Source organism: Rhineura floridana, chromosome 1, assembly GCF_030035675.1.
Source record: "Rhineura floridana isolate rRhiFlo1 chromosome 1, rRhiFlo1.hap2, whole genome shotgun sequence".
In the NCBI taxonomy this organism is placed as follows: Eukaryota; Metazoa; Chordata; class Lepidosauria; order Squamata; family Rhineuridae; genus Rhineura; species Rhineura floridana.
In genome coordinates this window covers 207,425,776-207,497,864 of record NC_084480.1, presented here as the reverse complement: position 1 = coordinate 207,497,864, position 72,089 = coordinate 207,425,776, and the positions used below count along the sequence as shown (strand labels likewise).

Here is a 72,089-nt window from a genome sequence, read left to right as displayed (position 1 = left end):
GCCTGCAGCAACAGCAATCCAGTAGACAGGAGCCACATTCTGACTATGTCAGAGTGTGCCACCGCCCCCCACACCCCAAAAAGACTGTTAAAAGGAGCTTCTTTCCTGGAGGATTTGTTAACTGAGGTATTACTGTACTTTACTCAAGAGAAGAATCTGTGAGTTAAAAAAGACCATTTTTGTGTGCAGTATTAACAAAAAGATGACAGTGTAAACTGTCTGGCCCTGCAAATCACTGAGGGTCATCTTCTGCCCCAGTTTGATAGTAGAAATTAAAGGCATTGGGAATGTAAGGCCTGAGGCTCTCCATCTTACATGAATGAATGTAGAAGAGCATAGCAAAACAGCTGTTCCTGTGCATTCAGCTCCCATGCAAACACAGCACCCTTTAGCTGCTTGAAAGGACTTTCACAGTCTCTAGCCACTGAATCTATAGCTTCTTTTCAAGGGAGGATTCCAGAGACGATCTTGTCCTAGGATGAGAGGGATGCAATGGAAGATAGGATTCAGTGGAAAGTAGGATAAGGAATTGCTTCTCTGGTAAAACTGAGTATTGCAAATAAATCAATTATAGTATTGATGAAAAAGAACCAACTGAGAGTATACCACTTTTTTGCCAAGGACTTGATTTTTTAAAATTATTGACTGTTTTGGTACAATGGTAAGCAGGCAGATAGTAGGACAACACACAATATGAAATGTATTTCTACTCTGATGGCAAGATGCAGATTCCTGAAATGTTTAGCTGGTGTTAGGTCCAAACCCAACACGCAAGTCGCCCTGTCAACCCCAACTCGCTTATTACACCCGGGAAGAGTGCGGAGTTGAGTGCAAATGAACCCACTATCAGAGATCAAGTAACACGAGACAAAAACCTTTGCAAAGGGGACCCAATACTTACAAGCCGAAGCAGGTCAGCATGGGAACCTCGTTTATTGGTGTTCTAGGGTTTATATAGGCTTACCCCGAAGTTTACAATATCGGGCTCACATCATAAAATACAAAAGAAGCAAATGCTAAACATTATAGCTTTGGGGTATATGCAAGGAGGTGAAGGGGTACAGGGGGAAGGACAAAAGTGGAAACATCAAGACTATCTCTCAGACTCTGTGTCTACATACTTTGCAAGTTCTTGAGATAAGCGCTTTGCATGAACCGACAAAGAGAAGAGTAAAGGGGTGGCCGGCTGCAACCGGGCGCCCCATGAGTAGGAGACAGACATGAAAATTACTACGCTTGCATATCAAAGGGTTTCACAAGTGAAGGTCTGTGGGGCAGCGGAACAACTTATAATACTTCTATGCAAGGCACATTTATAACAATAAACAAGGTCATAGGCATGGATGTGATATAAGAAACACATAATAGTGAAGTTTCCAGCTCAAACCGGCTTTTATTATTCGAGCCACTGGAATGTAGGTAAGGGTCAGGTCACCAGGAAATAAACCTTTCTTGATATCAAAAGTCAGTCAGGGGTCACTTTGAATCTAATCTGGGCACTGTTCACATTTATATGGACAGGGTATAAAGCAAACTATAATGTTTAAGGCAATTCTTAAATTTTAACCCAACACTGGCATGAAAGGTTTGACTTGCCTATTGTGATTGTAACTAAACACCTGAAAAACCTGAAGACAGTAGCTTTATTTGGGTGTTTACCCTCCTCATGTGTAAATAAACATGCAAGGGGGAACGGGTTGCTGCCAAGCCCCACCTCCTCTGTTGTGTTACCTTTTATCATATTAACAGCCCTCCACCAGTTTAGGCATAAAGGTCTGAAGCAGGAAACTTCCAGCTTCAGATCACCCTCCGACTTGTAGAGGGCTCTAAGCTGGGCAGAGAGGATGTGTCAGATGGGGTTAGGGATGGGTGAGAATTTCGTTTCAGTTCACATTTCAAGCAGAATTTATCAAATCTGCAATTTCCAAAACAATACAAGAACCGAAACACAGCCATCCTTTGAAATTTGCATTTATTAGAATTTCAGGATGCAGTTTGCCAACTAAACAACATTTACAAAAATGCATATATTAGAGGGAAGCATGCATAAAAATGAATACATGCAAAAAGGCATGAAATGATGAGAAACGACTTGCAAAAATGTGTACCTTTGTCAAAACTGCCTACAAAAATGTGTTTATTTGAGAAATTCACGCTAATATGATGCAGAATTTTCATGAGGATTTTTTTTTAAAAGAACCCCACAGATCACAGTAGAAATGTAGAAAACTGAATTTAACATTGGGAAAATGAGAAACAGAGAACCAAAACTGATGGATCTTTCCATCCCCAGCTAGGGCAGGGTTTGTTTACACATGAGGAGGATGAATACCTGAATAGGACTACTGTCAGAAACTGCTGGATGTTAAGGCACGTTTCAAAGATTCAGGGCAAACAGGTTTCTGTCATCTGCACAATCTCTCTCTGGTAACTCCCATTTCTTAAGCCTACTCACACCTTTCTCATTCATTTGATAGTCATCCCACCCTTCACCCAAGGAATCCAGAACAATATACATGGTTTTCTCTCTCTCTCTCTCTCTCTGCTCGCTCTTTACCCTCATGACAACTCTGTAAAGGTAAGGTTGGTTGAGAGGTGGTGACTGGCCCAAGATCAGCCAGGTAGGTTCACACTGACTGAGCATTTGAACCTCTCTTCCAGGTCCTACTCTGATCACTACATCACACTGGCCTTCACCTCCCAGCAGGTATATACACTGAATGAAGTACACATGTGCCTGACTGTCACAGGTGACTATTATCAGCTTTCACACTATGTCCTACATGGGAGCACCTTCTATAGAGAAACAAATGCAGTGTCTGAAGTGGCCCTAAATTGGTGCCTTATACAAGTGAAGCAACAACCTCTTTACTTGTCTGGCACACTGCTTTCATATGTTTGCATCTCAAACCAAACCATAAACAAAAGGGCAAAGGGATATAATTAAAAGAAATGTCCAGTATTAGACTTTTCTACAAATCTGTCAACCAAAGCTAGCTTTTTACAATACTTGTTTCCAAAACAGCTTCTTATCTTGAAAGGCAGTCATTTCTTCAGTATCCCATGACATGTATTTTGTTAGCAGAATATGTAGGCAAACCCCTGAAAACCTAAAGTGTGTTGTTGGAATGCTTTTTTAAAGAAAGAGCTTGTCCCTATAACAAAGTGGAGTGGGATGTATAGTCAACCAAGTCATATTCAGAGTAGACCACTGAAACCTATGGTTAGTCTTTTATTAAATTAAGTCAATTTCTATTAATGGGTCTACTCTGAGTATGAATGAGCTGGATCAACCCATAACTTCCAGAAATTGCTGTTGGTGTAACAGAAACCTTCTAATGGCAACTATATTCTCTCAGGCACTACTGTTACCAGCAGCAATATTTCCATATTACACAAAGGTGGTTAACAGTTCTGTTCTCTGTATATATATAAACAGGGAGTGCCTAGGGAAATAGAGAGAGAAATATAAATGTTTTTAATAAGAAACCTGTCTACAAAGCATGGATAAATATTTCCAATTACCTATGGAGAACCAGATGTATTTCCCTTCCTTTTTCAGTTCTGCCCAGAAGTGGCTGAATATAAACGACTGCCCTCTACCAGAAGAGGTGCAAAATGAATAGCAGAAATAAACAAATAGGCAAGCATTGGGGATGCAACATGGAGAACTGGAGCTGGAAATGTTCACCTCCAAGATTCATACCCAGGTGGTAATTCAATATTTTACAGCCCAACAGGACAGATTGTTTTTTAAACCTGTCTCTGGGCATACCATCATTTTGCAACAAATTGTTCTAGGTTATACCATTATGTTTCAGCCAAAAGTATGCAGTCATGAACACAAACATCCCACCATCCATCTTTGCTTTTTAAAAACCCCGACACCCTTCCCTCCACAAAAAAAGTTCTACAACTTATGCTGAAATTTTGCTGTTTACAATTGGATAGATAGGTTTGGGGTCCAAAATAATTGTTCCCATGGTTTGGAGAGTCACAGCCTTGATTTCAGATTCCTTATTTCTTGGACTCAGTTGAGTGGGATAATCTGCACAATATCTATCTTTCTTATTTTTAAAACAGAGGGTTTCCAGTCCTGCTATAGTGAAAAAGCAAAAAAAAAAAAAGATTATTATCTGCTAAATATTTGGAAATTAGAAGTTGGTAATTTCTTTGGTTGGGTGAAGGAGTGGTTTTTCTGCACTACAAATATCTCCACTGTGAGCCTTTGCTTTCCCATATCTATAGACAGCCAGTGAGGATGTAGGAAGGCAAGAAATATTTCAGGAGCAAACTATTCATCAGGTTCAGCCACGGGGTGACAGGACTCAGGTGTTTACTTTCCCACAGGAAGGAGCCTGGGGCTAGCCAGTATAGTTAAAAGCAGTTTGATCCATTATCAATCCCAAGCAGAGGTAGTTCTGTGAATCACACAGGAAGTAGCTAGTGTCTATATCTGAAGAGGAAATCCATAGTAAAAGCTTTTAAAGAAAAAAAAAGGCAAGGGCTGGCCTTCAAAAGAAAGGGCAAGGACAAAAGCTGAGGAGCAGTGACATGTTCCTAATATGCTCACCAACACCAATGGAAGGGACAAGACATGAATTTGACTGTTTCTTGTCAAATGATTTGTGGCTGGCACATCATCAATAAATGGTTTTCAAGTCTGACAGTGCCAGGAATATATTGCAATCAGTGGTTGCCAGTGTGGTGGGATGGAGCTGCCCTCCCAATACTAGCACCACTGCAGTTTACCTGCATGGTATGGTGAGGCAGTACTGCACAGATACACTGGTGGGAATGCTGATGCATCTACAGAGCCCAGCCTCACCCCTGCCTTGTTCTGACTTGCACCAGTACCATCCAGGTAAGCTGCAGCAATGCTGGTATCAGGAGGACGGCTTTGCCCCACCACACCAGCCACTACCAGCTGCAGTGTGATCCCATACAATGCCTCCAGAACAAAATGGCTGTGATCATCATTTGAATATTGTCAGAGCAGCATCCAACACATGCTTCTTTCTCTTAAACCACTAGATTCTCCCTTCTGGAGAGGTTTGGTACCAACTAAGATCATACTGCTTCTAGGATGTTTTGTAGGCTATGTGGATCTGGCAAGCAGGAAGCTCTGCTGCCTTTCCCTTTCTTCTATCACTATTGTATAGGTTACAGCAAAAGGAATAAATAGTATCAGCCCAGAGATGGGAGGCTGCAAGCAGGAAGGTAGGTCTCAATAATGTATATTTTTTCTTATGGTTCAAAACTACTCTGCAGGGTCTACCCATACCCAGTTCTTATGAATCTTTTGTGTCTGCCAAAAATTCCAACTTTAAACATTCCTATTTTATAGTGGAATAAACAATACTAATATTAAAAATAGTAATGTATGCAAAGTATAATGTGCATGAGCCAGCCATAGTTCAGTCCCATGGATTTGAACGCCAAAGTTAAGCATGTGCTTGAAACTGTTAGGTATCAAAAGAGATTCATTTTGGGTGGATTGTGCCTTACAATGCTTTATAGAGATAGGTGCTGGGATTTAGTGTAGCAGAGAAGGGCAATATTTCTAATCATTATGAGAGGCTGTATAAAACAAAATAGCCTCAATTTAATGATATCTGAATATGGATTCCAAAAGTAAATGATGTTCATAGCACAACTCTGAAGAGTCCCATCACATTGCAGGAAATAAAGAAAGCAAAAGCAATGCATACTTTACAGATAAATGAAGCACCAGAACCGGATAGCTTTCTAATAAAGCTTTATCCTTAAAAATATATTTAGGCACCTACTCTTGATTTATTTAACTTTATTAAATGGACTAGCAGGATACCTTGGACATGAACTGTATCAAATGTTGTATAATTCCCCAAAGTCTAACAAAAAAAACAAGGAAGACCAGACCAACATAACTGATAAATATGTATTACAGGATTTAAACATCTCACTTGGCAGTTAGGATAAATAATATTCACTTACCTGTTATGCAGTTCTCATATGGAAAATATGAAAATAAAATTATACAAAGAATAAATATTGTTTCAAATTATATTCATATGGATTGGACAGGATTCCTAAAAGAAAGGCATTTAAAAGACAATGGCTGTGGTCCTGAGTTTGCTCTCACTGGCAGGAGCATTCCTTCAGCAGAGTTCTGCTCACATTACACTCCCACCAGCAGAAGGGGGGTGAGTCACATTGATTCTCCTTTTCCCCATAATTCTTTGCTCCCCCCATCTGCTCCAGAGGGTTGGAGAACTCTCCAGAGCAACATGAAAGGCAGAGCAGGGGACTGCAAGGAGAAAGGTAACTGGTAAAACTACCTTTCCTCTTTAGTCAGGCTCTTCAGTGAATGGAAGAAGCCCTTTCATTTGTGGAAGCATAATTAGAATCCAAATTACAGATAGTATCAACACAGCAAATATACCAAAAAGAACCAACACTATAGTTCATAGATACTAAAAAGGCATTTGATAGAGTAGAATGGAATTTCTTAAAACAATGGCATTTGATTTTGGTGAAGAAATCATCAACTAGATACAAATAATATATGATAAACCATATACCTAGATTTGTTGTTAATGGATGTCTATCTGTTTCAGTTTAGCTTCAGAGAGCAGTTAGTTATGGATGCCCTTTATCACCAATATTATTCAATCTATATACTGAAAGCTTGGCAATAAGAATTAGATCAGATGGGCAGATTAAGGGTGTGACTGCAGATAAAACAATATATATAATGAACAGATTATGGGTGCACCTACAGATAAATCATGTATACAATCAGTTTGTATGCAGTTTATATTCTATATTTGAATGAACTCTCAGTTAATTGTTTCTAATCTGATGTCTACTTTAACACTGTTTGCCTTAGTCTTGGGATATACGATCAATAAAAATAAATCAGAACTTCTTGGAATAAATAAAGATCAAGAAGTAGAAATTCAAGTAAATCTACTATAGGCTCAAGCTATGAAGAAAATATATTCAGGAGTCATGACATAAAACATTATTCAGGAGTCATGACATAAAACTTCAAAACTAAAAAAGTTAATTTGGCCCCTTTGACTACCCAATACAGAAATACCTTTAAAAATTGTCTACCTGGGCATTTATATTGGCTAGGATGCATTGCTGTGATGAAAATGAAAATCTTGCCAAATTTTATTTTTTTGTTCTTAACATTACCATTAATTATTTTAACAAAAATGTATCAATAAGTTTACTGATAATAAAAAAAGCTGGCTAGAGTAAAACACCAAATACTATCTTGATCAGGTGGATTTGATAGCATTTGATCTACCTATTTTAATGTAGAGCACTATTATCATACAGTTCTTACTACTTTATGTCAATGGTTTTTGGAAAGAACAATTGTTGGAATATCAAATTATGGCACAGAAATCCCTCTTTCTTCCTGGATCTTGATGGAGAAGGGTGAAAGAAAAGCATTATGAAGTATTGACATATGAGAGTAATTAAGAAAATATTGGTCAAATATAGATCGTAATTTGTACCAGATACATTTATTTATTTATTAATTACAGTATTTGATTTATATCCCACCCTTCCTTCCAGCAGGAGCCCATATATCACCTCTGTGTTTTGTAATCTTCATTTGTTATTGCAAGAAATAGTTCTAATCTGTTGATTTGAATTTATAATCAGATGCATAGGGGAATTAACGGAAATTTATTTATTTTATTTATTCATTATTTTATTTATACCTCGCCCTTCCTTCCAGCAGAAGCCCACCAGGAAATAACATATAACGTATAATAACAAAATATATGAAAATAAATGAAAAAGTAGGAGTAATTCAACTTCTTTCAATATTTGCAAATTAAAATATGATTGTTAAAACTGGGTAGAAATAAAAATATTTACAGAACAGTATCAACTTTTGAAAACACATTGCTAGGTAAAATACCAAAGAAGAATTATGACTAAAATTTGCTAAGATCATTTCAGCACGTAGGCTCACTGAGTATAGATACAAAATGAAGTGAGAAGAATTCAGTATGTTTATCTTAACTGATCAAAAATTGTACAAAGCAGTACTGGGATGTTAGATTTAAATAAAACTTTATCAAGACAATGTATATGCGGTACTATATGCCTTAAAATTACAAAAAACTATAATTTAATTTATGCTAATAATGATAAAGACCAAATGCAAGCTTTAGCCATATCTATTTTTTATGTATTTGTAGTGATATTTTGGAAAATTATTGCTGGAATTATCAAATAAATTATTGGCAAATTCCTACTTCTAAAAGCTGAAACCTTCTTGTTGGGTCTATTTGGACAACCTTTATTAAAACAATAGCAACAGTGCTTTGTGTTAACACACAGGGTCTGCTACACATATGTATTGGGGACTCTTGTGTGGACCTGCCATCCTTGTGATCCCTAAAACATGCTACCCCTATGGGATCTTTAGCTGGAGTCAAAACAGTGTGCTGCCTGGTGTTTATATGCGAACCCTCCCAAACTGGAAAAAGTATGCTTGTCAAGGACAGCAAGGTTGGCCAAAGTAAAATGGCCCAGCCTAAAAGGATTGTGGGGAATATTCTGCATAGGTTTCTGGGATGCTCTAAACTGGGAAAAATCTGGGCATCTCTCATAGTCCAGCTGCAGCTTGTTAGCCGAGAAGGGAGGCAACTGAATTTTATCTGTAGTGCCTGGTACCAAAGTCAGGAGGCCTGAGTAACCATAAATTAGTAGGCCCGGCCTTGCGGTGAACCCTCAGACTATTCCATCACCCAGAGGTGTCATGATTGGCCCTCTTGCTGTTGCTGAGCAAATTCCCATAAAAGAGGGGCTAGCTTTCACCAAAGTGTCCCATTCCATCTTGACTTACTTACCTATGTGATGTCTAGTGGTATAAGGAACCAAGAGGTGACCAGCTCTTATACTTTTTCTGTTTGTGAGTATTCTAGTTTAGGCTAGGTAAGCTTTGTTATTTTGGGTTTGTTTTGAACTTTCTCAATGTATTTTGTCTAAATGTTGACTATGGGTGCTTTCACACTGCACTTTATTCCGTTATTCTGACTATTTATTTCCTGTTAAATTGCGTATAAAATTTGAGCTTTCACACGACATAACGGGTAGCTCCGGAATTCTGGTGGAATGTAGTGGAAGTTTAGTGCTAAATTCTGCAATAAATGATACCTGAAAAATTCCGATAGCAAGGCCAGGGACACGGAAGATCACGGGAGTTTTGCGCTAGCTGCTGCTGCTCACGTCACAGGCATCCCAGCATGCAGTGCGTTCCCGCCCTTACCACCGCCTCTGCTGCTGTGTTGCTGCACCTCTCAGCTGATCGCGATCACGCCTCTTTCAACCCCCCCACGCAGAAGGAACAAGTAGAGCTTTTGAACAGAAAAGGCGGGAAAAGAAGCAGTCTTCTAACGGCCACGGTAGGTGTGAGTGCTGTGTGAAAGACCATTGCGTGAAATGCCGCTAAATTGGTACTGCAGTGTGAAAGGGATTTTTGAAATCCGGAACAAAGCGCTAGTTTTTTAATCCATTAAACTAGCGCTATTAGCCCCATGTGTGAAAGCACCCTAAGCCTAACTTTGTCCAGAGTATTGGTCTTAAAGGAATTTGTATGCTGCCCTTTTATATGCACTTTTATTATATTTAATAAACTACCTCATATTACTTGGTGTGTGTTACTTGGGGCTGTAGCTCTGAAACCAGTACCTTGACCACAAAGCTACCATCTACTGGAATGGGTTTGGCTGGAGGTTCCAGAGCAGTGAGTGCAAAGTTTGGCTCTTGCTCTTAGGCATCTCTGTCAGTCTAGTTGGTGCTCTGAGTTCCCCTTGACTCAGAGTGGGAAACCAAGTTAAGGGGTGGTGGCAGTCTACCTACCTTACAGGGTTGGTGTTGAGATTAACTCAGCACTGGTAAGGACAGACACGGAGTATGCCTGGCCCGGGATAATTGCCCTGGGGTTAGGGGGTTGGCCCAGGTGACTTTTTGACAATACTTACACAAAATATAGAAAACAATTCATTATAAAATGGTAACAGTAAGTTAAAACAACAAAGCACAGCAGCATGCATTTACAGTATTGGGCCTACATATAGCGATACTCTAATACAACCACACTTCTAGATTAAAGAAATTAGAGTTCCTACAGAGTGAGAAGATATAGTTGCAAAATTACTTCTCCTAACCCTGGCTTAAAGCACTTCTGAATTGTGTGTATGTGGAGGGGATGAAGATGCTGGAGGCCCAGGCATTGAGCTCAGGAGTTCTATGCCTGTAGTGATTTCAGATCTTTATTAAGAGGGCAAGATGTCAGGCATAGACCCTTTGCGAAGCCTCAGGTCTGAAGTCCAGTGGGCAGTTTAAAGATGTTCCTTGACAGTGATGCCGAGAAGAACAACCAGAGTGCACGCCAGAGAGAGAGAGAAAGAGCAAGCTAAAGCCTGGTCTTAATTAGCCTTGTAGGGGATCCTAAGGTATCTCCAGGGGAATTGAAAAATGACCAGTGAGAAGTTCACAATGAAAGAATGCAAGGGGATTGGGCAAAAAAAGGGAATGATAAGGGATTGGATACAATCGGGGGATTGGATAAAAATGAGGGAAAGTTCTGGTAAGTGAAGACTGGAAAGTAAGCAATCAAGGTTGACTTATCTGAAAGATGTACCTGGGAGAATGGTCTTCCAAATTGGATTTACCTGTCAAGAATAATTATGGCTTGAGGTTGCCTGACTCATTGTTCTATCTGGTTGTATTTGCAATTTTGTGGAATGCCCAATTGGTTGAAGGAGCCTGTCTCCAGAGTCTATAGCAGAGGCCTGAGGATGTCAGCAACCTACCTGATGCCCTTTTGTTTACCTGTCTATTATTTCACTATTCTTGCAACTTAGCTTCTTGAACAGAAAGTCAAGCAGTATCTTGGGTTGTAAGCACACTAGTTGCCTACAGCAAAGCGTTTCCATTGGCCACACCTGGAGGGGCAATGGGTTGATCTGCCAATAAGTTATGAAATCTGTCTGAAGGATTTTTTTCTAAAAGAAATGCATGTGAGCTACTCCCACCAGATTTGGCAATAAAAAGGGGCAGGGCTTGACTAGTGTTGTGTGCCCCTGTTTTCAAAAAAGAGAGGTGGAGACGCATTGGAACTAGCAGAACAGGAAGTATGTCTTTATCCTAAATTTCTCCTGACCTCTTCTATTAAATAGGGCAAGCAAAAAAAGAACAAAGGCCACACATGAGACTGTGCATAGAGTAAAAAAAAAAGGAAATGGACTGCCTTCAAGTTGATTCTGACTTACGGTGACCTTATGAATAGGGTTTTCATGGTAAGCTGTATTCAGAGGTGGTTTTGATGAAAAATCAGACTGATTCCAATATGTTGCTACTTCAGCAATGACTCTAGCTGTTGGAAAAAAGAGGATGCATGTTTTCAGCCTGCTATGTTTAAACTACTTCATTTAAGGCAAGGTGGGCACAGTCAATTAAAAACATAGAGCACACCTAGCATTTTGCTAGAATATATTTCACCTCCCGCTGTTTTATCTTGTGCAAATTGAGACACTCCTGAGGTCCACTGGAGACTATTCTGCAGAAGTCAGTGCCATTATTCCACAATTACGTTTGGAGTTTTTTTAGTATAAATTTTGCAAAGAGTTGCTGTACTTCACATATTCACAGAAATAGAAACAAAAGAAAATGATTTCCTATAGGAAACTTCACTAAAATTGCAAAGGAAATCAGTCATATTCAAAGTGACCATCTGAACTATATCAACTGCCTTAATAACATTGATTCCTCCCTGCTAAAACAAGATCAGTACAGCACATGTCTTCTTTCTTCTATTTGGGCTGATTGCAGGTGTTGCCACCACTCACCATATGCTCAGAGGCACATGTTACCAAATTCTTCCAAGCTACACAGGAAGTGGATTGGACTGAAAGACCAACCCAAATGGTGTTTGCATTTTGACCAATTTCTAGGGCAGTACAATATCTCAAAGAGGAGTTCAGGTCTCCTACTCCCCTGGTGCATTCAGTATAGCTGCCCAATTTCCCTGCTTTTTAAAGTTTGATAGAATAGCTGTGGGCTATAGGTACGTTCTTAAACTGCAAGGTTTTTTGCCTATTAGTGAATAATGTTTTTAGATTACGCAGGATGCCTTAAAGAACTTTATGTCCCAAGCTTAGTCAGAAGCCAGGCATGAATAAATGGCCTTATTAATTGGAGGGGGTATTATACTACTATTTTAATGTGTATGAGGAAAAGCTTGACATCTGAAAGATCGTACAGTAGAAATAAATGGCATGTATTTGCAAAGAAACCACACGTTACGTTAATCTGAGGCTGTAAACACACTAGTCGCCACAGCAAAGCATTTCCATTAGCCACACCTGGAGGGGAAATGGCTTGATCTCCTGATCAGCAGCGAAATCTCTTTGAAGCTGAATTTTTCAAAAAATGCACTTGAGCTTCTCCCACCAGGTTTTACAGTAAAAGGGGTGGGGGTTGGCTAGCATCATGTGCCCCCATTTTCAGGAGAGGTAGAGACACACTGGAACCAGCAGAACAGTGAATGTGTTTCTACACTAAGTAGGAAAGTAGTAAATTCTCTTGACTCAATGTTTCCTCTTCTCATTTGTGCAACAAAACATTTAAAGGAAAACAAAATGGTTAAAGGTTCTGGAAATGATTGAGATGTGTGTAGGGTGCGTGTGTATCTTTGCGGTTTTTTAAACTTGTATTAAAAAAACCCCTATAGCTAGATGATCACTCCAGTGCTGTAGCAGCACATGAGAAGAGTAAATTTTAAAAGAAATTAAAACATACCAGTACACAAATGATGTGGGCATCAGGGATATGGGGCTGCTTGTTAATAATGATGTCATAGGCACAGTCCAATAGGCAACCACCCCTAATGTTTGCACAGCTGCATTCCACACAACAGTTACAGGGCTGTAGCTTACAGGGACAGTCTACATGCATTCAACAGACGTCCCCTCTGAGTGCAGACAAGCCTCCAATGTGTGGACATAGAGGGAGGTCCAGTAGTGGATGCAGTGGAAGGGATGGGGCCAAGCGTGTGGGCCCCCTATCTCCATGCAATGTTAATCATATGGAGAGAAGAACACCTTATATGTGATATTAAATGTGCAGATTTAATGTGTCTGACATTTTAACAGTAGCAGCAATGGGGTAGGAGAGGTGATCTGACTATGGTGTGTGGGGACTCCAGGGTGGAGAGCTAATCTTTCCCCTACACTGCAGTCCCAATGAAAATCGCCCACCAAGCTGCTGTCTGTAGGAGGAAAGCTGTCATTGGTGTCAACAGCAGCTTCTCTTCCACAGCAAAGAACAGCTTTGGCAGAGCATTTTTCATTGGGACTGCAGTGCATGGGGAAAGATTACCCCCGCCCATGAATCATTGTTCCACCACTGATTTCCTCCTCCCCCCACCCCGCATTCCTGGTGGCTGTTATTAAAAAAAACCCTCCAGACACAATAAATTGTGATCATATATTTAATGTATTGCATATTTTGTCCCTTACTTGCCTCAACTTTTTCTTTCTATGACTAATCAAAGGATATGTCAAGTCAAAGCTGGCTTGAGTTTCTTTTAAAAAGAAGTGGTGTACGTTTTGGTGTTCTTATTTCAACATTTTCTAATATTACAGTGGTATGGATTTCTGAGACTTGCAGAGTCATCACATACAGTATGTGTTTAATGTAGGATGAGATGAACCGACAGTTACTTCGGTGCAAAATGCCTCATTGCATCCTGCTTACATTACAACGCTATTATGGGCAGATATACTGGTACAAATACTTACAGTTGATATACCCATTTTAACTTTTTAGTTTTGACCAAATAGCCTTCTTTTAATAAAATGATTTCTCCACAGCTGGTTCTACTTACCTCTCGCGAGATGTTTCAGACTTTACTGTCTCCCTCTACAGAAGCAAGACTAACATATTCACATCAGTTAAGACCTATGACTGCACATGCACTTCGTTTGGGAATAGTGTTCCCTTTGGGTTACCACAGCAACTTGTTGCAATAAAGCGCTTTCTTCTTTTTGGTTTGTTTCCTCCATTGAAGAGCCTGAGAGGGACCACCATGTATTGGAACAAGAGAGATTACAAAAGCTTCTCTGGAACAGAAAAAGAACCATGTCATGTTGTTCTTATGCCAAGAAAGGTCAAATCAATCATTGTTTCTTGAAATACACTGAATATTCCCAACAGTTAATAACTCATATGGGAAAGAAGTCTAGTCTGTCAATGATATGAGAAATCCTTTGTCATGAGAAAGTCTTTTTTACAAGCCATGGAAAAGTGGGTGGGCCTGTACCATGCACTTTGGTTTGTTGGAGCAATGATCCTCACAAACCACAGGTAGTACTAATCAATGTTTGCAAACCTGCCTCAGGTGTGGCAGGTGTTGCCACTACTCACCGTATGCTCAGAGGCACGTGTTACCAAATTCTTCCAAGCTGCACAGGACGAGGATTGGATTGTGAAAGACCAACACAAACTGGGTTTGCATGTTTACAAATTTGAAGAGCAATACAATATCTCAGAGAGGAGGTTAGGTCTCCTGCTCCCCTGGTGCATTCAGTATAGCTGCCCAATTTCCCAGTTTTTAAAAAATTTGATAGAAATATCTGTTGGCGATAGGTACGTTTCTCAACCGCAAGGCTTTTTTTGCCTATTCGTGATATTATTTTACCCCTGAAAGAAATCGGAGGTCTGTGTAGCGAAGTTGGCATATATGAAATGATCCAATGAGAACCAGCCAGATCCTATCCAGAGGTAATTCCTACTTAATTCTATGGAATTACACATAGTTCTAGATGTGTACACAACTGCAACATTAGTTTCATATTACAGGATGTTAGTTTTTTAACAAGATGCAAATCATTTATAGTCAGTTCTCACAATATGTTGATAGCCAATCTTTGCAGAAAATACTGCTTATGCAAGTGTTCCACTGAAGAGAGCAATGTGACACAGAAGCCCACAACTCTTTTCTTACAATGCTCACACAAACAGTACAAGCTGGCTGGCAACATGTAATTGGAATTGACTTTGAGGTGCTCTAGAAAGAGTTTCTGCTTTGCTCACTTTGGGAACATTATACTGCACTTTAAATAAATTCAAGACAGCTGCAGTGATTTTAATAAGTGTGTGAAAAGACGTTTAATTTTTTCTGACTCATCTCCAGTGCAATAGTCAATTTTCAGAAATTCATTCTGCTAGTCTGAAAACTACTTTGTAGTGACATAATTACTGAGCTTTATGTAATCTGCAAAGAAATATCAATAATTTTTAAACTTTATAGTGCTTTACAAAGCCACACAGCTATGTGATGTACAGCATATTTTATGGCTAAAAGTAATATAATTGTAAACACAGAGAAGAATCTGATTGTGCAAAGGGATTACTTATACAAACCTGGAAGTAAAACCAAGGGGGCACAATTCACTTTGAAATAAAATGCAAAGTTTCCTTTCAATGTAATGGCTCTAGATTGCTATGATGTCACTATAATTTGGTAACTTTTTAGTTTGGTTAATTTTAATTCCTAATTTTTTTAAGCAAAAGAGTGGGGGGCAAGAAATCTAAAAAAATACATTATTTTGTCACATGTGCTCTGCAGACATCATTATGTCTAGAAATAAGCTGTATACATGAACAGAAAATAAAAATTGGTATAATTTATGGTATCATTGCATATAATTCGAGACAGATCAAAAGTATTGGTTCCTGAAGTACAGTTTACAATATTTATAATGGTCAGGAGTTGCTAACCACTGGGGTGAAAAAATGGATCCAAGAGATCCAAACTAGGATTCTTGTTTATCCCTGCAGTGGTTTAGGAATACAGTATAGTAGATAGGCAAGCTGTGGTCATCCAGATGTTAATGAAGTGCAATTTCAGAAGCACCACTGAAACTCAACTCCTGTCTTTCCTGACCATTCACCAAACTGGACAGGACCAGCTGGGGACTGCAATGCCAACTCCTTTTTCTGAAAGGTAAGACACCCTGGAAATGGTTAACTCCCTTCTACCTCCTATGAGATAATATAGGAACTGGCATTACGCCATTGTTGGGCATTTTCTTCCTACTTGGGGATACTGCTTTAAATGTATAGTGCAGATGGGGCCCTCACAAGACAAACAAGGCTTGAAACAGGGCAGAGTGTCAACCCATTATTTTCAGGCAGCCCTAAACCACCCTTCTTCTTTTCAAGGGACATAACTGAGTCTGGCCTCATATCAAACGAAACACCCCGTTTCCTTTTCCCCACTTCCTAGTCGAAACCATCTCACTTCTCTTTCCCTCCTCCCACTGATTTTAACTACTCTCAAGCCAGTATTTTTACATCTGACATTTCTGTTGCTTCTCCAGTATTGTCATCACCTTGGGCCTCGGCCAGGCTTCCTTTCTGTGGAAGTTGATGGAAAGCCTCCATTCACCATACACTCATCTACTTACCCAGCCTTCCCTAGAGACGGTGACTCTTTGCAGCCATTGCCTCCCACATCAGTTTTTCCACAACACAAATAATCCTTCTTTGTCTCTGTCTGAAACTATGTACAGACGGGCGGTGGGGTGGGGGGAGCCCAGACAGCTGCACTTAATGAGGCCACTCCTCCAGGCCCCTTTGCTCTAGGTGTGGGGGGGAGGCTTTCACTCCCTGGATTAATCATGTCTTTGGTGGGTCAAAGGGAGGCAAGGAAGAGGAAACACATAATCACCTCTCAGCCTGTCTGTGAAATCATGCAGATTTCTATCCAAGGCTGCACTCTCATGAGCAACCATCAGCAGATGGCATTAGATGCTTCCCTGCTGATTATTGAGGGCTGCACACCTGCATTGTTCACGTTTCAGTTGCAGCCAGATATATTTTTCTTTCTTTGTTTTTAATTAATGCTTCAGGTCAAGGATCATATTCAGTGCTGTAGGGCTCTCCTATTATTTTTTTTGTTTCTGTTTCCTATGATGCAAGGAGCTGCACCTCAGTGAGGAATAGGAAAAGAGAACGTTGGGCCCGGTTTCTTAATACAGGGCTTGCACAAGACATTTTATGTCTCAGGAGGATATTCAACCAACACTTTTCCCTGCAATTAATATGGACCACAATCCTGCATGATTGTGCGGTTTCCACCATTCATTTCATTAAGGCTGATGTTGGGCTATATCCATCTGCTGCTAGCTATGCTGGCAACCTCAAATCCCCCACTTATGATGGCCTGCCTCTGCTGTCATGGTCCACACAGACGAATGGGTCAGGGCTAGAAATTATGTCCTCTTTTTCTTCCTTTGCTCAAGGTCTTCTCTCATAGTTCTCCAGCACAGGCATTCAAAGGCATTAACAGCATTTAAACCTGCATTTGTAGAAACAAGTGGAAGTGTTTGTGTGAATACAGCAAGACCTGTGTCATCACCTGGCTTTCTGGGGCAGGGCCTCTGGTCAAAGCTTGCCTTAAGCCCTGTCTATTGACCCCATACATTTAAAGCCCTCTTATGCCACTTGTAACAGTCATGGCTTCCTCCAAAAACTCCTGAGAACTGTAGTTTGTTAAGAATGGTGGGAGTGGTAGCTTTGTGAGGGTAAACTATAGTTCCCAGGATTCTTTGGGGGAAGCCATGATGGTTGAAGTGGCATAAAGGTGAAGGTACTTTAAATGTATTTCTAGCCCTCTGGTTCCAGCTGCCATTTTTAGGAAGCATTGTGGGAAATATTGTGACTAGACCTAGCTGTCCAAATAAGTGTCCACCGGTGGACACTTTAAACAAGGTCCTCATCTCAGATCTAGAGCTGGACCTGAAACAGGGCTTCTAAGCTTTTTTAAAATTCCCTAAGTGCATTGGAGACTCCTTTTTTTATGTGATTGCTGTTTTGTTTTTATGTTGGGAAGAACCGTCCTTCTAGGAAGTGCTAAGGGGGGGTTATATCACTCTCACACTCCCCCTCCTTTTTTCTGGTTTGCTTTCTGAGCAGATCTGGCCCGCCTTTTCCAGCTGTTGCAAAGGCGGAGAGACAGAAGAGTTTGGATTCTCGGGAATAGCCCGTGGGCTAAGGCCACAGCGAACAGCTGCGCCACGCTCGGCTGCTTTGACGCCCCTCCCTAATCGGTACCGGGTGGAAAAGGCGAGGTGTGGAAGCTGCAAACTCGCCGCTGGCTCGACGGAGGGACAAAACCGTTATATCCAGAGGGGGAAGGAAGTCGCTGGATTTTTCTTCCCGAAAACCAGCTTGAGACCCTCCAGAAAAAGAACCCTCCTCCTTACTATCTGGCAAACTCCGAGGCTCAGAGCCGTAAGGATAGCCGAGATGGAGTCAAAAACAACCCAGCATTTCTCTTACGGATCCGTCCGTCCATCCGCTCTTTCTCCAACAGTCGATTAACCGGTCGAATTTGCCTCCGTTTCTCTGGCAGTTGTCAGAAGGAAGAGAGTCGGTCGGGGTTCTCTCCATTTCTTGTTCCGTTTTCTTCCACATGTTGAATTGGGAGAATCGGAAGCCAGCCTCTTGGTGTGTGTGTATATTTTGCAACAAGCTCTTTGCCCTGCCTGCAAAGATCAGATTGCAAAAGGGAAAAAAGGAAGAATCGTTAAAGCACCCACACACCCCTCAGATTAGGCCTGATCTTGGCATCCGGCTGTTGAACCATCATCCTTCTTCCCTAAAGTGCAAAAAGAGCGAGCGACAGAGAAGGAGCCGAGCCGCTGCCAAGTTGCTCGACAGCTCCTCTATCCCATCCCATGCTTGTGACACGCAGCAGTAGCGGCAAAGTAAGGCAACTGTAAGGCGGCGGCAGAGGAGGCGCCCTGCGGAGACCTCCCTTCCCGGGCAAAGAGCGCAGGAGGCGCCGGGCCGCCCAGCGTGGAGCGCAAAGGGGAGCGCCCTCGCGCTCAGTCGACGCCCGGCCCGACGATGGCGGGTCCTCCTTCGCTGCTGCTTCCTCACGACTAAGTGGCGCCGTTGGGAGGACGGAGGCTGCCCCCTCCCGCCCCGGGCGGCGGAGTGGTTATGCGCGGGCAGAGGCGGGATGGCCTCGGCCGTGTTTGAGGGCACCTCGCTGGTGAACATGTACGTGCGGGGCTGCTGGGTGAACGGCATCCGGAGGCTCATCATCAACCGGCGGGGGGACGAGGAGGAGTTCTTCGAGATCCGCACCGAGTGGTCGGACAGGAACGTCCTCTACTTGCACCGGAGCTACTCGGATCTGGGCCGCCTCTTCAAGCGCCTGCTCGACTCCTTCCCCGAGGATCGCCCCGAGCTGTCACAGTCCCCGTTGCTCCAAGGTTTGCCGAATTTCTCTCACACACACTCGCTCTCTCCCCCCTCCTTGTGAGTCTCCGTTAACTCGGGAGGAAGTTCCACTGAAATCCGTAGCATTTCCTTCCACGGAAATGGTAATATGGTAGTGGGGTAAAATGGAAACCTTTTCGCCTCGTTTCCCTTAAATCCGATGCTGGGGCGTAATTAGGAGCCCAGATTTTCATTGTTAGGGCTATGCCCTGGAAAGGAAGATGTGCATGTGCAGAGTGCCTTTCTAACTACAGGGCATAATTAGAGCCAGGAATCCCTCCTAGTTCCTGCTTTTGATTTTCCAGTGAACCATATGAAGTAAAAATGAGGAGAGAGTTTCTGAGCATGTGAAAGAAGTCCAATACCAGGGCTTAATTGGAGGCAAAGTTCTTTAAGGCTTGGCCACAGAACTGTTCCTGACCCCAAGCTTAAGTCCTGGAATGTATGAAATAATATGTACAGGGTGTCTCTGAACATATGAAAAGTGCTATTGATCCTAATTCCAGCCATGTACCTGGGATTCAGGGGCAAGGTCTCCATATCAGTGATTTGGCTTCTAGGGTTTTTAGACTGGAATGGTAACTATCATTGGCATCAAGCATACTTGATGCTAACCATAGTTACCAAACTCTTATAAAAGATTACCACTGATCATGATTGTGTGAGTGCATGGAGCTGGAATTCTGATTGTGTAGCTTTGCCCCTTTAATCATGTTGGGCTCTCTTCATGCATAGAACACTTAAAGGGGCTAGATTGCTACAGTCAATTTCTAAAACCACTGCAGCAATGACAACTTCTGCGTGGTCGGTCTTGCTTTTTCTCTAAGCACTTTTAGATGAACTTGCCCCGGCCACCAGAATGGTGTTCCTAGTACCAAATCAGAAGCAATGGAAGTTGATAGGCAATTGTTTATGCAGGAGTTTGGTGAAGCCTCTTTCGCCTTGATCGTTCACCCACACTGATCGCTGGTAGCCCTTTGGACTCTCAGCGCTAATCTCTGACCCTCCGTAGGTTTGTGTTAGATGTGCTGATTCAGCAAATATCATTACTTGGCAGCACTTTAAATGTGTGTAAACAATCTTTTACAACATAAGTGAGTTAAGTTACTAGGCTGGAAGTATCTTGCTCAGTGATCAGTGGCAGAGATGGGAGGTTAATTTGTAAAGCATCCTATGCCTCAGGATGCGTAGGTGGATTTATGATCTCTTGGTCCCTTCCAGCCCTATAATTCAGCTTGTTCACATTTCTAACCCTTCCTATCCTAAAGGCTCAGGTCGGGTGATAAGTGGTTTGAAACCAATATTAAACAAAGTATATTAAAAATAGATAAAACCCTAAGAAATGCCCCATTCCGTTCCAGCTTCTTTTAGTTATCTCAAATGGCCTGTTCTTACAGTGGGTATGAATGATGCTGGAGCTTAAACTTCCCTAAATCTCTAGGGGAAGGGAGTCTGATGGTTGTAGAACAGCTCCCGAGAAAACCTCTCCTTGTTGTCCAAATCTGATAGACAGATGGCTTGTGCTGAGGACTGACAGTCCGTCAGTGCAGATGTCAGCATTGTAGATTGGTCTCCAGAACCAATGCATCCTTGTCAGGAATTGGGCCTCCATGTTCAGTGTTGACGACTCTTCCAAATCATCATCAAAGAATAGCCCCACAGGAAGCTGGGAGGCAGTTTCGACAAGTGACAATTAAGCTGAGTTATGCATTTCCTGACTGTAATTCAAATGTAATAACTAGGTTGGCAAGTTTTACATTTGGTTTTGAAATAACTCTCTTTTGCATTCTGTTCCACTTTTTACAAATGCATGACAAATAGTGGGCCCCTCCAGATAACCCTTTTTTGATTGTGCATTCATGGTGATGACATCAGGGCAGTTATACACAATCCCACTTTCAATACTCTTTGTGTCTGCAGAAATTTTGAGGACATATTTACTTTGTTTCCAATTGGCACCTGTCCATAGCTTCCTGCTGAAATCCTGTAGATTTATACCACAAATTTACCTTTTTTTTGTCTTGCTTATGTTGTGCTGTAGTGTGGTGTAGTGGTTAAGGTGTTGGACTACAACCTGGAGACCAGGGTTCAAATCCCCACATAGCCTTGAAGCTCACTGGGTGATCTTGGGCCAGTCACTGCCTCTCCGCCTCATGAAAATCCTATTCATAGGGTCTCCATAAGTCGGAATTGACTTGAGGGCAGTACATTTACATTTAGTGTATTGCCCCTCCAGATGGCAATAATGCAGTAACAATGGGGAAACTTGACAGAACAATTAATAAAGTTGAATGATATGTGGATGGTCAGAATAATCCACCAATAATGCACAATAATTGCATCAATGACATGTGGCAGAAAACACCTGCAGAAAAACAGCAATCTAGAGAGTCACAGCGTCTGTGACTTGCATGGCACTTTTAGTTTAATGTGTAAAAATGTTCTCACCAGAGCGTGGAAGTAATTCGTTAGGAAAAATGAACTACTTGTAATTTCTTACTTTTGGGAGAAACAAGTAGGCAATTTCTTTACATTTTGATTGTAACAGAATGAGGAATAATCTTATTACTTTTGAGATGTAGTTGTAATGTTTCCAGCATTACATTTGGGTGTTAACTGGGCAGAAAGCGGGGGAAGTTTTCTGCTTCTCTGATTCGTGGATGAAAATCATGTGCCTCAAACTGGTTTTCTACTCAGTGTTGCTCTTCCCTCGTGCTCTGTGAGTGTTTAGGAGCTGACGAGGGAGAAGGTGGAGAGTGAGAGGGGGGTGGAGTGGAGAGGAAAAAAAATAAAAATGGACGGTGGTGGAGAAGAATGGAGTGGAGGGAGAAAGGAAACAGAGGGCGGCAAGGACATGGATGAAGGAGGAGAAGGAGGCAACAGCAGAATGGAGATGAGGAACTATGGTGGTGAGAGAAGACAATGTGTGTGTGTGTGTGTGTGCGTTCATTAATACTTGGCTCACAAAGTGGCCTCCACTGCCCTCCCTGGCTACTTTGCTGCATTTGCAGTGTTTTAACTTTTTTGCACCCCAGGGGAAAATGTTTGCTTGGGCTGGTGTGCCTTAGTTGGTGGCAGGGCAGAGTCAGGGAAGTAGATGAGTGAGAGAGACGACTCTTGCTGGCTGAGTATGTGTATGAGGGGGGGCTTTTGCACTTGGTATGACATGTGAAGCTCTGAGCAGTGGCTTCTGACTCCCTCCCCGCCTCCATTACAAGTGGAGATACCACCACTGCTATCTTATGGATTTAAAAAATTGTTCTACTACCCCCTCTCTCTCTCTCTGTTAATTTTTAATGCTGTTTTAGGCTACTTAGGTGTGTAGCAGCTAAGGCCAGCACTTTGTAGGCACTTTGTTTTTTAAGTAACTTAACTATAACTGTAGTGATTACTTTTCAGTAACAGTAATCAATTCCTTTCAGAACAATTGTAATTATAATGGTAATTTATTCCTTTTGGGGCCATGTAACAGTAATTGTAATTTATTCCTTTTAAAAAGTAATATTTCAAGCTCTGGTTCTCACCATGGCCTTTCCACGTACAGTAAATTGCAGTACTTACGAAGTGTTTTTTTTTAAAATGCAAAGATATTGATAAATACTTTCGACATGTGAGCCACTTTTATCCTTTGTATACCAGTGTTGAAGCAACTCTGTGAGGTGTCACTGTTGTGATACAGTGCAGTGCATTGATCTTCTGCTGGTGGGTTGGGAGTTGAGACCCATAACTGGGCCACATCCCAAATGAAGCTTCATTAATTTTGTTGAGGACTTTCTAAAGTGAAGGCCAAAGGAGGAGAATGAAGGAGAAAGGGAGGCTGGAGTTAAGAATGGGTCCCAGGTCTAAAGGGCTGAGGAACTTGTTCAAGGCCAGCCATGAATGTAGGGCAGAGGTGAGATGTCTTAAGTCTGCCAAGTCTGAAAATGTGTCACTGTAACTGCTATGTTAGAAACATGGGATTCTAACATATGACTGTGAAATATCGTATCAGCTCTTTTTTTATCGCTGTAACCGATGGTAGTAGAATAAAGTTATTGCCATCTGTGACCTTTTTCAGTCCAGAAGAAGTGGCCTCGGCAGTGGTCTTATAGCCATCTTTTAGCCAATCTATACATAAAGAAAAACATGTAAAGCCCTCCTGGAATGGTCCCACTTTAGAATGCAAGTGAGGTAGAATATTGCACACTTGTGCTCCCCACATTAAAAAAAGAACAACTTTGTATCTAGAAGATTAGCACGCGTGAAAAACAGCACCCGGGTGGATCCTCTTTTCCTGACGTGCTCACTTTCCATGCACTTTACTGGGTGTCCTGGATGTGGAGAAGAATTTGATGTGGGGAATGTCACATATGCTTTCTGTAGCAGTGTACTCCCACTGCAACCTTTCCTGAACATGTGGGCTGTCCTTTAAGCATTGTTATCTACTATGAGAAATGGCTCCTTACCCACACTCAGTTCTCCAGTGGAATGTTTTGCTTTTGCTTTTTATTCTTGGCAATTATTTTAGGAGAGTCAAAGGGCACAGCTACACCGTACATGTAATTCTAGTATTCCTTTATATCTTATCCTCAGCAGAGCAAAAGGACTCAGGAAGGGCTGTTTTTAGCAGAAAAATGGCACCATGGAAAAGGAGCAAGAAGCCTACCTCCCTTTACCTTGCTTGTCCCCTATGTGACACTGTGTGGAGTCATATATAGATGTGCCAGCTGGTTGTCAGGAAGAAAAAGAAATGCTACCAAATCACACTGAAATGCTGGGCAAGCAGTAGGAGATCTGTTGTCATAGTCTGGCTCTGATTGCTGGGAAACTGAACTGGGCAATCAAGCTGTATGTACACAGACTGTGCACATAGACGCTGCCAAAGCCTCTGAGTACAATTAAAGGCGGGCAAGGAAAAGAGATGGAGAGAGAAGTACCTGGATGGTTGCCTCTCTTTCACCAAACTGCAAAATAGTGACTAATCTGTTGAGTAGAGAAAAGGCTGTTGAAGGTTTTATTGGATACTGCAACTGGGCTGGCAAAAGAAACACAAACCTGCAACTTGTAGCCTGGCCCTGTGCTATGTGGCACCATCCTATAAAGAGACGCCAGTGTGTGTGGTGGATGGTCATGGCCATAAATATCCCATAAGCTTCTAGCAGAGCCTGTTGGGCTCCACTGATTTAATGCTAGTTTATATATTTTAGACTCTTACCTGGAAGCCATTGCATAGAGCTCTCCACCAGATGGCTATGGTCACATGCTAAACCAGGGTTAGGGAGCCTGTGGCCCACCAGCTGTTGTTGGACTCCCATCACTCAGCCATCAAGGCCAATGGACAGGGATGATGGAAGCTCTAGTCCAGCAACGTTTGGAGGACAACCACAGGTTCCCCACCTCTATGCAAAGCCATTTGGGTTGCCTGCTAAGCCATTTGGCAGCAATTAATACCATCAGCACATGCGACCTCATGATCCCAGCCAGGTTGCAATCCCTCTTGGCCTCATGTGTTCCTAGAAGCCATGTAGCTTTGAGGGTATTAGGTGGATGAACCAGTTTTTATGCATTGATTCATCGAGAGATGAGAAGAAATGAAGGAGTGTACATGGATGTGTGAAGTATACTGTGTATATTTATATGTTAAAAATGCTACTTATTTGCTGGGAAATTGAAGATTTTTATCTAGGCCTTTTTATAAAGTGTTTGGTTCTCTTATTGTGACACATTTAAATGTTTTTTCTTTTCTTTTAATAATGTTATTTGTTATTTAATTTTGAGAATTGCATTATTGTATTTATGCTTTATGATGTGTTATATTCGTGTTTTTGTAAGCCGCCTTGAGGGCCTTTTGGCCATAAGGCGGGATATAAATTTAATAAATAAATAAATATAAATAAATAAGTAGCCCAGGGTCACCCGACGGTGCTTGACTAGCAAGCCTACTGAGAAATTCCTCAGTCAGTCTGTCTGTCCCTTTTGTAGTTGTAGGCCATAGAAGCTATGGCATGCCTTAGCAGCATCAGCCCGTATTGTCTTAAGTTAACTTACACATATTCCCCTGGTTCTGGAAATCAGTCAAGTTCCTTCAGTCTCTCCCTCTAATGGAATCCACCCCTCACCCCGCAAGTATTTGTACTATTTCATTCTCTGCTTCTGCCACATAATCCTTTTTGCATTGTTTTGAGCTGTTGCTTCCTTTTCTGATCTTGGAAATGTGAAGTTATTTCCACATTTGTTTCTACTCCTCTGGCAGCAGGAGGCACAGAGGAATTTGGCTGAGACTCACTGCCTGAAGTGCCCCCTGGAGACAGCTCTGACACAGTGCTGCTGAAACCTGGAGATGAACCTACTAGGGTTTTTTTTAATGATTCGGGAACATTATTGCTATTTTATCATTTATTCCTGAGATTGTGGATGTGTATTTGGTTTCCTTGGAAATATTTTTGCAAAGGCTTTTTCACTAGCCTCCCAGTGAATTGCATGTGACCTCAAAGGGTCTAATGCGATGTACAATCACGGGACAGTGTCATAGCATGCAGAAGCTGGAAAAAGACTTGTGTCTTAAACCCAAGATAGCCACTGCTTGGCATAATACTGAGCTGGACGGCTCAGTGATTGTCCTGTTTTCCTGTTATTAACATGAGGCTTACAGAAAAGGTGAAGTGACCATTTATTTTGGAATTTCTGTGCATAAGGCAAAATGCAGGTGTTGGGATTACACCAAATTTTGCATTAAGCACAAAGAGTTCTGTATATATCATCAATTTTGCAGAGTCTTTTGCTAACAGTGATCCATTCAATAAAGTATACAACCTTAGGAATGGGTAGCCTGCTTGTGTCCTCTCCCCTAAATTAAATGTCAGTGAGAATTTGCAGGGCCACATCTTCAAATATGCAAGAAGCTGTATGGCCAAGAGGCAAACGTTTGAATATTTATAGATTCACTGGCATAAAACTATTGGATTTTCACATAATTTTATCACTGCTCAAAGCTTCAGTAACATTGTAATAACGTGTACAGGGTATCTTCTGTTAATGGCTTTTCGTGGGCAAATTTATTGTACACGGCTTTTTCTTTTTTTGCCTGGGAACATGAAACCTCTTGGATTTCTTTTTCTTCCTGAGACTGTTCCAGCAATAGCTGTCTACCACTTTTTAATCTAAGTGATTCAACCATAGCTGTGTCCAGGGTGTTTTCCGTTTGTTTGTTTGTTTGGCTTGATCCTCAGCCTTTGTTCACTTACAAAGAATTTGTATTTGGATAAAAGGCCTTGGGATAAAAAGAATCAAATCACAATCTTTAATTGTGCAGCAGCAAAATGCCCGTCATTATTATCGATAGAAGAACACATCACGTAGACTGAGGGAAATATTGCGGGGACTCCAGAGGAGGTTCAGTTTAGCTTCATGTGTTCTGCCCGCAGAAATACATCACACTGGAATTCATATCAGTGAGAGCAGAACACCCAGTGTCAGAGGGAGAAGGCAATCGTTATCTTTACTGCAACAGTGTCCTCAAGTGCAGCAGTTTACCTTTCCCCAAGAGAGTGAATGGCAACCGTTGTGTTGTGTATGAAAAATTAAAGTTGTGCATTCTGGGATACTAACTCTATTTCTGGTGATACCAGGCGTTGTGAATCAAGCCTTCTGCTCTCTGCATAAACCCGCCTCTCCATCTGCATAACCTCACCCTTGGTCTATGTCTTGGTCACACCAGAGCAAGGCTGCAGTGCCTCAGGCTAGGGAGCCAAATGCAGCCCTCCAAGCTTCTCTCTCTGGTCCTTGGGACTCTCCCCAGGCAACATTCCTTCTTCCTAGGTCACACGCCATCACAGACCCTACTTCTCACCCTCCGTGAATGTTTTTGCCTGGCTGGAATGCGCCCTTGGACAAGGCTTCTTGCTTGTCTGGATGAAGGATAGGGAAGATTGTGTGTGTCCTGTATAGCCTACTATACAAAGGCAACATTGACAGCCTACTGTACAAAGGCAACATTGACAGTTGCTCACTTTTGCCTTTATCCCTGCCCACAACTGGCATGCGCCACCTGGATGTTTGTCTACAAGGGAATGTGGCCCTTGGACTAAAAAAGTTTCCCTATCTCTGCCCTCGAGAGTAACAGCATGTTGGGGACTGGCTTTGTATATAGATATAATCCCCCCTCACATGGAGGAGCCCCACACATGTACATGCATCACAGTACATGCATACTCCTTCACACAGCCGCTGAAGACATGGCCTGCAGGGTGGATGTAGGCCAGGGAGACTCCTCCCAAAAGCATTTCACATGCAAGGGGGTTCAAGTGAACTCCCTCCCGTGTCTTTTGTTGCCTCCCTGACTCTGCAATAGTGTTATGTGTTGGGGTAGGGCGCTGTGAGGCACACCACCAAAGATAGCTGGTGGGTTGTTCAGCTTGGTGGGGCATGTGTTGTGGAGGCCCGCTCTTGCTTATGAAAGCTCATGCCCTATTACATTTGTTAGACTTTGAAGATGTTGCAGGACTTGTTTGTTTCTTGTAACAGACTTATGGTTCAAATCATGGCCTTCAGATAGTATTTAAAAAGCTGTGCTGTCACACTAAGTGTCCAAAAGCACAAACACCCTCACTGCAGTTTGAATGGTGACATTTTTTGCCACAACATCTGAGGAGTGAAGGCTACAGAGTTCTACAGGGTTTCCCTGGATTATATCAAGATCATATCGCAGATATCGCTGACACAAACATAATGTGCAAATAATGCTGATTTCATTCCTGGGATGGTTAGTGGTAGTAAGGACCAATTACCTGAAGTTTTATTCATGTTTAACATTTTGAGAAATGTATCTCTGTGGTTGGGTTCCGCTTGCCATGTGGCAGCAAGCGCACTCATTATTGTTCCAGTTAGGGTGAGATAAATTACCACAAAGTAGTCAGCAGAGATAGTTCAGACTTGGAGACTGATAGTTTTCCTTGTGGTAATTTTCGTTGCAGCTTTTAAAATTTTATCGTGCTGTTTCAGCTGTTTCAATAGTTTTGTTTTATTACTTCTCATGTTATGTTGTTTTGATTTTTTGTTTTTAATATTGCATTGATAGTTTGCATTTTTATGTATACCATCCTGCAATCCATGTTTGTGGATAAGAAAATGCTAAAAGTAAATAAATTATGACATATTAGCTTGTATCAGGTGTCAAGCTAAGCCATGGTTTAGTGCCATGATTGAACTATGTGCTTATGCACTCCCCACCTTCCTCGCATTTCTCTTCTTACTCACTCTGATTCAGTGAGTACGCTTGGAAATTCCAATCACAGATCATATCATATATCTAATTTGACCCTAAGCCATGAAGTTCAGTGGGTGGTCTCTATTTCTCAGCTTACCCTGTCCTGCGGTGTAGATGTAAAGAGAAAGTGAGGTGACTTTTATGTAGTTTCTAGGAGGAGATGGAAACGGGTGTAGTCGTACAGGGTTGCAAGGGGTCATAGACCCCTTACTTTTTTGGAAGCAAGGTCCCAGCCAGGTCCCTATGTACAAAACAGCCAATCAACATGAAAGGAGAGCATGTTAGCCACCGTGAAGAGATTTTGTCCTTTTGTCCTGATTGGAGCCAATTAGAGTGAAGGGAGGTGTGTCAGCCACTGAGAAGACTGTTGTCAGTAGCTAACACACAGCTTCCTCTTTCATGCTGATTGGCTCCTAGGGATGTCTGTTGTAGTGGACAGCAAGGTAGATGAAGGAAAGTGGAAAAAGGGGTATGGCTATGAGGGAGTATGGCATGACTATCATGAAGGGACCCTGCACTTCTGAATTTGCCACTACTAGGTGTAGGGTACAGATGTAGTATTTTTTGTAATGGCTTTCAGGTTCACACAGTTCATTATGTCTAACCAATAATACTTAACCAAACCTCAGTTACCTTAATATCCTGATGATGTGATTAAAATGTGTGCTTTAGAGTAGGAAATGGAGGATTTGGGGTTACTGTAGAGCCTTTAATTACCTCAGAAGATCAGTTAGTTCATCCTGCCACTTATACACACTTTTGTGAAATATACTTTGAACTAAAACGCTTTTTTAAAAAAAGTAATCAATTAGACCTTGGCTTGCTGTTTACCTTCCTGCTGTCAGAAAGATACAGCATTCTATTTTGTGGGACTGTAATTATTGTTTTTGTATTCATCATGTTCCTCTTCTGACTACAAAACCATGTAGTATGTTGACGTAATAGTTACATAATAAAAAAATATACCCTGTTGTCTAGGGCCATCCTCAAGGGCCTGAAGAAAGTACTTTTTGTTAGTGTGCTTAGCAACTCAAAACTCACTGGATCCTCTTCCCCATGGGATAAGGTAGGCTGGGATTAGGGATGGGTGAGGATTCAGCTGATTTCGGATTTAGCAACGGATTTTTCAGGGGTCCACATATTTTGAATCTTTGTGGAGCAATCCTGTTTGCTCCGAACTTCAGTGGCTTTCCCCAATACCGGATTTCCTCCCCTTGAATATTCCCTTGAATATATATATATATATATATATTGCTTTTACTCATAGCACAGCAGTACAGATCTTTCTCTCTCTCTCACTCTCTGCCACTCCCCCTCTGTTCACATAATCCAAGCAGGGAGGAAGCAAGCCATCCCTATAATAGTTGCGGAGGAGGAGGCCACGAGGCTGCTTTCCTTTCAAAATATTGATATTTTCTTCCATTTATTGATATTTTCTTTTAAAATATTGATAATTCCTTTCAAAATATCATTTTTTCCCCAAAATATTGATATTATTATAGATACTTATTGGGAGGAAAAAAAATTGAACCGGATAGCGAGCAAAGAACAAACTCAAATTGATACTGCCTGTTAGGCTGACAGAATGCTTTTGAGGCAGACCCCATCCCTAGCTGTAGGAATGTAGGAATACTGAGACATATTTTAAAACAGGCAACGTTCTCACCTACATGACTAGAATACACATTTGTTTTCCATAACTTCCTTAGGGCTATCATCACCAAAGCATCACTTTAAAATCATGACGGGGTGTTAAAGATTGAGGATTTAGTTTTTACAAATTCAGTAGTACAGTCAGACCCAATCCACTGTGAAGTTCTCTTGCACAAGGCCTGCAGTACTGACTGAAAGCTATACAAGAGCACAACTGTGCTCTTACCATAAGAACCTAAGACGAGCCAGTCCAGCATCCAACAGTGGCCAACCAGATAACACTGGGAACCCCATAAAAAGAGCAATAAAATCAACAGACCCCCCATTTGTGGTGTTCTGCAGAGTTTGTGCAGGTCCACCATGTAAGAATCAGCCTTTAACAGGAATAGTACTTCCTCTTCTCCATCCAGGTAACATGTGCAAGCATGCTTCTAGTCCATATATAGCATATGTTGTTGAAGCTGTGAAGAGTATTTGTATAGATACATTAAGTATGCTGATTACAGCAAAGCCTTTGACTGTGTAGATCATGAAAAACTATGGAATGCTTTAAAAGAAATGAGGGTGCCACAGCATCTGATGGTCCGCAACCTATATTCTGGACAAGAGGCTACTGTAAGGACAAAATATGGAGAAAACGATTGGTTCCCAATAGAAAAGGGTGTGAGACAGCGGTGTATTTTATTACCCTATTTGTTTAATCTGTACGCAGAACATATCCTACGGAAAGTGGGATTGGACAAAGATGGAGGTGTGAAAATTGGAGGTAGAAATATCAATAATTTAAGATACACACATGATATCATACTCTTAGCAGAAACCAGTAATGATTTGAAACGAATGCTGATGAAAGTTAAAGAGGAAAGCACAAAAGCAGGACTACAGCTGAACATCAAAAAGACTAAAGTAATGACAACAGAAGATTTATGTAACTTTAAAGTTGACAATGAGGACATTGAACTTGTCAAGGATTATCAGTACCTCGGCACAGTCATTAACCAAAATGGAGACCATAGTCAAGAAATCAGAAGAAGGCTAGGACTGGGGAGGGCAGCTATGAGAGAACTAGAAAAGGTCCTCAAATGCAAAGATGTATCACTGAATACTAAAGTCAGGATCATTCAGACCATGGCATTCCCGATCTCTATATATGGATGTGAAAGTTGGACAGTGAAAAAGGCGGATAAGAGAAAAATCAACTCATTTGTAATGTGGTGTTGGAGGAGAGCTTTGCAGATTCCATGGACTGTGAAAAAGACAAATAATTGGGTGTTAGAACAAATTAAACCAGAACTGTCACTAGAAGCTAAAATGATGAAACTGAGGTTATCCTACTTTGGACACATAATGAGAAGACCTGATTCACTAGAAAAGACACTAATGCTAGGAAAAACAGCAGGGAGTAGAAAAAGAGGAAGGCCAAACAAGAGATGGATTGATTGCATAGAGGAAGCCACAGACCTGAACTTACAAGCTCTGAACAGGGTGGTTCATGACAGATGCTCTTGGAGGTCACTGATTCATAGGGTCGCCATAAGTCGTAATCGACTTGAAGGCACATAACAACAACAACAATTAAGTATGCTGGTCTACAGGTTTCTCCCTGTTGGCTGGCTGTAGCTTTGCAGAAGTAAACCAGACGTTTCCAAAGATAGCAGCTGAGCTGCTGTGCTGTGGCGGTAAAGATAGTTTTGTAACTGGTACACTGCATCAATTGTGGCACATTTTATTGTTAGCAGTGTCAACAGTTCATTAATGAAGCCTGCTCAGAATCTTTGTCCGGTAAACAAAGGCTCTGACTCTTTAATTATCTAACGGAAACTAAATTTTTGGTTGCCTTGATCTCTTTTAGAAGTAGTAGTTGTTTTTAATATGACAAGGGCTGTACTCGGCGGCAGGGCAGCTTGCGGAAAAAGGAGCCAGTTTGTTAAGAATTACCTGCTGTTTTGCATAAGTATAAAATCTTGTTGATGTACTGCCAATCTTTTTGATTGTTGTCACAAGATTACTTGAATATATTGACTTTGTAATTAAGCCAGCATTGCAGATAAGTGCAAATAAGCACAGAAGTACTAGTTCTTTTTTTAAAAAAATAACCACGTGCTCAATATATGTTAAGCATTTAAGAGAAGAAAAAGGAACAAATGTTTGGAAAGCTTTGCTGCCTAGTTACCTGGAGGCAATCTTTACTTACCATACTGGTCTGAACTAAGCTATCAAAATCTACAAACGGGGGCACACAACACTAGTCAAACCCTGCCCCTTTTTATTGTAAAACCTGGTGGGAGCACATTGAGTGCATTTTTTTAAAAAAATCAGCTTCAAACAGATTTTGCAACTGATAGGCAGGTCAACCTGTTCCCCCTCCAGGTGTGGCGACTCAGGGGCATCACCAGCCGGGTGCGGCAGGTGCGGGCCGCACCCAGGTGACACCAAGGAGGGGGTGACACCAGAGCCGCCCGGCCCCGCCCCTAGGCTGCGGACGGCACCATGTCCAGGAAGAAGTGGGACAGGCAGACGCCGCTGAGGGCTGGCGGAGAGCTGAGCTGCCTGCCCAGCCTGTGCGGCATGGCACGTGCACTTAGACATCATCGGAGGTGCCGCGTGAGGGAAGGGCGCCAGTGGCCTGGATGATCTCCTGCGGGGCGGGGCCTCAGGGTCCAGACTCCAGGATTTAATCACTGGGAGAGATCGTCAGCTTGGAGCGTGTGTGAGAGAGACACCAGCCACCCCTGTCCATGCCCCTGGGAGGGCACGCACCGGAGGTCCGCACCCCCCCGCACTCCCACTAGTGACACCGCTGTGGTGACTTCAGGTGTGATGTTCACAGACCATGTGACGGATTACTTAGTATGTAACTTTGTCCGAGCACAGGGAGTATTATGTTGGAAGGGGATATAACAAGTATTATAGTTATAATAGTAAGGATTATAGTTGATAATTCACACCTAGACAGATAGTTTACCCTAGTAAATTTAGCACTTCACTTTCTTTACACTGGACTGTTAACTTGGTGGGAAGTCAACTGAATGTGCTGACCATACAGAAGTAATTTATGCTGAAATTACTGCTAGAGCAGACTGCAGCTGTTTTGAGATCCTAGGTGCAAACACATCTGTAAAATGCAGCAGCTGAGCATGAAAGTCCAGTTGTGGATATTGTCCATGGATCCAGATGAGAGATTAAAAAAATATTCAAAGCCATTTAACTAATGATCAAATGCTACAAATTTTCTGCATTTGAGTCAGCCACGCTTTGCTTTATTCTGAATTAATTTGTTTGGTACTCATTCACTCAATTCTGTAAGTTGACACTGTGTCAACATATTCAGTTTTCCTTATGAAAATGAATGTTCCAATTAGATTCCCAAATGCGAAGAGTTTTGGCACTGATCAAGGAGACAGAAAAAAGTGAGTGAAATTCTGGTTTTATGAAGTTCCTGATTAAATTCGCATATGACCATTAAAACAATCTTACTGTTTGGATCCCAGTGCTTCCTACATCACATTACCCTATCTATCAAGTTTCAGTCTTGACAGTAAATGTCACCGTATCTTTGACAGTGGGGAGAACTGGATGTACAGAAGAAGTATTATTTATTATTTGGACAATTTATATGCCACTTATATTTAAACAAAACTTATGTGGCTTACAACATAGGTTAAAACATTTTAGATCAACAGCAAATTCAAAAATAACAAGGAATTTCTGCATTCTATAAAACACAACAACTAAATAGAGCATCCTCTTTAGTATCAGAGTAAATATTACACATAAAAATCAGCTACAAAGATACAAGGATGTATACAGTTATTCAGAGGTATGCATGCTGAAAAGTGTGCTTCATAGAATATCTACATAGAATACTTAAAGGTGAACGTCCATTTGCATTGTATATATGGTAATGAATCTACAGACCCCAACCATCTCCTGCATATTACCTGTGCACAGCAAGATCCCATGGATTCCTATGCATGGAATCAGGGGTGTAATCGTCCAGGGTTGTGGGGGGGTACTTTTTTGGTAGCGGGGTCCCAGCCAGATCCCTACATATGAGCCAATCATCATGAAAGGGGAGCATGTTAGCTCCTGAGAAGAGATGTTGTCCTTTTGTGCTGATTTGAGCCAATCAGAGTGAAGGGAGCTTAGTCAGCCACTGAGAACACTCTGCTCGGTAACTAGCAACCTTCCCTTTCATGCTGATAGGCTCCTAGGGACATCTGTTGTAGTGGAGTGCGGACTCGGAGACAACATGGAGAGCAGACAAGGGAAAATAAAAAGGGTGTGTGTCTGTGAGGGGGTATGGTGTGGCTGTCATGGAGGGACCCAGCACTTCTGAATTTGCCACTACACTACTGCACAGAATGCAAGGCAGTACATCTGTTTTTTGTTTTTCAGTTCATTGCACGATTATGTAAGGTGCTGTGTGAACAATGTAGCTGTTCTATCCATGCAACATGTCTAGTGTATACAGAAGACATTCACTGAATCTGGGCAAAGCATGTACATCTTATCCAGTTTTAAAATTGGCAAAGATAAGCACAGCTAGCCATACACGGTAAAGCTTTCTCCATGCTTTACCCTTCCTGAGGCAGCAAAGCTCCCCCACTTCCAGTTTCACGTTGCTAGTGCTAGATATAAGGCTTGTATGAATATCACACTATAATATGCAGAGGCTTAAAAATAATAATCTGGTCATGTCCTAATTTGCACTGCATAGCATCTATTAACATAATAATAACAATAATAAGAAAAGCCCTACTGGAGACTAATAGTGTTTGGAATATTAAGAACAAAAAAAACCCTGCTGGAACACAACAGAGGTCCATCTCATCCAGCATCTTGCTCTCACAGTGGCTGACCAGAAGCCTGGGGGAAGCCCCAAGCAGAACCTGACTGCAACAGTACTCTACCCACTTGTGATTCTCACCAACTGGTATACAGAGGCATGTGGAGGTAGAACACAGCCATCAGGGTTAGTAGCCAATGATAGCCTTGTCCTCCATGAAGGTGTCTAATCCCTTTTTAAAGCCATCTTGACCTTTACCAGAATCACTAACGGCATGCTTTCCCCAATTTCATTTTGGTCACATGAATGCTTGATTGCAACTAAAAAGATGGACTTTGTAGTTTTTCAGCTCACTCTGTATATTTAAAGTAGAACAGGGCGTAAATGAAAAGGAATTAGAAACTATGTCTGCACATGTGCACAGATATATTCAAGCATATAAATGATCATGACAAAAGCAATACATGAACGTTAGCCTATATTACCCACAGGCTCCTGTATATTATACAGTTATCTAAACATGTTGCAGTAGCATTGATTTTGGTAGGATTCTCAGCACACTGAGGATTAGTGTGAAAGTACGTGGGCAACACCTGGTGAAATCCCAGAGCCCAGAAGAGGGACATGGAGCTAATGGCATGTTTTTCATGATTGCGGGATGATGTGGCACTACAGTAAGTCTGAGTGAGTCCGATGACATTAAACATAGTTCCTCACACATCTGAAATTATAAGTAATAGGCGGTTCTGAGGTATGGAAGAAGTATCCAGTTTCACAGATGGTTGTTAACTGTAATTCAAATGACAGCTCTAAATGCTGTAATCTTCTTTCAGGCAAAGTGCCCACAGAAAACAGCACATCGTGTTTTCTTGCTTTTTCAGCAGTTTCATCCATGCAGCAATGATATCAGAAAAAATTGGTAACATTTCTCCTGGATCATATATGTTTGCCAGTTTGGAGATGGGATACAGATATCTATCTAAATAAAAATGTAACATGCTGCAATTTGCAGCCCACAGACTGTAAACCGTAGCGTGAATACTTCCCCACTACCACCTGCCTACCGTTTGCACTGCCCACCTCAGCAAACAGGCAAGGCAGTAGCAGCAGACAGGCTAGTGTGTGTGTGTGTGGCTGTCTAGCACGCTGCACAGCAGCAGCATTTGTCCAAGGGAGGTGGCAGTGTGGGGCCTGGGCAGGAGGCTGGTTTATGGCTTAGCTGCACTCTGTGGCCTAACTGTACTGTACTGTTTGTCCGGGATGGCCGCATTAGCAGAGGAGGAACAGGCCAGGCAAGCGGGTTTGCAGGGGAGTGCGGGTACCTAAGGGGCTAGGGGTTGGGGAGGTTGCCTATGAGGGTGGCAGGGGAGTTGGGCTTGGGGATTGGCAGGGGTGGAGGGTGAATGAGGGGGAGATTGGCGAGGAGGGCAAGCAGGGGGGCAGAGCTCCCCTAGTATGTCAAAACAATATTATCGCTTCCAAGCTATCTGACCAAAGGGTGACTTAGTTTTGGTTCTTAATATAAGAAGTACTTCACAGGTTTGCTAGCAGGCTTGAAAAGAGATTGTTTCTCCAAGGTGCTGGCTGCCCTCTGCTCCTTAAAAATATTATAGGGAGAAGAGTGAACTCAATAGGGTGAATATCCCTCTGCAAAGAAAACAATGGAATATGGGGGAAATTATGTTGTCATTTCAGCTGTATAATGTATAAAGATACACACACAATGGCAAGTAACAGTAAACTATAGCCAGTGGTTTACTGTGAAAGTGCAGATGGCTCTTCCTTCATTCCTTCCCTAGCATGAGCAACAAACATAAATAGGGAATCTTAATTTTGTTCCAAACAAGCCACAATGTGAAGTCAAGGTTTGTTCTTGGCTTCTGAATCATGGTTTGTTTCCTGACATAACGCTAAATCAGGGATTGCAGTTTTTGCTCCTGCTCACACTAGGTGAGGAGCAAAATGGGAGCGATCTCTGCATTCAGGGTAAACCAGTAGCTAGGGTTTACTGTTACATGCAAACGCAGTCAATATAGAAGTTACAAAAAGTTATCTAAACGTTCAAAAAGTTCCCAATCCCCTAGGAACATAAGAAGCTGCCTTATACTGAGTCAGATCATTCGTTCAATCTGTTATTTATACTTATTGGCAATGGCTTTCCAAGGTTTTAGACAGGGAACTTTCTCTGCTATACAGTACCTGGAAATGTCATGGATTGATCCTAGGCCTTAATGCATGCAAAACATGTGTTCTACCCTTGAGCTATGGCTATGTCCCCTGCATATGCAATGCTAAATTACTTACTAGGAAGTTAATCTCAGTAAACATAGGGGGATTTGCTAGTAAAGGTGTACAAAATTACACTGTTAGGGCTTATCCAAACGGAACGGGATAATCCACAGTTTCCATATTCGGTTTGTCATCTGATAGTCCTCACTTTGCCTTTTAGTTCGCTCTTTCCCATTTAAAAAAAATGCTTTTTTGCACCCGCACCCGCAGCGGTAAGACCCCTACATTCTTTTTGCTTTTCCAAGCTCCGCCTCTAAAACCTCCCCCTATCAACTAATTGGTCAGCAAAAAAATCACGTATGCTCCTCTTTCCCTTTGCAACGAAGCACAATATGGCTGTAAAGGAGTTCTCGCCTCAGAAGGAAAGGCTGCTGGTCGGTTTCACGCCTGCCTTGTTTGTATTTGCGATATTACACTTAAACGAATGTATGCTTTTCTGCCTTTATTGATATTTAAGGAGATCCACACGCTGGCAATTGCACTTATTTCTCCAAAAAAGCAAGAAATGTGTCACACCCCCTCCTTCCTTTCCTTCCCACAGAGAATGAAATTGACAAACCTTTCCAGAGCAGGATTGAAACCGACCAGAAGCCCTTTTCTTGTTTGCATTTGCCATATTACACTTAAAGGAATGTATTTTTTTCTGATTTGAAGCAAAACCCCCAGCAAGTAGAATTAAATTGACAAAGCTTTCGGAGGCAGGCTGAAACCACTTGCTGTGCATTGCAGATCTCACCCAGAACGGCCGCCCAGTTTGCAGGCTGGCAAAAAATAAAATGCATCTGCGCAGTAGTTGCAGACCCCCCCAACACCCCACCATTGCGATGATTGGTTCAATTTTCCCAGGCTTATTCTTGCACATGCGCAAAAGTGCAGATACGTGATTGGCTGGAATGAGGAGAAGGGGCAAGGGGAAACGCCCAAGAACCGCCCATCAGCTGTAAAGTCTGCGGTATTGCATCCTAACTCCTGAAGGCACAGTGGATGATTCCCGATTTTAAACAGCAAATTGCATTTTTGCTGGTATTGCAAGGAGCGGATTTAACCCGCGAAAATGCGTAACAGCGCGAGACGTCATTTGGACGACCGAAAAATAATGAACACACATAGCAGGCATGTCACACATTTTGCAGTCGTCTGGATGAGCCCTTAGATTTCTAACTGTAGCAAATATGAATGCAAATATGAATGCAAATATGAGTGATCATTTGTTCCTGAAGTTCATCTTCATTTTGAGACTCTAATCCAGGGCTGGGGAAGCTCTTAATTCAGCATTCCAAATGGCCCATGAGGCAATTTCCATCAGACTGTGCCCATCTGACAATCATGCAATGTGATTTGGTGTCACTTGTCAAACATTTCTGTCTGCCCCACCACTTTCCACAGCTTTCCTAGGTTAGACTTAAAATTTTATGTATTTTACCTAAACATACATAAAGTACTTTATGTGTTTTACAAATAATTTTCTTTAAAATGTATGTAAAAGACATAAAACATACATGTATATGTGTGTGTACACATGCGCGCGTGCGCACACACACACATACCATGCCCCTTGTGCCTTTGGCCCTGTCCACCATTGAAATGTGGCCCCTGAAAGGTTGGCCAGGTTTTAATCCGGTCCTTGGGCTGAAAGTGGTTCCCTACCACTGCGATAAATGTTTTTGAACCTCCAAAGTCTCAGCTATGTGGCAATCATTCTTTATTGTTAATGCAACATTATTAATAATTAGGTACCTTTTTGTAACATTTTTATTAACTCTGTGTGCCTTTTTTTACATTGGCTGGAGATTTTTGCAATATATATATTTTCAAATGTTCAGTTTTTCATCACTTATTCTTTTTAAGGAGATTTGCTTCCTCTCCCATCAGCACCACTGATGGCAGTGAACTCTAATGGCATAGCCAGGGTCATGCAGTGTAATCCTAAGCATGTTTACTCAAATATTGACTTCCGGTTCCGGGCTGGGCGAGACGTTTTTATTTCTGCTCCAATGTTTATTTTTATAACCTTCAAATTCCCAACTGACAATGTCTAGGTTAACAATTGAGACTCCCTTTGAAATGAAAAGATTTGGCATTTAGGTCCATTTCTTAAATTGCTGTGGGAAGCCCGAGGTTGACGAGCCACAATAAATAAGATAACAAGCTGCAATAAAGATAACAGCCGCGAAAACCCTGAAACTGTATTCCAGGGTCATTTTACAAGCTGAAATAAACACAAGGTCTTAGCCACAGCTATAGCTAAAGAGAGGTCAATAGGATAATTCTTCATCCCACAGTACTTTGTTTTGAAATTCTAATCAGAAAGTTCAACTAGAGACGCTACCTAAGCTGAACCATTTTTTCTACGATGCTTACAAGGAAAAAACGCCGAGAGCTGGGGACTCCCAACAGGGAAGGCTTGATTATTCCTGGAACAACACAAGCAAAAATAACCCAATTCTTATCTTCGAATTCGGTTCCCAGAGAGCTCTCGCCATCAACATTAAAGAAAACAAAGGACAAGTTACAAACTTCTGCTCACCATGACTGGACGTTAGACCAGCAATTATCAATTTACCCAATTAAAGAGGACTTACAAGCTAAACGTTTAGCTATTGAACTCCAAGATGCAGGATTTAATTATTTATCCTCCCCAAAGGATGAAGAATATCCCTCAGAACTAATTACAGTTGACTCTATCGTTGATCTTCAAGAAGATCGAGCACCTTTGTGCGAAAATCAACAATCAAATAACTCTTCACACCTCCAAACAAAGAAGGAGCTTAATCTCTTATCTCTTGGATGGGGAATGGCTGTTACAGAAGACCTGGACTTAATAAAATCTTTTATCGCTGAGACGAATAACTTATTAACTACCCTGATTAAGTCCATAGGCCCAAGAAGCACAGAATTACTAAAGCCCTCCAACACTGTGGATCACAATTTAGCCACCCAGGACAATCAGACCAAGATGCCTGCCCTGGTAGAGAAGAGCACAATGACCTCTAGTCGGGTGATCCGGAGAGCAAAAAAAATGGAGAAAAAAATCGAAGAATAAAAAAAACATTAGACCTAAACACAAACAGACTCTGAATTTTAAACCTTTATTCAAGGTACTGGAAGCTTCAAATAACAACGCCCATGCACCAGTATGCGTTGGGAAAAAAAGAAAGAAACCAAATAAAAATCTATGTCTCCAACAACAGAACAGGTCCAGCTTGACCATAGGGAAGGTCACTACTAAAGCCGCCACTATTTCGGAGATTTCGGATTGTGTCCAAGATTCTTATAACTCAACTAATTTGAGTTTCTCTGATAAAAGAGTTTCTACTGACTCGAACTGGAATCTACAATTAATGAGAGACAAATTAGCAGTTACTTTACTACTCTCAACTCAGCAGGACAGACGAACTTTAAATATAAGACATCACTTTGAGTCCTGTCTTAGTTTCTCATTCCCATATATTACGCGCCAGAGATTTATAAAGCATGTAACTCATTTATATTCGAATGCTTTTGAAAAGTGGATAATATTTACTTTCCACTCTCCTCAAGTAGCAGATCAGATATACAAAAGCAGAAATGATCTTTTTTCACATGTTTTTTTAATCCAACGCTATTTCATAAACAAGGCTCCCCCCTATTTCCCTTCTACCACAAAATGAGGAGCTCTTGACTCAGATATTGCAATTAAGCCATATTAATCAAAAATACTCTAACCCTAACGACAAACCATCTAATTCACAAAGGCAGCTTCCTGGACAAGAGGATATGTATCCTGAAGAACTGTGTCTTTTGGAATCATACTCCCATTTACCTAAATCTGAACAAAAAGGAATTATAAATAGACTAGTTCAACTTATTCAATGTCTAGATCAAAGTTGCATAGGGCTAAGTGATGATAATATACCATCAAGATCTACATCTTCCATCACTAACTCTTGTAAATCCCCTAATAGAATAGATATATATCAACCCCCTTCCTTTGTATTAAGTAAAAACAAAAGAGAACTGACCTATGATAGAAAATTGAGTTTATCTAATCCTAAACACCAAGAAGAATCCTCGAGCACAGTGAAGCCAATTTCCCCAGCTACCTGGCTTGAGATGCGTAGGTTACATCCAGAAGAACTGGGATCCCCAACTAGCTCATGCAGAAAAGAAGTTATTTCTCCCTGCAAGTTAACTCAAGTATTTAGAGTCACTTCGAATGTCAGTGTACTTACCCCTGAAATTAACGTTATTACCCCATGTCCTTGACTTCAATGTAATCCGCTAGTTAACTCAGTGAGGCCTTTCAATAACATTAGTCCTTCAGTTGGATTTAAAATCTTAAACACCTCTGGGCCGAACTCCTCCTTATCCATAATTTCCTGGAATATTGCAGGGTGGAAGAGTAAGACAGCTGATAGTGCATTATTACAATTCCTACACCTATTTGATATCATCCTCTTGCAAGAAACATGGCTTACATCTGAGGACTCAGTTATGTTAGAGGGATATAAAACTTGGCTAAAACCAGCCACCAAAATTGCTATAAAAGGCAGAGGACGAGGGGGGCTGGCCATATTAGTAGATATTCATCTATCGGCCCATATAATTGATCTAAAAGAGAAGACTCCAGAGACTTCTTTAGCCGTGGGAATGAAAATCCCAGGCTTTCCAATCTTTATTTGCGTAAATAATTACATTTCTCCATTTAATTCCTTGTCTCAAGATTCCCCTTGGCAGACTTTCGAAATATTTCTAGACGAACTCCAAGCTAGTTATCCAACATATGAGCTTCTCTTAGGAGGAGATTTTAATGCTAGAATGGGAAAAAATAATCCAGTAGATGATGATTTTCCCAACGAATCTCAAAGGCACCCTCTATTACTCAATAGTTCTATTAAGGATCCTGTGACCAATAGATATGGTTTAGCTCTGTTGCAACTAATTCAAAAATTTGATCTGATTTGTTTAAATGGTTCCTCTTTAGATATATCTAAAGGCTCTTTTACTTACTTAGCAAGTCAGGGGGCCAGTACAGTTGACTATATTTTGGGTACACATCATATAATAAACAGTGTCAAAGAACTTAATATATTATCGAGACCTGAAAGTGACCATCTCCCCTTAAGGCTAACTCTTATACCTTCTGTTAAAAGCAGAGCTAACTTAAAAAAAATATCTACTACAGATACTATGTACAAGTATAAACGACGTAAATGGACACAAGCGGTAGGGAATAAGGCCCACTCCTTACTGTTATCTGACCCATTCCCTTATTTACAACAGTTAGCTATAACAAACCCTCAGATCTCTATCAGAACATATGATCGATTACTTGATGAACTCTGTCCTAGAATTGCAGCTATAACTATGGCTTCATTCCAACCCAAATCGTGGTTTGATAATGAATGCAGGATTTCAAAGAAACAGTTAATTAGACAAATTAAAATATTTAGAGCTTCTAATCGAACCGATAATTTCCACCAGCTTATAGTACAGAGGAGAGCTTATAAATCCCTTTTAAAAGCCAAAAGACTTGCCTTTTACCAAGCAAACTGGAGGTCTTTGGATAAAGCGGCCTGTATGGGAAATGAGAAAGAATTTTGGAGTCTTTTACAAGGGAAATTCAATCCAAAAAGCTATACAACCTTGCCCCCTATTATGCAGGAGGAATGGCTAACACATTTCAGATTAATCTTCGGCAGCTCGTTTTCCACTAAAACTGTGGACATATCGAAAGAGCTAGAAGATATCCCGTTATGGCCTTCAATCACTTCTGATGAGATAGAGAGGCTTGTGCGTTCTCTGAAAGCAGGGAAAGCTCCTGGAGAGGACATGATACCACCTGATTTCCTGCTGCAGGACCTATCCTGGTGGGCCCCTCTTCTTGCGGCCCTTTTTACCAACATAAATAATACAGGCTGTATCCCGAGGGGATGGCACACTAGCATTGTGGTCCCGATTTTTAAAAAAGGGGACCCCTCAAACTCAACAAATTATCGGCCGATCAGTCTCCTAGATGTATCAGCGAAGATTTATAGCCGCTTTCTCCTAAATAAACTAAATGATTGGGACCAAACTAATTTAATCATACATGAGGAACAAGCTGGTTTTAGAATAAATCGGAACACAATCGACCAGGCCTTTATTCTCCATCACTTAATAAGGAAAACAAAGAAAAAAATCTGGCCATCCTTATATATAGCATTCATTGATTTCTCCGCGGCATTCGATTCTGTGGACAGAGGACTCCTCTGGCAAAAGCTCACCCAATCGAATATTGATCGCAGATTGTTTTGGCTAATTAGGGCGTTACATCAATCAAATAACATCCAAGTGCACCTAGGTAACAATGGCGCCCTTTCTACTAAAATTCCAGTTGCGAGGGGAGTAAAACAGGGGTGCCTTTTGGCCCCCTTTTTGTTTAACTTCTTTATAAATGACTTAGTGGAGGCAGTATCTTCGCCCTCCTTCTTTCCCCCCTCAGTAGGAAATAAAAAGGTTCCCATCCTTCTATATGCGGACGACGTGGCCATATGTTTGTTGAATAAAATCGGCCTCAGACGAATGCTCCGCAAATTAAACGAATTCTGCTGAACACACAAACTTAAGATCAACCATAATAAATCTAAAATAATGGTTTGCGGCAAATTCTCCAAAGTTAAGAACACCTGGATATTAAATGGGGCCCCAATTGAACAGGTTGTATCTTTTAAATATCTTGGAATCCACCTGTCCAACAGACTTTCCTGGGCTACGCAAATTAAAGCCACGTCACTAACCGGTACCCAAATCTTAGGCCTAACCGGAAGGTTTTATTTTTTGCAAGGAGGCCAACTTGTACCACCCATGATTAAAATTCTTAAATCCAAAATAATACCAAAGATTCTTTATGGCTCAGAACTGTGGGGCCTCTCGGCCAGTTACCAACTCGAGCCTACCCAAAATGCGTTCATGAGACTAGTTTTAGGTTTACCACCGGGGACGCCAGCAGCACATTTAAGAGCCGAGCTGGGATTACCATCGATTGCTGCTCGCATTGATTTGGCCAATCTAAGACTCTGGCAGAGAATCTCTAAAATGGAGGAGGCAGCTCTGGTTAAACAATGCTGGCTAGAACAAATGCAATCTGAGGGTTGGGCTTCGGATTGCTTGAAGGTACTTGCAAAATACGATCTTTCTCAATCCAAGGTGCTGGGTTTTAACAGAATAGCCCTTCGAAATTTAGTCTTCGAAAATGATGCAGGCCAAGATCGTGCTTATATTATGATGGCTTCCTTTTCACGTTGGTACCCATGTTTTAAATTAAATCACTATATGTCTAATTATCTTGAGACTCTAGACAGAGCTAAAATCAGAAGAGCTTTTACAGCTCTTCGATTTCAAGTTATGCCCACAGCCTTTCTAGACGGCAGGTATAAAGGCATCCCTTTGGCTCAAAGACATTGTTCATAAGGCTGTATGGTAGTTGATGAGATTGATCATTATTTGCTTCATTGTCCTCTTTATGAACAACCTAGGCAAAAAATTTTTAAATCATTTTTAGAACCAATAGCATCTTACCCTGATGAGGTTAAGGTCAATATACTTTTATCGGACTACTCTAGGTTAGTCTCTCTCGCGGTTGCAAATTTTGCGATAGCTGCACAAAAACTGAGAGAGATTTTTATCCATAGGTTAACAGACCCATAGGACACCTTTTTTTTAAATTTTAATAAATTGTTCGTATCTCTATATGTATTTGCAAAAGGCTTATAGCTATGATGCAATAAAGTTGTTGTTGTTGTTACTCAGATGTAAATCCCACTGAGTTCAATGAGACCTAATGGCACAATCCAAACCCAAGATCCACCGGGATGAGAGAGTTTGGATTCAGTGGATCTTGGGCTATCCTGGCTGAGCCAGAGATATGCCGGTATAAGCCTCTCAGCCAAGGCTCAGCTGACAGAACTTGAGCTGATGAAACATAGGCTGATGTGAGTCCCCAAAAAGGGGCAGTCTGGGGTGTGGGAGGAGTAGGGTGAGACAAGGAGAGACTTACACCTCTTCCAAACCACTTTCAGCTTGGTTATGTGACCTAGCAATCTGGTGGAATTTAGCCAGCAAAAAGAGTTGTGTAAGACAAAGTCTTCCAAATTCCTCCTAAACAGCATTTAGAATAGGAGTACCTTAAGCCGGCGTTAAGTTACGCCAGCTTTCTATAATTAAGATCGCTCTGTTATGCCCTAATAAATGTGCTCAGGACTACAGTTTTACCAACTCTTCAACAGTTATTCCCTCTTTCCAAGGAGTTTGGGGACCATAGTTCAGGGGTTGGGGAGGATCTCTAACAGATAATTCTCTGCATCTCACACAAGCATACTTCCCAAAATTATCTGGAGGAAGTCGAGATAGAAAGTGGCACAAAACACAATGCATATTTTTAGTATAGATGTGTTATATAGCAAAGCTGCTGCTGCTTCGTGGCAGAATACCATGGGGTACATAGTATTAAGATTCTTTTAAAAGAGTTTTTTCACATATACAAATCCAGTACTTTTCAGTGATGCCATTATGGGGGTTTTAAACCCTGTTCAGAATTTTTCCAATAGAACTGGAGTTGCAGCTCACAATAAGATTCCTATTAATAGAATGAAGGGGCTGTGAATGGCTGTGAGCCTTGTGGAATCCAGAGTCTATAAAATGAGTGTCCTTCTCCAAGCCAACAACCCTAACAGATTAGTCATAGTATGAAGAGCATCGCAAGCTAGGAGTAGACAGCAGGAGTAAGCAAAGCATACTATAACAGCAGTGCATGTAGATCAAGAAATAAATCTAATGAGGCACAGTTAGATGGTCCCACTCGGATATCTAAACAAGCATGTCACAGATCAAAAGAAAAGAAAAAACCCACCAAAAACATGTACATTCACCACTTAAACCCAAGGGAGAATTCTTTCCAAAATTCTAACTTTTGTTAGGACATGTTTATATTGCTCCAAAACTAGTTTAATTGCTATGGCTTCCCTTCAAAGAACCCTGGAAGTTTCTGAGTGGAGGATTAATATTTATTTATTTATTTAAAAGATTTCATCGGAACTTCCAGAGCTCTTTCTGTACAGTGCTGTGAGTGCCCCCCTGCACTCTGAAGCAACCCTGCATTTATCACCTCACTTGTTGTTTGTGAGAATAATTACAGTTCGCAGGGCTCCTTGGGTGGAGAGGAATAATAATTCAACAAGCATTTGTAATCTGGAACTTGCATTCCCTAGTGATTTCAGGAAGGCCCAACTGCTGTGCTTTTGCAAGAGAAGCCTTAAAGGGTGTAATAGTAACCCAGTGGCCCATTTTAGTGCAGGAAAAGCTGTTGCTGGTGGGGTCATTCAAGAGTGGAGAAGCGACATATAATCCTTGGGGGAAAGCCACTGAGGGGCAATCTGAGGCATGGAAATTGCTGACAGTGCAAGGGCTAGGCCGCTCCTTCCTGTGCTGACTCCCGATTGCACTGAAGAGTGGCTTTTCGTGCTCTGAAAGGACTGTTGGGCTGTCTGTCATTCAGCACATTTGTTTGGCACATTTGGTTTGGATGTGAGATACAGAACAATTTGAGAGTAGCGTATTGTGAACTACAATGCATTTCCCAACTGTGGATTTGGGGGCAGAAAAGTTGTCTTTTAGCACTGACCAGATCTGTTTCATTAATGGAAAAGAGTTTCTAGAGCAGTGGAGGCTTGTACATTAGGGCAAATGGGGCACTGCTCACCCTAAACCCTCAACCTCCCCAAGCAATAACCCAGTTCCCTTCTCTGTTCCTTAACATTCATATTCAATACATTTCCTCACATTTAGAGACACTGCAGATTTGTTTCTCCATCACCTCTGCTGGAAAGCACAGCCTATCACAATCATATCTATGGTCCCACCCACACCTGCATTGTAATTATTTTAAGGGTGGTGTACGGAAGGCAGAGGACCCCTTTGAACCTCTGTTTTAGTTTTGTTTCCTACTTTCAGCAATGGATTAAACTACTAAATCAGGAATCCCTCAGAAATGTACTGAAAGATCCATAGGGTTGGATTAGAAGCAGCTTCCTCAACCAATCAGATGTGTGGTGTAGTGGTTAAGGTGTTGGACTACAAGTCGGAATCGACTTGAAGGCAGTACATTTGCAATCAGCCTGTTGATGTTTTCTGTGGATGAGTTGCTATTCCCTCCTTTTGCAAGCAGCAAGTTAAAGCAGCAGTAAGCACAAATTTCCCCTCTTCCTGTGGGCGGCCAAGCTTGGAAATCAGCAATATATCCCTGTGAGTTCATTGTTCAACTTCTGGGTTAATCACTGATATTGTGTACATTTCAGTGAGAGGAGTGGTGATAAACTACCCCAAAAGTGCATTTGGCTGGCATCGGGGGTAGGGATCTGGTTTCTTCACGGGCCAGACTTCCCCTTTTTATTGTTCAGAGTAAAGGGTGGGAGAAGAGATTATTGTTGGCAAATTGCCCCCAGAGCATGTTTAGGCTGGCATCAAGGGATGGGGGGGGGATCTGGGTTTTTTTGGCCTGAACTGGGCCTTTTTTATTTTCATTTTTTATTTAAGTATCTGAAAATTTGTTATGGTCTTATGCAAAATAATTAACTTCCATTAGAGATAAGAACAAGACTTTATTATAATTATTTTAATTAAAAGAAAAATCTTAGCAGTACTTTGAAGAGGACCAGGTATTTGTGTTCTTTCTGAGTCAAGGACTATGTCTTCAATAATTACGGGTGGAGGAGAGGGATAGAGAACAGGGGAGTAGTTAACACAGATATCTTGGCACTGGTGATCAAATTAGCAGGGCGTGTGTGGGTTATTGCACACTTCCAGCCCCAGTTTCAGACTCTGGGAATTGTAGCTCTGCGAGGGGAATAGGGGGTCTCCTACAACTCTCAGCACCCTTAACTAACTCCACTTCCCAGGATCCTTTGGGGAAGCCCTGACTGTTTAAAGTGGTATGATACTGCTTTAAATGTATGGTGCAAATGGGGCTTAAGATACTTTGTGTGAAAGGCTCGAGTGCCTGCACCAGTGGAGTACTGGAGGAACTTGTAGAACGTGCTACTATAGTATTTGGAACGGATCATATGGTGTGAAAGACTCCTTTTTCTAACCGTTTAGCTTCTTGTTTTTCCCCACCTGCCACATCTTTTTCTCTGAGCAATAGGCATATAGCAATAGCAATATAGTTTGCAGGATTGGTTTTATTTTTTTAAAAAGAAACTCTGGAGATCTTTATGTAATACCTGTTATCCGTGATACTTAAATACACTGTGCCAGATCAGGGGAGGTTCTTTCTGTGTATCAGGGAATAAGTCGAGCATGGTTTAAATAAAACATATTTCAAAACATAACGTTCACTGTTTTCCCCACAGGAGTTAAAATACATGATAGCTAGCGTATGTAATAATTATCCTGAGGAGGAGGTGGTATGGCTGTGGTTACTAACACCATCCTATTCACTTTACTCAGAAGTAAGCCCTACTTACATAAGTGGGTATGAAATTGGATTCCTAAATTGAATCCCCTTCTCCTGCTGTTCCCTCTGTGTTGAATGTTGTTGTTGTTGTTCTCATTAGGATTTATTACCCGCCCTTCACCCAGAGGTCTCAGGGTGGGTCACAACAATTTTAAAACACATAATTAAAAACAGTTAAAAACATCCTAAACAACATCACAGAAAATAGGGTGAGCCCTAAAAATATGCATGTCAGGTGTCAAAGGCCAGGGTAAAGAGGTGCCTGTTCAGCATTCACTGAAAGCTGTACAGTGAAGTTGCCAGACACACCTTGGTGGGGAGGGAGTTCCACAACTCAGCTGCCACAGAGAATGCTCTCTCCTGGGCCAACACCACCACCCCGAACTTCCAAGGGTGGCAGAACTACCAAAAGGGCCCTCTCTGCTGATCTCAACACCTGAGAGGATCTGTAGGGAAGGAGGGGGTCTTTCAGATATTGGGACCTAAGTTGTTTAGGGCTTTAAACACTAACTGAGCACCTTGAACTGGGCCCGGAAACGAACTGGCAACCAATGCAGCTGGTTTAAAAGAGGGATTATTTGAGTTCTAAAAGGAACCCTCACCAGTAATGTGACTACTGCATTTTGGTCCAGTTGAAGTTTCTGAGTTTTCTTCAAGGGCAGCCCCATGTAGAGCACATTGCAATAATCCAGTCTGGAAGTTACCAAAGCATGGAGCACTGTGGCCAAGTCTTCTCTACCCAAAAGGTACCAAAGCTGGTGAACCAGCCAGAGCTAGAAAAAGGCACTCCTAGCCACTGAGGCCACTTGAACCTCCAGTGATAGTGTTGGATCAAGGAGTATCCCCAGGCTGCAAACCTGCTTCTTCAAGGAAAGAGCAACCCCATCCAGAACAGTCGTCTTCCCACCTCCTGGGCGTGAGGACCCCCAACACATAACACCTCTGTCTTTCAAGGATCTTCAGCTTCAATTTATTGGTTTGATTGTAAGCTCTTCAGGGCAGGGACCTATCTTCTTAATAGGCACATAAGGGTGGAATATAACTACTGGTTGTTTTCTTATGTTGTATATGCTTTAATGTAATGGCACAGTACATGTATAAGTTGTTGTCAAATAAATGTGTTATCAATCCTTATCATCATTGTCATGTTGAAGATGGTGTTCTCACCATTGAGCTCCATGGCGCTACCCTCCTAGAACTAAATGTCACTAGCCACCACTGTTCTAGAGGTAGTTCTCAGGTCACCACACTGGAAAATCTTGAAACTTGTGTCAAACGCCAATCTGATCAGAAATAGGCAGCTGTCAGAGAAAAATTCATTCCATAGTATTCACTTCAACTAAAACAGATGCATGTGTTACAACCTTTGCATGTTATCCTTGCTTTGCTTTGCCTTCCCTTTTTTCTTTTCCCTCTGCCTCTGTGGACTTCTTTCTTTTACTGTCAGCTTTTAGACTGTAATCTCCTTGAGGCAAAGATCTATACGTTTCACTTACTCATTTATTTCCAAAATGTATGTATCACTTTCTACCAAAAGCACTCAAAGTGGTGGACATTGACAAAACAATTTTTAATTATTGTAAACACCTTGCACATTGAGCGTGCATTTGAATATTCAAGGATCCTGGAGGTGAAATCATTTGGCAAAACAAACGTTTTACTACAATAGTCCAGAAGGAGAGTGTGAGGTATGACATTATGATGGTTACCTGGGGCACTTCCGCGCTGCAGTTTATTGTGGATTTGGCTGTTCATGTGCGCATGTTTTACACAGCATCTACATGATGTTTTTCTCATCAAAATGCTGTCCTGTATTATTTTTCCATTTAATCGGGAGTTACCATTTCTGTGGAAAAATCTGATAAGTAAAAAAAAAAAAGAACCCAAACATGGAAATGGTACATTGGGATTAAATTGAGGGGATGGGATGGCATTTCAGTGAAGATGTCAGTGTGTGGGTGCTGCAAACAACTTGCATGCATGAGCAGCAGTGAGTGTGGAAGAGCACTATGTAATCGTCATTTTCTCATACCTCGCATGATTTCACAGTCGGATGCTTGCATATTATTTATGAGAGAATATTGGACAATATGTGGCATTCTGGCACTCTCTACTGGATGTCTTGGAAATTGCCATGGAATGGGCCTTTTTATCGGTCTCTCCTTATAGTGCTTGGCTGCACAGGCGGTTTTCACAGGACTTTCTGAAATTTATTTTACATTTTGATTACTGAGTTTCTACTCCACCTTCCTTTAATGTTAAAATCAAGTCAGCTTTCTTTTTAATTAGGTATAATAAACACATATCAAAGAATAAAAACATAATTAGATACATTTTAAAGGCATTTCTTAGCATTTCAACACACAGTGACAAAAAGACAGAACCCATGATGGACTTTGGAGATAGAATCAGGCTTAACTCTCAACAATTTTATTTTCAGTGGCTGAGAACAGTCTTAAATGTACACTCCCCCATTTTCATACAAGTGCTTGGTTTTTATTCATTCCTATGGGGTAAAATAAAACACAAGCATTCAGATACACTGTTGGAGTGAGAGCAAAATATGCCTTGACCCTCAGTGGCCTGACCCAGGGATCCCATTTGGGAGGCATGACCCTTTACACAGATATCTCCCCGTTATGGCAGATATGTTGCAGTACATAGTAAAATAAGCCACTAATTAAAAACATGGAAACACTCCCCCAGCAGTACTTGAAACTAGGCATATCCATCAGATATATTTCCAGTGAAATAGTTTAAATCAAGCCTTAATTTGCCTGTAGAAGTTCAAGAGTGATTGACATTTGTGAAGTTCCCTGAAGGGGGCTCTTCCCTAGGACCAGAGTAATGACCAAGAAGGCTTCATGGACACATGAAGCAGGGTAACCTTTATGAGCAACCAAGGGTGCTCTCTTAGAGGAAGGGCTATAGCTCAGCGGTGAAGCATCTGCTTTGCATACAGGAGGCCCCTGGTTCAATTCCCAGCATCCTCAGGTAGGGTTGGGAATGTCCCACGTCTGAAACGCTGGAACATCCCTGCCATAGAGAATAATAACTGGCTAGATGGACCAATGACCTGACCTAGCATAGAGCAGCTTCTTACGTTCCTATATTCTTAACATCAGTGTGCACCATGTTTAGACAACAAAGGGAGGCCTCCTCAGCAATTGCCTTACAGTGGCAGAACCGCACGGGCATTCTACGAAGAGTAAAATTGAGATTTGGTTTAGAAGTCCTTTACAGGCATTTTTTCTTTGAATCTCCTTTGCACTACTTTTGGAGGTTGATAGGTTGAATATTCATAATGCAAGCCAGAATTGAGGCAAGATAAACCCTAAGATCTAAAATCTTTCTGTTTGGGATGGCGTTTGGTGATGGTGGGGGCCATGCTTAGAAAATCTGACAAAGGTTGAGGAATGTGAATCTATTAGCCTTTTAATAAATTTGAATGCAATTTTTGAAAATATCTGTCTAATCAATTCTTATCCACTTTGAAGTCCTCAGGTAAGGATCATCATTAAATGTATATTCAAATATATGTAACTGAAGGAAATAAAAAGCTGATTGCTTTACAAGATGTTCTTGCCCTCCCGCCAATTGACTTACATATCTTCTTTGTTTCTAGGGCTAATCACAATTAAAGAGTCTCACGATATAGAAGCCAGGCTTAATGAAGTAGAGAAGCTTCTCAAGAACATTATAAATATGCCTTGGAAGGTAAGTGGACCAGATGCTAAGCCTCACTGAAGAAAATTGGGGCTGTCGCCTCATAGCTTACACTCTTAACAGCTATGCTGCATTAGCTCTCTGCTCTCAACTTCTTTACCATTTCCTTGTTGGTTTCTGGGCTTGTGATTCTTTACCTTTCTATATTAAATAAATCCCTCCTTTCATTCAATTTTATCCATTCTTAAAGATCATTGAAATCTGTAAAAGGTAATATGTGTTAATGATTTTATTTTCATTTATAACTCAGCCCATTCAACTGCCTGGATTGGGGAAGGGCTGTAGCTCAGTGGCAGGGCACCTACATTGCATGCAGACGGTCCCAGGTTAGTCCCCAGCATCTCTGTGCAGGGCCGGGAACGTTCCCTGTCTGCAACCCTGGAGAGCCACTGCAATGTAGACAGTACTGAGCTAGCTGGACCAATGGCCTGGCTTGGTTTAAAACAGTTTTCGTTGTACTATAATGAACTATATCTCTTACGGCACTCAGAAGTAAGTCTCCCTGAGTTCAATGGGACTTACTTCCAGGTAAGTGGATATGGGATTGCAGCTGTAAACATCTCCATCCCCTTTGCAACTTTTGCATTTTGAGAAAATGAATTTAATTTTAAAAACACACATCTTCACCTTTGGGAGGAAGGTTGAGTCACACGCAGCCTGGAGAGCAAGTCCCATTCTAGTTGCGGCCTCGCTCTGGATGACAAAATGATTGTCATCTTCTTGCCTGCAGGAGGCAGCACTAGTCAGACAGATCCTGTCCCCGACGAGGCCAGAGAGACTAAGCATAAGGGGGCTCCTTGCTCACTCCACTGGCCAACTCCCTCAGCCCTGAAAACCCCCACTCCCCCCGCTGACCACCAGGACACCCCACTCCTCTCATCAACCCCTACCCCCTCAGGCACCCCCACTCCCCTTGCCAACCTGCTTGCCTCACCTGCTCCTTTGCTGCCGCTGCCCTGGACAAACATTGCCATTGTGTTGCACAGCTAGGCTGCAGATCGCCCTAGGCTGCCACCCACCCAGGCTGCCGTCGCCTGCACCACCACCTCCCCTGCCGCCTTGCCTGCATGCTGAGGCGGGCGGTACAAGCGGTGTGCAGGTGGGGGAAAGCATTCACGTTACAATTTGCAGTGCTATCTGTCTGTGGCACCGTGAACTGCAGGGTGGTGCTTACATTTTTATTTAGATACAAAAACAAGAACACATCATTGTGAGCCACTTAGAGAAATGCCAGATGTGTTGTTTAGAGCTTCTGTCTCTTACTTTCATAATTTGAGGTTGCCCCAAATGACAGGGTGGAAACAATGCACCACTGAACATAGACAGCTGCTTTACACCATCAGACCATTGGTCCATCTAGATCAGTATTGTTTTATACACTGACTAGCAATAGCTCTCCAGGATTCCAGGCAGAAATTCCCTTTTCAGTGTCATGTGGAGATGCCAAGGATTGAACCTGGGACCTTCTGCATGGAAAGCATGTGGTCTACCACTGAGCAACACTACCTCCAGTTCTTTTGATCAGTTGCATAAGCATGTCTCACAGCCCCAGTGTTACCAAGTGGGTGCAGTGGTTTGTGCTTCAACCATAGCTTTGCTGAGGAAATGGGTGAAGCCAAGTTTTATGACACTGATGACTGGAAAAGGCAACAGTCACCAGGTCTGTTGGTGGTTTCTGGCATTTAGCAGTCGATTTAGTGGAGCTTTGAATGCTAGAGTCAGTTGTTGTGACTCAGTGATTGCTAGCAGTCAGTAAAGCTCTCCTACCCCGTTATGGGACTGCTGTATTTATTTCAGTGGAGTGAGCTGTGATCCACATGTGCATTTATTTGCACATTTGGATTGGCTTCCTCTGTTGGAATACAGGGATACCTACCAACACAGAGAACTCTGGATTAGGGCAACTGGCTATAACATTACAATCCAATAGACACAGACTTCAAACAAAATCCCATTGAATATATTGGTATTTACTTCTGAGTAAACAGGCATAGAATCGTGCTTCATGCTGATGTTTGTTCTCATGATAATACGAATAATTGCATGGGCTGCCATGTACAAATGACCATTGCAATCAGTACCACTGAAATTTCACAGATATGGCTGTGTGTTATGTTTTTCTACTAGTGGTTGCTCTGTGTGCATTCAGCATAGGAGGATTCCCTCCCCCTTTTTGTAAGCACTAAGAGAAACACAAAAACAAGCAAATGCTGAGAAATGTTGTATATCTGCAGCTGACACAGGAGCAGGGTTGTCATAGGAATTGTGCATATGGTCCACTCTCAGCAAAAAATACGCGACCCCATAAAAGGGAGTGCAGAACCACCACAGCATGCAATAAATTATCAACATGTGCCACTCACACCTTACCTTCCTTGTGTAGATTCTTTCCCAGAATGCTTCTCTTTTCAGCTGAACTCCAAGAAGTGTGCTCAGCTGAGTGAAAAGTATTTGGAGAGAGTGGGGGCATGGAGGTAAGTGGCAGGCACAGAGAGGATTCAGGCGCTTTACCTACATGCTACTTTTGTTGTTAAAATCATTCCCCCACTTTCTGTGTGATTTGGGCAATTTTATGTTTAAAGACACAGAACTGCCATTGTTGTGTCTAGTGCAGCCTTTCCCAACCAGCGTGCCTCCAGATGTTGTTGGACCACAATTCCCATCTTTCCTGACCATTGGCAATGCTGGCTGAGGCTGATGGGAGTTGTAGTCCAACAACATCTGGAGGCACACTGGTTGGGAAAGGCTGGTCTAGTGGATCCTCAAATCTGCAGTCCCAAGTGTACGACTTGCTGGTAAGTAAATGTTTAGGCTGAGCTGGCCCTGAGAATTAACTGTTTTTTTCTTTCCCTACTCCTGTAATTATAATTCTTTCTTTGATCCTTTTTTTCCAGTACTCTAGATCTGAAGTTGTCCTCACCTTCTTCGAAAGATCTCCTTTAGATCAGGTGTTAAAAAATGACAACGTCCATAAAATTCAACCAAGCTTTCAAAGTCCAGTTAAAATATCTGGTAAGATCTATCAACTTGCTACAGCCCAGGCCACAATAGTTAATATGATTGTTTTTCCTCTCATCTGTATGGTTCAAAAGAAAGTTGCTTTCACTCTTCTTACCCTAAGGCTTTTCAAAGGATTTCATTCCGAAAAATGTGAATTACTTCATTGTTTTCCACTGTCGTCTAATTTTCTTTGAACCTGGATACTGTTTGAGACATTATGCTTGACTAGATGGACCACTGACCTAGACTACTGTGAAAATTCTTAAGTAGCCTCTTCAGTAGGTATGATCTAAAGTGGTTCGTGTAATCAAGTTTTCTATGCTGGTCTTGGGGCAAATAATAGATGATCAGGATAGTCGCATAAGGAACTGAACACATGTTTGAGTAGCAACAGTTCTTTCTACCACTGTCAAATTTTCCTGAATTTAGTTAGGTGCTGCCAAGCCTCTGTTTCAGGAATACCTGAATACCTGGGCCTGTCCAGCAGGCCCAGTCAGCATGGCCAACTGTGAGGCCAATTGTGAGGGATGATGGGTGCTGTAGTCCAATAACCTCTATTAGGCACCATGTTGACTTTCCATGCTCTATATAATGGCTGTGTTTGGGTATCATACTAAAGCATGGCTTAGCACAATGTGAACAAGCCTTGTCCTGGTCTCACTTGCGCCCCTCCTCCCCTCTCCTCACATGGCTGCGAGAAGGATTTCAGAAGCTTTTGCTTTTAGTTAAAACGTGGTTTGGTGTATTGTCTGGTATGACAAACTCTGGTTAAGACTAACTATGTTTGTTTAAACTATGGCTTGTTTAAACTAACCATTGCTAATGTTAGCCACAGTTCCTGGTTCAGACTGCACAGGAATCCATGTGTAACTAAAAGCAGAAGCAAAGGATTCTGAACTCCTCCATTTGGCTGCATGGGAGGAGAGGGGAGGGGCTGTGTGCGTGCAAGCCCTGAAAGAGGCTAGGCTCGTTCATGTAATGTGAAACCATCCAAATGCCGCCAATATGAACATTTCTGTAATGAATGCCAGCATTTTATGTCTTGCTCTTCAGTAATAATTTACTTTTCCCAACCTTGTTCAGTCACAACCCTTGAAAATCCCTCTTCATCCAATACCATATTGTTGTAAAGAACACGATTCTATTGAAGTTAATGGAATGTTCAAGAGAGTTAAGAAAGGTTAACCCTAACTATATTATTTGTATAAATAGAAAATTGTTCCCTTTCTCAGCATCAGTTGCATTGAGCCACAGAAATGAACAAACCTTGAGTAGTGCAGTTTTCACCCTGATCAGCCAATGTGCCTAAACATTGGACCTTTACACCCTGTCTGCAAAGCAAATTCTTCAATAAATGCCTGCTTTATTAAAGCAAAAGGCAATTGCCCCACAACATGCCAGAAATGGTACCTTATCTCAGGTGATATCTTTGATCGGGTTCATTTATTAAATTCTGAACATCTCTGCAACAGTCCACACAATAGCAACAACAACAACAAACAAACAACAGTTGCAAGGTACATTTCCCTTGCAATTTTGCTCCTGGCAAAAACAGACTAGGCACTTGGTAATCCATCTAAGGATGGATTTTTCTTTAGGATAAGCTCAGGGATTCTCATCAGATTTAAAATTTAGAGGCAATCACTTCACTATATTTTCCATTTTAAGAGCACACAGCATATTGCAGACTGCAGTGGACCAATCCGAACTTGGCCTCACAGGTTGTCTACACAGAAATGTATGAGTAGACATTGAATTAGTCCTGTGGAATTCCTTGTCCATAGAGGTTCAGCAGAAGTGATCTCTGCTTATTTTTAGATGTCTTCTAAAAGCCTTCTACTCAGACAGGCCTTTCAAATCTGAGATTCTTTGCCAATCAGCTCTTGCTGATATGTTTGATGTTTTTGTTGTAATAGTGGCTTGTGTTCAACGTAGTGCTAAGACAAATGTTACATTAGTGCAAGGATTTCTTCTTGAGCAATTAAGTTTTCTCTCCCTCTCCTCCCCTTGCACACCCCCTAAACCTGTTCTGAGGGGTTCCCCCAACCCTCCGGAGCAGATTTGAGGACAGCACAGGATGCGCTGGGGGGGGGGGGAAATCCCATTGTGTTAGTGCTAATCCTTGCACTAGTGCAATACTCAATTGAATACTGCCCAGTGTGTTTTTAATCTGTATACTACCTAGTGGCATTTTATATGAAAGCGTGGTTTATAAATATTTTAAATAAAATAAATTGTGGCCAATTCTCTGTGGGCCATTTTTGACGGATGGGTGGGGCCACCCACCTATCACCTGGGCTCCTACTGGGAGGAAGGGCAGGATAGAAATGTAATTAATTAAATAAATAAATCACCTGATGTCATATGACTTGAGGTTGATCTGACCCCTGCAGAGAGCCGCATGGCTTGTATTCAGTCCCAGATTTAGACAGTGACCAATGCAAGTTGGACTTACAAAAGAACAATCAGGAGCTGTAGAGCGTACTCTCGATTTTTCATTTCCAAACATGGCTTGCATTCAGTGCTGTTTGAATTTGGCGCCGAATGCAAGCCGCACTGTTTTTGGCAGACACTGGACCCACTCTGGAGCTCCTACCTTATTGGAGCAAAGTGCAGTAGAGTTTAGTGTTGTGGTTGTGTCTGAAATCTGAAAATAGCTGTTAGGATTTTAGGTAGAGAAATGTTAGCAATGTGCTCGGGTCCCCCTGTGTGTTCTGAGACAGGCTGTTGTGTACAAACTGTCCTCTATGGTTCCCTGTCACCAGCATTCCCCTTTGCGAGCTCTAAATGTCCATGACATGAATCCAGAGGGACGTAGAACCCCAAGGCGTATGTCCTACCAGCTGAGTTATATAGTCTCCTTGTATGGAGTTTCTAATACTGGTGGTGGCTGGCCCAGAGTGAGAGAGGGTACAAACTGCTACTTCAGTCTACCACTCCTCCCCTTCTCCATTTACTGATTGAGGCAAGGCCATAGTAGATAGTTGGATTTAGATTCAAAGCCCTGTTTAAGCATGAACCTGAGTGACTTTGTGCTGCTCACCATCTCCTTCAATCTAATTTACCTCAGAGGGTTGTTATGAGGATAACATTTGATTGAGAAGATGGAGAGAGAATAGCATACCATGCCCTGAGCTCCTTGCCAGAAGGAGATAATATAAGTAAATACATTCTCATTTTTAGATTGGTTATCTGTATATGTTTTCAGTCGTACTCAAGCCATTCATATCAATGAGATTATACTTTTTATGGTATGTGTGTGTGCAGAGCCAGCCTTCCAACTGGACAGCGTGAGCCCCTTGTATCAGGTGGCTGAACAGGAGGGTGGTGGATCAGTGTCCTCCCAGCCCTTCTGCAGTTGCATCTGCCTGCAGGACCACCCATCGCCATCATTTCACTTGCTTGTTGGTGCTGCTGGCCACCCCCCCATCTGCTGTCTGGTGGCTGGCAGCACTCCAACAGACCCCTTCAGGTTGCCCATGCCACACTGGGGAAGTGTCCTTCCTCAGAATGGGGTGCTGTGGGCAAGCTGACCCCCCAAAGTGCCTGTTTAAAGTTTCACAGTTTACTATTGTTAAGCTTTAAACAGTATTTACCACCATTGCCAAGTGGTGGTGGTGCAGGTGCTCTCTGAGCCCACCTCACCAACAATGCCTCACTCTTAGGAAGGACATGAAAGCAAGATGTTGTAGGGCAAAATGACCCCTAGGAATGCCTATGTTGCTGCCGCTAATGCATAAGCAAAAACTATTTCAAGCAGGATTCAGAAAGAGGTAGAGGAGGAGAAAGTGGCAGAGGTAGCTTCATTGGCAGATCTGTCTACTTCTGGCACTACACTGTCTTACGCTGACCATGTTGTGTGTTCCCTCTCCATCTCTACATGCAACTAACTGAAGCCCCATTCAGAATCTTGCAAGGTAAAATTACCCAGTGGTTTGGGTTTTTTGTTTTGCTATAGCAAGTCACATTAAAGTTAACTGCTAAGGTAGTATTTAACCTTGGAAGAGAAAAGCTGTAGTCTCGAAGACAATGGGAGAAAAGAAAAAATAAGTATTCTGGTTGCATTTCACATTGGATCTGCTGCAGTTTTGTTGGCTACTTGTTATCATCAAAAGAAGACTGGAAAGCTGGGGTGGGATGGGGGGAGAAGAGACATATTTTGTATACAGTGAAGAAAAGTCTGTTGCCAAAAGGGTTCCTCTTCAGATGAAAGAGGAAGAAAGGCTTACCAGATGGTAACAAGTCTGAGTCTTGAGTTTACATCTCTGCCTGCAATACAGTCTCTTTTTTGCGGAAGGTGAGTCATACTTTAAGTGCACTTTGTGATGGGGTAGAAGGAGGCAACAGAGACGGAATTGATATAAAACTTAACAATAAATGTGTTTTGCTAAACTCAGAATGAGCAGAAGAGAATTATCCTCTTGCTTTAGTGTTATGTCTGCATGAAGATAATGAGAATATATTTAAAACCAAAAATAACAGAAGTTTAGTTACATCTTGCACAGTCAGGTTAGTCTGAAATCTTGGAGTTCCTAGATTAATTTCTTTTTTTGCTTTAAAATGCTCTACCTTATTAGAGAAAATCTCCATCATTTTAGCACAAAACGCTGGCATGTAAGGTACAAAGACCTTTCATTATTTCCCCCTCTGTCTTTTCCACTGAAAATCTGTTACTGAAGGCTGTCATTGCTTGACAAAATTCCATTCAAGACAAACAGAATTTCAACTTCCCACGCTAATTGAATACTGAGAAGTTTGCAAACCCTGTCTTAACTGTTTCTGTCACAGTATGAGTGAACCAGTAGGAATCAGAAGTACTGTAAAATGTATCTTGTTACACATATGCACCCTGCCATGCACTTCTGTTCTCCCCAACCTGTCCCTTTTAAGATTTTTTAGTCTCCCCAGTCCTCCATCATCTGTAAATGAAGGAGTTGCGTCCAAGAGCTGAGGAAAGGCTGCTATTCTGCACCTCAATTGCCCATCTCCGGCCTATTGCCACCACGATGACCCATCTCTGGCCCATCGCCACCTTGATTGTTTCAGTTCCTATCCCCTGGACCTTCTCCTGGCTACATGGCTGCCTTGTGATTGGCTGGGCAGTGCCACCTGTCAGTCAGGACCCACCAGGGTCAAAACTCTTAAAAGTGGACTGTTGCTATACAGTCCTTTGTCCCTCAGCATCCCTCAACTGACCATCTATGCTGCTATACGTGAGAAGACCAGAAACTTATTTGTAAGTTGCTATAATAGGATAGACTTGAACTAAAAGGTTCTTTTTGTTATTTTCTTGAATCAACATTCTGCCTGTTCCATTTGTCACAGTCAGCCCACAGAGTGGTGGTGGTGGGGGAATTAGGGATGTGGCCCCACTGGCCACATCCATTTCCCTCCCCCTGGCCAAACTGCTTTCTTTTCTTCTCACCTTACACAGACCAAATTAGCACATTCGTTAGGGCAGTGGGGAGAGCAAAATGAGCCAACTTCTCAAAAGGCTGTCAAGAGCAGTCTAGACAGAGAGCAATCTCCATAACAAGGAAAGGTGCTTATCCTAAGCCTCACAGGGCTGGAATCCTGAGGAGACAGAACCAAAGGTTGACCTCATCTAAAACATCTCATCCATACCAATGCTTTGTCAGGCGTGTGTTACTTTTGATTTTAGGGAGGGAAATACACTGTGCCAGTTCCTGTGTTGGTGTAGCTTTCCGTAGAGAAGCATGTAGTTTTCAGCAGCTCCACTGGCCAGGCCGTTTGTGAGACAGTGGGTCTGTCAGGTGGCACATTAACATGTGTAAGGATTTAGCTAGGAGAGCAATGTGTGCCATAGGCACACTTTCAGGGGAGAGGCCCTCCTCCTTTCCTCCCTTGGCTGAGCCAGGAAGTAGTTTGGGTTAGTGTTAGTACTGAGGTGAAGGGGAGAACTAAAAACACAGAGAGTGGTTTGCCTACTCGCTGTGTGTGAATCCCAACCTGTGGCTAGGAAGACTACCCTGGAAGCCTGATGGGGAAACAAGATCTGTTATGTTAATGCTGTGAACCCCTCCATCTTAAACTCAGGTTGTGTATATGTGTAAGTAAACCATATATCATAAAGAAACCACAGTCTCCACTGACCTTCATTCCAAGGAAACCAAACGCTGGGTAAACTCATGAACCTCTGGAAGTCTCTCACTACTCGGAGATCGGGGTGCACGCAACAATATGTTTCCGCAACACTGGAAAGGCAATTGTAATTGAAATAATAAATAATATATGAACTGGGCCGATGTGTAACCTGTGGGGATGGAACCTCGACTCATTGGTACAATGGCAAGAATGGTTTGCTCACAGCCCTGTTTGAGCCCACATTGGCTGCAGTTTTCAGTTTACTTGAATTGTTCTGCCAGAGGCTCTGCTGTTTTTGTGACAGCCTCTTGCTGCTTCTCATCATGTGCTGGGTAAAACCCAGACTAACTTTTCTCACACCATTGCAACTGATGCTTTTTGAGAGAGATGGCGATGGCATCTGAGTGGTGCAATTAGGTAATTTTAGTCCCTGGACTTCTTGGTCTTATTGGGAGGCAAGGCTCTTTAGATTACTTCATTTATTTTAACCGTGCTAAGGCAGCCCTCCTGCATTTGCCCGCCCAGCCCGCTCATTCTGTTTAATAAGGCCTGGACTTCTGCCCCAAAGTCCTACCCTAACAGCACCACTGTGGCATCTGAAAAGCCAATCCAGGCTCAGTTCAATCTATGGCAGGGAGTGCTGAGCAGCTTTCACTGGCCTCATCTCAGCCTGCAATGGCATGAGATGACTAAAATCCTTGCCTGACACAGGCTCCAATTATTGTTGCATTAAGTGTTTTCTTAGTTCAATGTGGTTTGTGTGTGACTCAGTGGCATTTCACAGCCCTTTTAAAATGAGTCAAACAGTTACACAGGGTAACAAAAAGCCATGACAAAGAAAAAGTTCTGCTGTTTAACTTGATTTAGAGGTAGCGGTGGAGTTCAAGTGTACTGAAGGAAATAATTGGATGTGTTTTTTCCATCTTTCCCTTACAGTTTCTTGAAGGATACTTACAACACTGTTGTATTACAGTCTGGAGGTTATGTTAAGAAAACTGTTAGAAAAGACCATATGATGCTTTTTCTTGGAAAATAATTGGAATTTGTCAGTCATTTCTAAAGAGGCTCTTTATCCAAGAGATGACCTGCAAATTTCCTTTAGCTAAGGCTTAATCCATGAAGCAGAAATGCTTACAAGACAAATGTATCCCTGTGCTCCTTTGGGGTAAAAAAATGCTGTCTCCTTTCACTCAAGGTATTCGATTTGTAAATTCATTTGTTGGATAAGCACTAAGCACAAAGCTTTTTCTACCTTTCTGGAATTAGTCCTTATATTTTGATGTTTCATCTTTTCCTTCCTTTTTTTCTACAGAAATCATGAGATCTAATGGATTTTGTTTAGCCAACACTGAAACAATAGTTATTGATCATAGTATACCAAATGGGAAAGAAAAACACCTAGATGTCGATTCAGCAGAACATTTGTAAGTATCCATGATTGTTGAATGCATGTATCCATCTCTATACAAAAACGCCAGTTGCCAACATTTTAATTGTGTCATGCTGCAGGTGATCAAGAATCAAAATGCTAGGAGAAACTGGTTTGGGAGGAGGAAGATTAAATATATTGCCTCTTTTAGTTATTTTATTTTTCATGCCCCACTTCAAAAAAGATCTTACTTTGGGGTGAGAGATTACAGGAGGGTAATATGTTTCCTTACTACCAAGATTGGTGTGATCTGGGAGAAAAGTGAAGAGGACGTGCAAGTGTGGGAACTAACTTTGAGGTGGAAGATGACAGGGAGAGGGCAATGTCTTTTTCCATGCTACCACAAGTGGGATAATCTGTGGGAATGCATAGGTATGGGGGAGGAGTTGAGTGGAGGCAGACATTTGGGAGGAAGATCGAAGTAGAGGTAGGGCAGATGGTGAGAGGAGACAGCCTGGGCCAAGGAATGATGGGAAAGGACTGGATTTTCATTTTTTTCTGTCAGATACCACCTCCCACAAACTGACATACACCTTTACTTTCTTAAATATAATTTCAGTACACGTCCCAGTGACAGTGCCCTGAGATACCTATCTCAACACCTGTACCACTGTAACACAGTGGAATTGAGCACCTAAAATCTAGAATTCATCTGGGCATTCATAAGAAGTGAAGATTTACGAACAATAAATCATTTGAATGTCTGAATCTCCTATATAAATTAACAGACAAAAATGTGACTTGTGGATCTCAGCATTTTCCATTATAATATATGACAGGGAGATGTCACTGATGGAATGTATCACTCCACGACAGAAACACTCATGTAGCCTTTCAAAATCTGGTGAATATCAGCACAACTCCTCCCTTGCAGCAATGCAGACCAATTTTGTAAACAAGTTTTCTTTTCTCTTTGAATGTATACCTAAATTATGAACTCTCCCTCCATTGCTCTGGATTGCATATTGAACCTAGTGCTTTTTTTAAAAAATAAAAGCAATAGCACTAATGAGTGGGCTATCCATCCACCCCCCAATCCCCCACTAACAGAGCTACCATGAATAGGGAGTGTGGATATTGTGTTACTAATGCTGAATCAGAGCTAGCATTAGCATTGTGCTGAAAACAATATTTTTGCCTGCAAATATTTTTGCAGTCCACAGAGACTGTTATAATAATAGAAGCTTGTGCCAGAAGAAGAGTACAGATAGCAACCAAATCAAACTGTAAAATACAGCTTTCATAGGCAGCTCTGTTGACAGTCTGAATTTCATTGCAGAAGGTCCCTGGGAAATTCTAATCTGGCAGATAATTGATGAGTTAACTCAAATAACTTAGCTACAAGTAACAGTATCTTTAAGTACTTAACTATTTGCAGTGTAAAAATGGAACTCTTCATACGTCAAGACAGAAGATGAAAGAAGGAGAGAAGAAGAAATTGTAAAACCAAAAACATTACAATAAAATGGATCGACAGTTGGTTGTAACGTCCTATGGCTAGTGCTAATGATTCCAGTCCTCAGATCCTTGCACACAGCAGTGGGCTGGGGGCATCAACTGTGTGCAAGAATCTCCATGAGTACTAAGTGTAATCTGAGTAGTCTGCTGTTCAGTAGGGATCTAGCAACACTCATGCAATCCCATTCCACACAACAAAGTTCTCCACTAGTATTCTTGCTTGTGTTAATTAATTCCAGATACAGAAATAAAAGTCACACACTCTGTAGAAGTTTCAGCATGGGCATGAAGTGGACAAACCTGCTTATGCACCCAGAATATATAGTTTTGCAAGATGATCAGGGGGATCAGTTTAAATGTCAGTTAAGCAGGAAGCAGGTAGATATTTCCAACATCCTTCAGAGGGAGGTGTTTCTAATTCAGTAGGTGGCAGTCTTTCCTCTTCAGTCTTTATGCGTCCCAAACATTTGATTGTTTACAGTGCTTTAGGCTTCTGGAATTTTTAATTGCTTCAGGTATATTAGTTCAGAAGGATGGCTGAGGTGGTCTAGCCACACTGTAAAGTATTTTTAGCTTAGCCACTTTTCAGAGATTCATGCCTAGCAAGATGTACTAAGAGTGAACCCTCACCCTCAAAGAAACATGACTTAAATTGGAAGGACCATGAAACTGTGATGGTAAATGGCAGAACGAGAGAGAGGCAGAGAATGCAAACACGTTCAATCCTGTTTAACTAAAATGTAAGCCTCATATAAGGGTTCAGGCAGTCCCTCAGATACCCTAGAGCTAAGTTGTTCAGGGCTTTGTAAATTAATATAAGGACCTTGAACCTGGCTCAGTGGTAGATAGGCAGCCAGTGCAGATGTTTTAAGAGTGGTGTCACATGTTGTTGGCCATGTGTCCCCATCAGCAGTCTGGCCACCGCATTTTGCCCCAGCTGAAGCTTCTGAACCAGGCCCAAGGGCAGCACCAAATAGAATGCATTGTAGTAACCTAGCCTCGAGGTTACCAATGCATGGACCACAGTGGTCAGGCTATCCCTGTCCAGGAACAGCTGTAGCTGACTTAGGAAAAGTGTGGGAGTGTGTGGCCAATATTGGCACTGGAGTTCGCTTACATGATCCATTCAGAACAAGTAAACTGCAATCCAATCTACCACATCACCATAAAAAAACTCTGTGGTGTTATGCGTATGCAGAGTAATTCAGCCATCTGAGCTGTGTGTGCTGGTGTGTGTATTCACCTAAGAAGCAGGCTTTCATTCTGCACTGTCCAATATGTGCCTAAGTATAGAGGCTTTTGGAGAAGCTGCCAAAGGCTCTCAGAGTAAAGACCTGGGCATTAGTTGCATAAATAATTATCATAGAACTTTCTAATTAAGTTCCTTTCTTCATCCCTCATACAAGCTATCATAAAATGGAGCAGCTTGACTAATTGACATAACTCTTGTTACGGTGGTAACCCATAGTGAAAAATGCTTGTTTTCAATCGGTGCAACACATCTTTCTGATTTATTGGTTGTCTAGTTTTTAGGAAGCTTTTGGTGACATGCAAAATTGTGGCCTGTGCACATTTTCAGTGTAGAGACTGAACCATTGGGGGGCTTGCTGCAACCAAGAGGTATGACTTGAGCATAATTCACATATGAAGGTCAAGGTGTGCTAGAACGTCTGGTAGAACTTCAAGCTTTTTCAGTTTATAGATCCACATAGCATGCCAGTTAATCCAAAACATTCTTTTGCTTGAGCAAAGGAATATGGAGTCTGAACAAAGGATCCTGGGGACAATAAAGAAAACTCGGTATGCCCCAATCATATCTCCCCTGTGAAAGGCTTTCCCCTGTGAACAAGCTTGTGTCTTTAGAACACTGTGATTAGGAGAACAAAACTATATATTATCCCTGGTTGGGGCCTCTTGATGCTTTACACCAAGGGATTCTTGTTTCTCTTCTTAGGAACTTAATTTCTGTCTACTTATAGTGTTCAGTTCCAGATACATTTCCCTTTGTGTATACAACAGCATGAACAAGTGTGAATTACATTAACTTCTTGTTTTATCCTATTCTAGGTTTGAAAATGTTACTGAACTTACCTCAGAGCTTGAGGGCAATGAAGACCCAGCAGCTTATGTCACCAACTTGTCATACTACCACTTGGTTCCATTTGAAACAGATATTTTGGACTAAGACTGTCAAACAAGCTTCATTGCTGACACATCAGTTGAGCATCTTTACTTGTGGTGTTCACCATCTCATAGCTTTGCATCTGTCATGCATGCTAAAGGAGTGAGATGCAAGGCAGAAAAGGGCTCGCTACATATATATGTCTGGAAGCTGATATTGCTGCTTGGTGATCATTGTGGCTCCTAGAGGCAGCTTGCAAAGATGCAGTTCCCTTCTAATGGACAAAGCGACATTCATTTTGCCAAAAGGAATGAAGCAGTGACATCCAGAGCTAAATAGACTCAAGGAAATACACAATATAACCGAATCAGCAGCTGCCACAATGTTGACAAATCATTGGCGACGGTGCAAAAACCAGCAGCGCCAGTTCTTACTGATACACAGTAAAACTTACAAAGACTATCTACATTTTTTCTCCCTCATGCTGTCTCTGATCATAATTACATTTTTAACCTTTTCCACTGAAAGGCCTCCTATGTTTGGTTTTCATTCCTTAGAATGACAACTTATAACAAGTGTCATGGTAGATTGTTCATTGAGAGATGCCTTATGTCTTGTGTGCCTACAGGAAATAAGCACATAAATTGATTGCTTTATTTAACTTATTCTAAGCCTGTAGTTTTATTTAATCATCTGAGGGCCTGTCTTTTTCACTTGAAATAATAATTTTTAATAATAATAATAAAAATAATATAGGAAGCAAGTACATTACATCCCAAGCTGGGGAAGGTGGAAGAAGTCTATAATTTTTAGACTCTGCCTGATTTTTGGAGCCTTCTGCTAGAAATGCTGTTAGAATCCCCACCTTCTAAACCAAGAAATGTTAGCAGTTCTCAGTATTAGTGTTTTCACTAGTGGGGTGCAAACCTTTGTGTAACTTAGCTCTCTAAGGCAGGGATTGGAAACTTGTGGATCACCAGATGTTGCTAGACTGCAACTCCCATCATCCCTGACAATGGCCATGGTAGGACTAATGGGAGTTGGCGCCCAACATCATCTGCAGGGAGCATGGGCTGCCTGCTCCTGCTGTAGGGGAAGGAACACGTGACATTTGCCATAAAAAGGCTGCCAAAAATGACCTACCTTTGGCGAATGATACCTATGTATAGATAGAACTACTAAGGAACACAGAGTGGAATTTCACAGCATGATGGTGCAGATCCATGTTGTAAGTAGTTCTGTCTATTATGAGCAGGGCAGGAATCATGCACCAGGGAGAGGTTGTTTTCAGTAGCAAAACTAATGGCAACTGCACCATGTGCTCCAGTCCTAAGATCCATCTCTTCTTGCATAAGGTAGTTTCATAGCATACAACACCAATTTTAGTACAGCATTCGTAGAGAATGGACAGTTTGCCCCTATCTGCTGAAACGTTCCTTTATGGCCCCCATTACTCATAATTCTTCTGCACTCAAAAACAAGTTTAGACATCCCCATGTGGATGTTATAAAGCTATGATACTCCAATAGACACATGTTCCTTCAGCCCACACCCATACAAAACTGCACTAACACGCCATAGCATTAGCCCTGCTTGTCTTCTAGGGTTGGTAGTTTGACTGAAATAGCTGCATAGCAAGCAGAGGTTTGCATGATACAGTTTCTTCCGCCCAACACACAGCAGTAACAAGGAACAGTTGCACCTGGTGAACTTCTGTGTACAGCCATTGAGGGCACAAGGGCAATCTTGAAGGTCATGATAGCTGCAGCTGAATCATCCCTTCAGATTGCCACTGGCTGGAGTAAAGAGTAAGGAGGTGGGACAGAGACTTGTTCCCTAGATTTACGGAAGGAAGTGCACTATGGATAAGAAGGAAGAACCACTTCTGCTGCAATGGTAGTGCACTCTGTTAACATGAAACATTGGATGTAATAGTAGAAGCAGGCCTTAAAGCCTTTTAATTACAGAATGGTGCTGTGTTAAGGTTGATTTTGGCTTCAGCTCATGGGATGGCAAAGTTCCCACAGCATTCACCACATATTATGACTAAATTGTTTAATAAAGGTATATCTAAACTATAGTTCTCAACTGGTTTAATAGTCATTCCCTCTCCCCAGGGAACATGAGGAATTGTTTTTCTGCAAGCAAGACTAAAGACTGCACTCGCAGCAAACTACAATCCCCAGAGGAGAGGGAAATGGCAGTTGAATTGGTATAAAACTGATACAGGTTTGTAGTGGAATTGCCAGAATTTATGACAGGAACGGGGAAAAAAGAATACATTCCAAGTTATTTTTGTTCCATTTGATTTTTTCCCTCAGCCCTGAAGAATATGGTACATCTCCCCCTTTTTCTGTGAACCTCTCAGTATTCTTTTGTATAATAATTGTAAAACAAAATTTGCTAATGTAAATAGCAATAAATTATTGAGAACCCTTTTTACAAGATGTTTCCCATATATTTTAATGAAATAAAATAATCGTTACGTGTAACACCTGGCATTGAGTGTGATTTTTAAAAGTTGCATATGAAACTGCCTAATAATATTGGCTGAGGCTGATGGGAGTTGTAGTCCAAAACCATTTTGCAGAACACCAGGTTGGGGAAGCCTGCTCCAAAGTCTCAGAGGTCTTACCTTTCCCAGCCCCTTTAAGTGCAGATGCAGAAGACTGTACCTGGGTGCTCTACCACAGATCTATGGGCCCTCACATTTATTTAAGCTGCAATATACACTGTGATGGGAGTTAAGTCCCATTGAGTTCAGTGGGACTTGCTTCTGGGTACACATGTGCAAAGGATTGTTGCGCTGTGTGTGTTTGTGTTGCTTAATTTTGTTTAAAGCAGCACCACAGCAGCAGAGTAACAGCAGATGTTGAAATGCGAGTGTGCCAGCGTGAGCGTGCGTTTACCTAAGAAAGCAGGCTTTTATCCTGCATCAGCATCACTGAAGGCTCATCCAGACGACTGTAAAATATGTGACATGATCGCTTTGTGTTTTCATTATTTTTCAGTCATCCATATGACGCCACGTGCTTTTGTGCATTTTCGCCTGGTTAAATCCGCTCCTGCAATACCGCAAATCATGCGATTTGCTTTTTTAAACCAGGAATCATCTGCTGTACCTTCAGGTGCTCGGATGCAATACCACGGACTTTACAGCTGTGGGCATTTGATGGGCGGTTCTTGGGCGGTTCCCCATATCCCTTCCCTCATTCTCAGCCAATCACATATTTCCACTGTTGCGCATGGGAAAGCCCGGGAAAAAGAAACCTATCAGAGCAATGGTGTGGTGTTGGGGGGGGGGCTGCAACTTCTACTGCACAGGTGCAACAAAGCTCATTTGCGTAGAAGCAGCCACAGCGGTTAATTTTTAGCCAGCCTGCAAACTGGGCAGCCGCTCAGGGTGAGACCTGCAATTGTGGTTGCTTGTAAACTTTTTCAAGGGAGAAAATATTTATCTTTGCCTAACCTCCACCTCCCACCCCTCACCCCCCGCATCAAATGCCCTTCTTGAACTATTGATCTTTGCTTCCAGGCATCCAGAGTCGAGGGAGAGGGAGGAGAAGAGAAATAGAGGCTTTCCTCTTGGATTACAGACACTCATGCACCCTTAGTCAATTTCGCTTTCCTGCCTGCAAGGCTACTCTCTTTGAGTCTTATCAATTTCAACCACAGCCTGCAGGTTGCGGCCTATTGCCGAAATAAAACACCAACACCATTTCTTGGGTTAAATAATGGGCCACTTTATTTAAACAGGAACAATTGAATAATGAACCTGCAGAAGGGCAAATAAAGTGCGGGAGTATTCTGGTGATCCAGGCAAAGCCTGCTTGCAGCTATTGGGCGAACAGACCCTGCCTGTGCCCGGGGTTGCCCTGTGGCAGCCCCCGGCTCCAGCCACACCCTGAGGATGTGTAGGGGGTCCAACCCGCATCACCGCCCCTCGGAGCCCTGAAACTCCGAGCGGATGAGGCACGTTGGCCCCAAAGACGGCCTGTACCCCGCCCCCGGGCCGTGTAGCCCTGAGCTGCAGGCCTCCAGACCGCCTGTCACCCCCAAAGGTGCCTAAAGGTGTCACCTAGCTGCCTTTCCCTTTAACCTTTCCCCGCACTTCTACGCCACAAAAGGGGGGCAAGCCTCTGCTTAGTCTCCCTTTACCCCACACCCGATAAGAATGTGGTGTAAGCCCCTCTGCAGGTCCCCAAGAAAGATGTCATTGCCCATGTCGGTCAAATGGATGCCGTCTGGCCGAAACAACTCCAGCCTGTCGTGGCCAACCTCTGGGTGGTGGATGACGGAGCCCCCCAAGTCACAGAGGGCCCTATGAATTTGCCTGTTCACCTTTTCTGGGCCCTGTCCATCCCACGCGGGTCACCGGTACAATTCCACTTCCTGCGTGGCAGGATGTCTGACCATACTAGGTGCACCCCCGGCCAGCGACGTGCAATGGCCCGGAGGTCACCGCATGCCTGTTCAATTAGGGCCTTGCCCTTCAGCAGACCCAAGTCATTCCCCCCAAGGTGGATGACCAGCACCTGGGGCACCGCCAGTTCCACAGCCGGCTGAAACAGGGCCGGCAAAAGCCCGTCCCAACGCATCCCCCGACGTCCCAGCCACCGCACCGAGGCACATTGACTGAGCCCCAGTTGTGTGCCGAAGCGAGATTTCGCCGCCCTGTGGCCGGCCCAGAAAACCATGCTGTGGCCGCAGAGGAGGATGCGTGGCTGCTCCAATCTCGTCCAGCGGTCTGTTGAAACAACAACGACATTAGGGTGAGTGGGGAGGCGACATCTGAGCACCGGCGTCGTGCATGCCAGCAAGTGGTCTAACGTAAGCCTTGTATGCGTCTGATGACCACCCACCCACTGCCTGAAACCTGTCCTTGGGGAAGCCCAAGAGGGCTGCTGTGGACGCCGCACCTATCCGGAAGGAATGTGTACCGAACTTAGTAGGGTCCATACCTAAGTTCCGCAGAGCAGCCCTTGCCACGGACCAGAACTGGTACTTGGTAAGGGGCTGGGAGTTCCCGTGTATGAATAGGTACCCAGACTGCGGTCCCCTTGCTACCATAAAGGCACGCAGGGCAGTCACCGGGCAGAGTTCTCGCTGCTGGCATGGGGCTAATACCACCAGCCTGCACCCAGCCCTGCGGCCAGCGGCCGTGGCACCATGATTCCTGGAGAATGACCCCAAAACCGAAGGAACCTGAGGCATCAGAGTGCACCTGCAGCTCTGCCTCCAATAGGCGATCCTTTCTCCATAGGGAGACCCCATTAAATTCCTGCAGGAAGGTGGACCACACCGACAGGTCAGCCCTAAGAGCTGCTGTCACCCGTGTGCGGTGGTGGGAGCGTGTTAGGCCGGACATGGCCTCATATATGCACCACATGAAAGCACGCCTGGGCGCTACCACCCTGCATGCAAAGTTCAGGTGGCCTGCCAGCTGTTGGAGCGTGGCTAATGTCACCTTATTAGACCCAGCCACCTCTA

General features: G+C 42.3%; 1 protein-coding gene across 1 annotated transcript; it reads left to right on the top strand.

Annotated features, from left to right (window-relative positions):
• The first annotated feature begins 18,064 nt into the window (after positions 1–18,064).
• Positions 18,065–69,083, top strand: PXDC1 (PX domain containing 1). Its single transcript, XM_061590975.1, has 5 exons — positions 18,065–19,307; positions 52,385–52,476; positions 55,380–55,497; positions 62,903–63,014; positions 66,545–69,083. Exons 1-5 carry the CDS (start codon positions 19,052–19,054, stop codon positions 66,660–66,662), a joined length of 696 nt encoding a protein of 231 aa, XP_061446959.1. The 5' UTR covers positions 18,065–19,051; the 3' UTR covers positions 66,663–69,083.
• The last annotated feature ends 3,006 nt before the right edge of the window (positions 69,084–72,089 follow it).

What these genes read in the sequence shown, in the direction of transcription:
- PXDC1 (XM_061590975.1), top strand. Translation starts at nt 19,052, where the DNA reads ATGGCCTCGGCCGTGTTTGAGGGCACCTCGCTGGTGAACATGTACGTG. An exon ending in AAGTCCAGTTAAAATATCTG is followed by an intron (nt 55,498 to 62,902) that starts GTAAGATCTATC and finishes TTTTTTCTACAG; the next exon opens with AAATCATGAGATCTAATGGA. An exon ending in GTCGATTCAGCAGAACATTT is followed by an intron (nt 63,015 to 66,544) that starts GTAAGTATCCAT and finishes ATCCTATTCTAG; the next exon opens with GTTTGAAAATGTTACTGAAC.